Source organism: Hordeum vulgare, chromosome 7H, assembly GCF_904849725.1.
Source record: "Hordeum vulgare subsp. vulgare chromosome 7H, MorexV3_pseudomolecules_assembly, whole genome shotgun sequence".
NCBI classification, from domain to species: domain Eukaryota; kingdom Viridiplantae; phylum Streptophyta; class Magnoliopsida; order Poales; family Poaceae; genus Hordeum; species Hordeum vulgare.
Genome location: NC_058524.1, coordinates 425,519,874 through 425,591,962, shown reverse-complemented (window position 1 = coordinate 425,591,962; position 72,089 = coordinate 425,519,874).

Genomic DNA, 72,089 nt, shown 5'->3' with positions numbered 1-72,089 from the left:
GATCATGAAGATTCGGATCAAGTTACTACAAACCTCGTAGGTCGACAAGGTCACGTACTGCTACAGAGTGGTACGGTAACCCTTTCTTGGAGGTCATGTTGTTGGACAACAATGAACCTACAAGCTGTGGAGAAGTGATGGTGGGCATGGATTCTGACGAATGGCTAGACGCCAAGAAATCTGATGTAGGATCCATGTATAAAATCAATGTGTAGACTTTGGAAGAGCTACTTGATGGTCGGAAGACTGTCAAGTATAGATGGATCTTTAAAAGGAAGACATTGATGGTGAATAGTCACGATTAAGAAAGATCGACTTGTTGCAAAGATGTTTCCGACAAGTTCAAAGTGTTGACTATGATGAGACTTTCCCACTCGTAGAAATGCTAAAAGTCTGTTGGAATTTTGTTAGTAGTTGCTGCATTATTTATGAAATCTTGTAGATAACATGTCAAAACATTGTTTCGTCCATGGTTTCCATGAGGAAAGTTTGTATGTCATACAACCAGAAGGTTTTGTCGACCCTAAAGGATGCTAATAAATATGGAAGCTCCAGTGATCCTTCTAAGGACTCGAGTAAGCATCTCGAAGTTGGAATATGCGCTTTGATGATATGATCAAAACTTTTGGATTTATACAAAGTTTATGAGAAACTTGTATTTCCAAGGAAGTGAGTGGGAGCACTATAGAATTTCTAATAAGTATATGTGGTTGACATACTGTTGATCGGAAATAATGTAGAATTTCTAGAAAGCATAAAAGGCTGTTTGAAAAGAGTTTTTCAAAGGAAAACCTGGATTGAGCTACTTGAACATTGAGCATTAATATCTATAGAGATAGATAAAAACGCTTAATAGAACTTTCAAATAAATACATATCGTGACAAGATTTTGAAGGAGTTCAAAATAGATGAGTCAAAGTAAGAGTTCTTAGCTGTGTTATAAGGTGTGAGTATTGAGCAAAGACTCAAGACACGACCACAGGAGAAGAAAGAGAAAGGCCGAAGGTCTTCCCCTATGTATTAGCCGTACACTAGTAGAAAATGGCCTATTTGTCCCGGTTCCAAAGGCCCATTAGCCCCGGTTCTGGAACTGGGGCTGAAGGGTCTCCATGTGGCCTATGCGGGTAGCCCGGGCAAGAGGTTCTTTAGTCTCGGTTGGTCACACCAACCGGGACAACATGGCATCCACGCGTCAGCATCTGGCCGGAGCTAGGGTTTTTCTTTTTTTTTTGAATGGGGGTGGGTTTGGGGGGGGGGAGGGGTTTGGAGCATTAATTTAGTGGTTTCATATTGTGTTAGCTAGCTAAAAGAGAGAAGTGTCCTCTGTTTCTCCATGCTTGGTCGAACAACAAGTTTTCGTATATCTATCCGACACTATTACATATATACAATATAACATCTTTCACAATTAATCCAAAACATCATCTAATTAAGATCCAATGACAAATCCACATGGCATTCTCCGCCTTTAGGTATGATGTGGTCAACAAAGAATCCCGCCAATTCCTCTTGAATTGCTCGTATGCGATCATATGGTAGGAGTTGATCCCGCATCTCACAGATCTAATTTAAATAAGGGGGTCAATACATGCATATATATGAATAAAACTCAACACAATTGTGAATATTATTTACGTACTTGCAATTGTTTCTCAGAGAAGACTCGCTCAGAGGTCGAGTGGCGAATGAACTCGCATACGTAGTATGCACATAAAACAGTGCCTTCTTTCTGGTACATACACTTTACGAGAATAGAGTTCAATCAAACTGATAATCAAGCATGGTAATGATATATTAATGAAAATTTGAATCAATTAGAGATGCGCGGAACTAGCTAGTACCCCTTACTTTGGGGTGCATAAATCACAACTCTTTGTTTAGACTGGGAACCTTATTGGCGAACTTCGTCCAAACCCTGCCAGGCAAAGAAAATGATTACTTGATATCAGGAAATTAATGAATGTTGCATGCCGATATGGTCTCGGTATATTCAGTGAACTTAGTTCTTGAGCATTGCAGTAATGTCCTCATAATCCTCTTCGGCTTTACGTCTCAAGTCTAAGACATTTACTAGTGCCCTGTCAACGTCAATGGATAGCAGAATAAAGTGGTCTCTGCGCACGCATATATAACTCATCAATTGCATTACTTAATTAACCTCGAGTAAGCAAAACCGAAATTACATAGAAGACAGCAACACACACTTGAAGTTGTAAGGAAAGATTATTTCCCCTTTTTTATGTATAAGGAACGAGTTTAGCAAGTTCTCATCGGTCTCTTTGATTGAGTTTCGTACCGTCAATTCATTTACGGCATCTGGGCTAATGAACCCAACGTCAACGAATCCTTTTTTTTTAGTTCGATGATCTTCAATCTACATAATATATATAGTGAGGATAATTATATATACATTCAATGGACGAGCTGAGCTAGAGACTTAACTATAGAAGTAATACTTACATACAGTAGGAAGCCATGAGTTGTTTGTCGAGGGCCAGTTGATTGTATAAGTGACATAACTCCTCAAATTGAATAGTAATCATGGGAAGTCCAATGAATCTGTGCTCTGGTTTCATTGCCACATACATAGTGTTCTTCCCAGACTCCCTGCAGGTTTTCGTGTACCACTCATGCAATCTGTGCATCATTGTTGTTAGCGCAGGATGACCAGGTTGGATGAGAGGCTTCCCATGCACATATTTATATTGTTCTTTTGTTACATCATCCCCCAAGTAATCATCAGGATTAATACCGGGCACCATCTCCGGATGATTAGCAACGACGATATCGAGCTCGGGAATTTTTTTCCCACTTATTCGTTCTGCTAACCGTACATCACTAGAAGTAGTTCCCGACCACACCGCTTGTGCATATGTCTTTTTAAGAATGTGGTCATAGTTGGAATCCGACGGAGGCGACGGTGGACGCTGCAGTTGATTAATAGTGCGCTCTACTTTCACCGGATCTAGCTTCTCCTTCGGAGGTGGAGTTTTCTTTGCAAAATGTGCCCTCAATTCGGCACGACATATCTCCTCATTTTCCTCCTTGGTCCTCTCATATGGTAACTTTTCCAGAGGCTTGAGAGATGGACTGAATCTGATTTGCCTCCCGCCTCTGCTTGTACTGCTAGCCGCCGGAGAGAAGGAGGCATCTCTCTTCCGCTTGAGAGAAGGAGGCAGACTGCTCTGACGCGCCGGGCGAGCCGGAGCGGCGGAATTTGTCTTCCGACATTGCCGACGAGGTGGAGGAGGAGGTAGACTACTCTGACGCGCCAGACGAGCCGGAGCGGCGGCATTTGTCTTCCGACGTTGCCGACGAGGCGGAGGAGGAGGCAGACTGCTCTGACGTGCCAGAGTAGGCGAAGGAGGAGGTGAAGTGCCCTCACGCGTCGGAGGAGCTGGAGAAGGAGGCGGAGTGCCTTGATCACTCGCCACAGGAGGAGGAGGAGGCGGAGTGCCCTGACTCGTCGTCGTCGGAGGAGGAGGGGGAGTGCCCTCACTCATCGAAATCGGAGGAGGAGACTGAGGCGTCCAGTTTGGAAGCTTGATGAACTCCTTCTTCCATAGACATGTACTCCCCACAGCACGAACGAGCTGAATCTCCCCTTCACCTCTAGGTTGGTCAAGCTCGAGCTGCTCAAAGTCCCCCATTACTTGATCCACCATCGCAACAGGATAGCCATGTGGAATCGGAAGGCAGCGAAAAGTTCCGTTGGGTTGAGGAGGTTCAACAGAGCCGACAACCGCCTTGAAAGTGAGGTTCCGACATTTCATCATAAGCTCGCAACGTTGAGCCTCCGTGATAGTATCCATGGGGTAGATAGGAGCCGCGAAGTCATGCTGAACGGGCTGCGTGGAAGCCACGCTGCTTCTTCGCTGAGATGGTGGGGTACGTTCTAGGGTAGCTTCGTGCCGGTGAGATGGTTGGCCGGCAGCTCGCTGGCTCTCAAGTTCCTCTAGCTTTTGCAGTCTTGACTTGATGTGCTACATGTCGCTCAGCTCCACTTTCCTCTTTCTCTCCCGGCTTGCATTAGGAAACCCAAACTTCCACTGAACGGAGCCTGGTGTGCCTCGTGTTCGTCCAGGGTGCTCAGCATTCCCTAGGGGCTCAGTCAGCTCGTCATTCTCTCTCTGGAATGAACGTCCCTTCCTGTGTTGCGGTGATACACTTCTGAAGCTTGATCATGGGTATTGCAAGTTGCTCGTCCGTCCAACGACACTTCCCTATTTCGGGGTCCAAAGTTCCCCCAACCCCGAAGAACCAAGTCCTTGAACGCTCTAGCCAGTTCAATGTGTGTGGTTGGACCCCTTTAGCAATCAGGTCATTCTCAGCTTTCTCCCAAAATGGTCGGGCTTTGAGGTAGCCACCTGACCCCGTGTGATGGTGAAACTGCTTCTTTGCGGCATGTTTCTTGTTTCTCTCTGACATTTTATTACTCTTCTCTGATGACTTGTAGGCCACAAATGCGGGCCAGTGATCTCTTATCTTCTCAATTCGGCCGACGAATTCTGGAGTCTTCGCTTTGTCGAGAAACATTGATTTCAAATCATTCTTCCACTTCCCGAACATATGTGACATCTTCTTAAGAGCGCACGCCTTGACAAGTTGCTCTATAACTAGCTTATTCCGATCTTCCTCTAGCGGTAGGGTGAAATTTGCCTTCAGCACGGTCCAAAGATCATCTTTCTGCCTATTGGTGACATAATCACCTTTAGGTACGTCGTCGACCTTAGGCTTTTTCCATTGCTTGACGAAGATCGGGATGTTGTCCCTCACAATAGCTCCGCACTGAGCAAAAAATGCGTCCTTGGTCAGCTTGGGTTCAATCGGTAGGCCATCGGCCGCGATTGCTGTGATTGTGAACTTTTCATCCATGCGCAACCTTCTCTTCGGGTCTCATCTCTTTACCGATGTTTGGCTCCATCCGGAGGGCTATAAAAGAAGAAAGATTGAAGTTTCAATATATGTACATACCTTCGGGCTTAATTAATATCTATACCTCGCCGGACTTTGCAACATCTCCCTCCTCCGTTCGGTCACCGGAGCCGTCATCATGGTCTCCTTATTCCTCCGGCCTTCGGTCACCGAAGCCATCATGATCATGTCCTTCCTCCTCCATTGTTCGGTCATTGGAGCCGTCATCCTCTCCTTCCAGACCATCGGTGTTGTTCAGATACGACAAATAATCTTCGACCATTATCTCCCCCAACAACTGTTCTCTTTGATTCATATAATTTCTGCAAATAATCACCGAGCATTATCTCCCCCCAATAACTTTTTTATATTTCATTTTCAAATGTTGAATAGTTCATAGATGTACGTTATCTATACCTATTAATAAAATAAATAGGTATTCTTAATCCGTCTTATCTTTTCAAAGAAACCCCTAACGTTTTTTTCTTAAATGAACCTGCAGTCTGTATAAGGGAAAAACATGTACGTTTTTTTGGAGCGAAGCTACCCGATTTGGCAAAACAAATCCACCCCATCATCACCTGTCCCGATTGGCAAAAAAATAAGAGCCGAGGAACAAGATTCGAACACAGGACGTCATGATAGAAGGAGGTGCAACTTGATGACCAAGTGAGACAATTTAATGCTATGTTTGAATACATGTTGTACAAAATTTATATGATTTTATGGGCACTAAATGGGATTAGGCCTCAACCTGCGGTCAAGCTGTTGGACCAGCTTCACTAGCGTGTGCATCATCTGCATCATATAAAAATAGAATTTACACCCTATTATACTAATATGTGTGGGTATTTCATGTTGAATAGTATCACATGGGTCTCTTAAGCTCAGTCTTTTCAATTTAACTCGAAGGGATCAGTATAATGAAAATTTATTAAAATTTTGGTAAATCACAGTTACCTCAAATATTTCAAAGCTAGCAACATACAGATATAAAACAATACCGGTCGATCTGGCGAGCTACATTAAAATAGATAATTTGTATCTTTCTTATATTATACGTTTAGTGCTACATCACTAGAATTGATAACTTTTTCTCTTTCACCTACCACAATGCCATTTAAAAATGCCGTTTGATATGTATTTTTTCTATACTTTAGCATGTGCCTCCCTGGCACCGGATGACACTGTCTGGATGTTGCACCATTGGGAACTTTTATTGAACCGACGGATCCTGCTTTATACTTTGCTACAGTTGCACGTTACAAGATATTATTATTGTTCTCCTCTCCCGTTGCAACACACGAGCATGCTTACTAGTGATATATAATGCAATAGATCTCAAGAGGCAAAAAGGTTTCCTTTCAGTTAGAACCAATAATCAACTTAATACATCTCGAATTTAATCTCGAATATATCTCTAGTATAATCTATATATGAACAAAATTTGTATGAACAACAATATGCATGGGCGGCGGCGGCGACAAGGAGAGCATGCACAGAGGAGGATATCACTAGGGACGATGGACTCGTGGCGGCGACGACGACGACGATGGACTCTGAATAGGTTGAAAGTTGGCATGTTATCATCATTTCACCCACATAGCATTTTGTGTTTGCGCCAAGTAAGACCTTTGGGATGGTCTACGGTGTTTGCAATTTAATTTTGCTGAAAAACAAAAACTTTCGACCTTAGTCGAGGAATTTTGCAAATTCATCGGAACATGCTTTTGATCTCCATTTTTTACACAAGATTCATATACAATTTACCCAGTTGTCTTAAGTTTTCATAATTTTGGAGTTACATAAGTATTCGAATTATACAGATTACTTCTGACTATTCTGTTTTTGACAAATTCTGTTTTCTTTGTGTTGTTTTCTTATATCGATGTATCTATGGGTTGTATCGAGGGGTATGAACCATGGATAAGTTTGAATACAGTAAATATTACACCAATACCTGAAGTGGTGATGAATAAAGAATTAGTTCACAACAATACCTAAAGTGGTGATGAATAAAGAAAGGGCTAAATAACCATTCAAATTTGGAAACTGTATATAATGGCACAAACAGAAACTAGATATACATAAATTGGTCCAAGCAGTACATAATAATACATGCAAGCAGTACATAATAATAGCTAGCATACATATATATACAAGTGTTTGCCGTTCTGAACACTACTCGTCTGAATCTGAATCTGAATCAGAATGTCCCAAAGGATGTTCTATGAGGTGACGCTGGCCAAATTGCACGATACTAATCTTACGGTACAAGTGGTATGCAACGTTTGCATCTTTTGCTGCATACTCAACGTTGATAGGGTCAAGTGGGGTCTTCCCCCACTTCTTGTGCTGAGTCTTCGAGAAAGCCCTCTTCATATCATGGTACTCCTCGTCGATCAAGGCGACTGCCATATCAGCCATCGAAGTCCTCGGATATTCAAGCTAGAATAGGCCTTGGAGATCAATGTGGCGCTCAACTGGTATTTCAATACCAAAGCTTCACCTCATATTCGGCCTGTCGTTCGTTATGTCAACGCTAGCGAAACGTATGCCACTGCGAAGGAAGTCCATGAGTTCTGGACAAAGCTTGTCACTACTGCAACATCAACAAATTAAAATGGAACAAATGTTACATACTGCAGCAACAAAGAAAAATGTTTCAATACAACTAAAGAGAAATTTATCATAACGATTCAAATGGAACATATTGCTATTCTATGCAATTTTCATATCCTATGAATTGATCTTTATAGGATTCCAATATTGTAACATATTGCTATCCGATGCAATTTTCATGTCCTATGAATTGAGCAAGAAACCCTCAATTAACTATCCAATGGAACATATAAAGAAACTGCATATTGCTATCCAATGGAACCTAGAGAGATGAGTATATGCAATTTTCATAACCTTTGGATCAAATAAAGCCTCAAAATTTACCAATGAAAAATTGTTTCACTACAACAAAAGAGAAATTAATCTTTATAGGATTCCAATATTGTAACATATTGCTATCCTATGCAATTTTCATATCCTATGAATTGATCAAGAAACCCTCAATTAACTATATATCCAATGGAACATATATAGAAATTGCATATTTCTATCCAATGGAACCTAGGGAGATCAATATATGCAATTTTCATAACCTTGGATCAAAGAAAGCCTATGTTGTAATATATCCAATGGAACCTAGGGAGATCAATATATGCTATCCAATGGAACCTATGGAGATCAATATATCCAATGCTGTAACACATATTGCTATCCTATGCAATTTTCATATCCTATGAATTGATTAATAAACCCTCAATTAACCATCAAGTGGAATGTATATAGAAACTCCATATTGCTATCAAATGGAACCTAGAGAAGATCAATACATGCAGTTTTCATAACCTTGGATCAAATAAAGACTCAAAACTTACCTCGCTCATTGGAAGATCAAGACATGTTGTTTGAAACACAACTGGATGATGGCAACACCTTGATGGTTGGTCGTGAACTCAAGATTAAGCCCCAAGAACGCCTCATGCTCCGACACGACGTCAACCCACTCCCGGAATCATAACAGAAAATTTGGCACCGCCCTGCTCTCATTCATGTACCCGACCCTGAGTTTGGTCGTTCCATGTGCGCGCACCTCTCCGGTATCATATGTCATGGTGGAAGAAGAATGGAAGAAGAGAGGGGAATAAGAGAGGAAGAAGAAGAAAAGAGGAGAGGAGAAGAACAGAGAATGGCGATAGACTCTGCTTCGGTTGCAGTTTTCATCGCTGGAAATGACGCGGGAGGGCGAACCGTTTGGACCTTTAGTCCCAGGTTGGACGACAAACCGGCACTAAAGGGGTGATGCGAAGAGCCGCCACCCCGATTTGATCCACCAACCGGAACTAAAGGAGGATATGAACGGTTGTACGAACGCCCACCACCACACCTTAGTCCCGGTTTGATCCACTAATCGGGACTAAAGGTGATACGAATGGTTGTCGGCCTATTAGTCCCGGTTCTTGACTGGAACCGAGACAAAAGTGGTCAGACGAGCCAGGACCAATGGCCCATGATGCAAGGCCGGTGCCCTGGCCTCACGAACCGGGACCAATGTTACCATAGGTCCCGATTCGTATGTGAACTGGGACTAATAGGATTTTAGGACCTGGACCAAAGCCCTCTTTTCTACTAGTGGTAGGCTCTATAGTATGTCATGTTGTGTACCGCACATGATGTGTGCCTTGCCATGAATCTGTCAATGTGTACTAAAGTGATCCAGGAATGGATTACTGGACATCGGTCAAAAGTTATCCTTAGTAACTAGTGCACTAAGGAATTTTTCCTCGATTATGGAGGTGATAAAAGAGTTCGTCGTAAAGGGTTACGTCGATTCAAGCTTTCACACTAATCCGGATAACTGTGAGTAGTAAACTGGATTCGTATAGTGGACCAGTCATTTGGAATAGTTCCAAATGGCGCGTGGTAGGAGCATCTATAGGATGACATAGAGATTTGTAAAGCACACACGGATCTAAAAGGTTCAGACCTGTTGACTAAAAACCTCTCTCACAACAACACATGATCGAACCCCAGAACTGTATGGGTGTTAGATTTATTACAATCAAATAGTGATGTGAACTAGATTATTGACTCTAGTACAAGTGGGAGACTGTTGGAACTATGCCCTAGAGGCAATAATAAATTGCTTATTATTATATTTCCCTTTTCAAGATAATCGTTTATTATCCATGCTAGAATTTTATTGATTGGAAACTAAAATACATGTGTGGATAAATAGACAACACACTGTCCCTAGTGAGCCTCTAGTTGACTAGCTCGTTGATCAGAGATGATCAAGGTTTCTTGGCCATAGACAAGTGTTGTCACTTGATAAGGGGATCACATCATTAGGAGAATGATGTGAAGGGAAAGACCCAAGCTATGAACGTAGCATATGACTATGTCAGTTTATTGCTAATGTTTTCTGCATGTCAATGTATTTGTTCCTATGACCATAAGATCATGCAACTCCGAGACACCGGACGAATACCTTGTGTGTATCAAACGTCGCAATTTAACTGGGTGACTATAAAGGTGCTACACAGGTATCTACGAAGGTGTCTGTTGGGTTGGCATGGATCAAGACTGGAATTTGTCACTCTGTGTGACGGAGAGGTATCTCGGGGCCCACTCGGTAATACAACATCACAACAAGGCTTGCAAGAAATGTGACTAAGGAGGTAGTCACGGGATCTTGTATTACGGAACGAGTAAACAGACTTGCCAGTAACGAGATTGAACTAGGTATGGAGATACAGACGATCGAATCTCGGGCAAGTAACATACCGATGGACAAAGGGAACAACATATGGGATTAATTGAATCTTTGACATAGAGGTTCAATCAATAAAGATCTTTGTAGAATATGTAGGAGCCAATATGTGCATCCCTGTCCCGCCATTGGTTATTGACCGGAGAGTGTCTCACGTGTCTACATAGTTCTCAAACCTGCAGGGTCTGCAAACTTAATGTTCGGTGACGTTTCGGTTTAGTTGAATTATTGATTTTGGTAAACGAAGGCTGCCCGGAGTACTGGATGAGATCCCGGATGTCACTTGGGTTTCTGCAATTGTCCGGAGATGAAGATTGATATATAGGAATGTTGCATTTGGCTTTGAGAAAGATTTCGGGCATTACCGGTAAAGTACCGGAGTGGGGAATGGGTTTCAGGGTTTTACCGGGAGGGACCACTCACCTAGGAGAGGACCTAATAGGCCTATGGGTGGCGCACCAGCCCTTAGTGTGGATAGTGAGGTGTGCCCAATAACCTTATTTGGCCAAGAGTGTAACAGGAAAAAGAAAAAGGAAAAAAAAGGAAGGAGGTGGCCAAGTAGGAAGGGAGTCCTCCTCTTGGAACGGCCGACCCCTCTCCTTGGAGTAGGAGGCAAGGCAGCCTTCCCTCTTGTTCCACCTATATATAGTGAAGGTGAGAGAGGCTTTTGGCACCCCAAGCCATAGTACAGCCCTCTCTCCCTCCACCACTTCGTGACACCTCGTAGCTAGTTCCGTGTGGCACGGCGAAGCCCTACCGGAGTAGCTTCCCCACCATCACCGCCACACCATCATGGTGCCGGAGAAGTCAACTACCTCTCTGCCCCTCTTGCTGGATCAAAAAGGCAGTGATCGTCATCGATCTTTACGTGTGCTAAACGCGGAGGTGTCATCCGTTCGTCACTAGATCGGGATGGATCGTGATGAGATCGCAGGATGGATCGTGATGAGATCGCGGGATGGGCTATGATTTGGATGGCAAAGATGTTCCACTAGATCAACCACGTTATATAAGCTTCCGCTTAGTGATCTACAAAGGTATGTAGATTCACTCTCCCCTGTGGTAGATGATCATCACCATGGATAGGTATTGCGTGTGCGTAGTAATTTTTTGTTTCCCATGCAACGTTCCCCTACATTTGGAGGATGGTGCCTCCTAGATATGTTAGGTGTAGCTTGGGAGCCTCCTACTTCGTGTTGTTGAGTTGAACCAAGATGTTTGTAAGGCCAAGGAGATCGCCTACTTCATGAAGATCTACCATGAGTAAGGCTAGTCCTCCGTGGACGGAAGCCGTGGTGGGATAGACAAGGCCGCTTCTTTGTGGACCCTTCGTGGACTCTCCCAGCTGTTACCCTCCGTGGGTTGAAGTCTCCACTAACATGGACGTACGATTGAGCCACCTATCGGAACCATGCCAAAAATTGCCGAATCAACTTCTTATCGTTTGATCTTCCTAACCTCTACTCCTTTACATGTGCAAACTATTTACATTTCCGCTGCCATATATGTTGACTAGCATGTGTAGGTTGCAGTAGACTTGTTAGTATTGCTGAAATTCTACCCTCTATCAAAATGGGTAAGTCTAGGATTTTTATCTTGACAAGTAGTCTATTCACCCCCCTGTAGACACGTCTTCTATCGATCCCTCAATTGGTATGAGAGCAACGTCTCCAAAACCTTGGTTTAACCACCATTGGAGGAAGATCAATGTGACTAATTCAGGGATATTTAGTTGTAGAGTGCCCATTATCAATATTGACCATTTTAGACAATGTAAATATGAAATGCTTCATATATTTGATGAGTTCCATTTGCGCAAGTATGTTGAATATCCCTATGCACCTCCCATTGATCCCAGACATCCTCCTCATGATGATGAAGTCGATATGCTTGGTAACCTTAACACCATCAATCTAATCATTAGAGGATTACCAAGAAGTATGCTCAATCATATGCAAAACTTCGGGTGTGCGTATACCTTGTGGAAAGACTTAGAGGAAAGATATCAAAATTATTCTTTCAAAAACCTTGATATCACTATCCACATATACATTGCCTTTCACAAAATAATGCCAAATGATCCTAATTTCGATAAATGTCTATTTGAGCTTCGTGACCTCATGCGTACTAAAGAAGATGCCATTACTATTAACAATATCATTGTTGAAGCCATTCACATGCATAAATATGAACATTGTCATAGCCAAATTTCTGATGAAATTCTTGTTTCTTATGATGAGGGAACTTCATCCGATGATGACAATGTGGAGCATGGCTACTACAATGAAGATGAAGAGTTTGCCGTCAAGTATGAGAAGACCATGAGGAAACTTAGTCTTATGGCTAACCTTAGAGACTACATGGCCGGTGGAAAGGAGTGGGTTTTCGATAGTGGATGCATCGATCACATGACCGGAGATAAAGACATGTTCCATGAGATTACACCAAACCGTGGACCTCGGAAGTACGTGACTTTTGGAGATAAGTCCAAAGGTAAGGTACTTAGTATTGGTAAGATGTTCGTATCTCATGAGAGTTCCATTCAAAATGTCATGCTTGTTGAATCCCTTGGCTACAATCTTGTTTCCCTATCTAGACTAGCAAACTTTGGTTTCGAAGTGCTATATACGAAAGTTGACTGCCGAGTGTTTCATAGAGACAACCATAAAACTGTCTTTACAAGTTTTCATAGAGGTGATCTATACATTGTCGATTTCTCTAAAATATCCAAACCCTGTACAAGTCTTATTGCCAATTCTTCTAAAAGTTGGTTATGTCATAGAAGGTTAGGACATGTAGGAATGTGTAATCTTGACAAACTTATCAAAGGTGATCATATTCTTGGTGTTAAAGATGTTATCTTTGATAACGGTAGACTTTGTAGTGCTTGTAAAGCCGGAAAGCAAGTTGGAGGAAGTCATCCCGTAAAGAACATCATGACTACAAGAAGACCACTCGAGCTGCTTCACATGGATCCCTTTGGTCCCAATGCGTACAAGAGCCTCGGTGGAAATTCTTATGGTTTAGTCATTGTTGATGATTTTTCTAGATTTATGTGGGTATTCTGTCTTGATGATAAGTCGCACGTAAAAAAGATATTCAATAACTTCGCTCAGAAAGCTCAAAATCAGTTTGAAGTGAAGATCAAGAAAATTTGGATCGACAACGGAACAGAGTTCAAGAACACTAATGTGGATACTTTTCTTGACGAAGAGTGTATCTCACATGAGTTCTCGGCGACATACACACCTTAACAAAATGGAGTTGTTTAGAGGAAGAACCGGACTCTCATAGAGATGGCAAGAACGATGCTTGACGAATACATGAATCCAAGACACTTTTGGGCAAAATCCGTGGAAACAGCTTGCCATGCCATAAACTGACTTTACCTACACAAGCTTCTTGGTAAAACGACATACGAGCTACTCACTGATAACAAACCCCAAGTTGGCTACTTTCGGGTATTCGGCTCTAAGTGTTATATCCTTGACAAGCATCGTCACTCTAGATTTGATCCTAAATCTTATGAAGGTTTCCTACTTGGTTATGGATCGAACTATCATACTTACCGTGTCTACAACAAGTTCACTTGAAAAGTTGAAGAGATGGTAGATGTGAAGTTTGATGAAACTAATGGTTCGTGAGTCGAACAATTGCCAAATGATCTAGGAGATATGGAACCTTCGAAAGCCATCAAAGGGTTATCTATTGGCAAGATTCATCCCATGGAGGTGAAGGAAAGTACTTCATCAACTCAAGTGGAAGCTCCCACTTCGCGTCAAGGTGAACCACAAAATGACATGGAAGCATCCACAAGCGGTACACGACATGATGAAGAATAGGAAGAAGTACATCATGAAGGTAAACCTCAACCTTCCTAACCACCACCTCAAGAAGATGATGAAGTTAACGACAACGTGCAAGATGATGATGATGATGAAGAAGAAGAATTTCCTCCATCCAACGAGAAGAAGTTGTCAAGAGTTAGAGCAAGAGTGTACATAGATCATACGTTTAATCAAATCTATGGAGATATAAAAAATGGGAGAATCACTCGCTCTAAATCTTGTTTAGCTAACTTTTGTGAGCATTATTCTTTCATCTCTAGCATTGAACCTTTGAAGGTTGAAGAAGCCCTTCAAGACCCGAATGCCATGCACGAAGAGCTACACAACTTCGAGAGAAATGATGTGTGGACACTTGTTGAGAAGCCCGAAGGCGAGAAGAACATCATTGGTACAAGATGGGTGTTTCGGAACAAGCAAGATTAAGATGGAGAAGTTGGACGCAACAATGCGCATCTCGTAGCCCAAGGATACATGCAAGCCGAAGGTATGGACTACAGTTAGAGTTATGCACCTAATACTAGAGTTGAAGCAATTCACATTCTTCTCGCTTATGCCAATCACCATGATATTACACTTTACCAAATGGACATTGAAAGTGTATTTCTCAATGGATAAATTGAGGAGGAATTTTATGTTAAACACCCTCCTGGTTTTGTGAACCCTAAGAAACCTAATTTGTTTACAAAATTCGAAAAGCTCTATACGGTCTTAAACAAGCTCCTAGAGCTTGGTACAAATGCCTAATGAAGTTTCTCATTGAAAAGGGTTTTGTGATTGGTAAAATTGTTGCAACCTTATTCACTAGAAGACTTACTGGCGAACTGTTTGTATGTCAAATCTATGTGGATCATATTATCGTTGGTTCTACTAACCCACATTTTAGTGAAAAGTTTGGAAAGTTGATGTCAGAGTACTATGAGATGTCTATGATGTGTGAGCTGGAATTCTTCCTTGGATTGCAAATCAAACAATCAAGATAAGGTATATTTACCTCTCAATCCAAGTTCACCAAGGACTTGATAAGGAAGTTCAAGGGTGCAAGAATGCAAAGTTATGAGAACCCCATGCCTAGTAGTGGACATCCTGACCTCTCAAAAGGTTTATCGATCAATGATTGGTTCATTGCTATATCTATGTACCTCTTGTCCTGACATCATGCTGAGTGTTTCCATGTGTGCCAGATACAAAGCGGCATCCAAAGAGTGTCATCTATTGTTTGTGAAAAGGATAGTGATATACCTCATACATACACCAAACTTTGGCATATGGTATCCCAAGGGACAAGGTTGATAGAAAATCCACCTCATCGATTGGCTGTGAATAGGATCTTCGTTTAATCTTGTTGACTACTCCAACTCGGACTATGCCAGAGATAAGGATGACACAAAATCCACCTCGGGTACATGTTAATTTCTTGGGAGATCTCTTGTGTCTTAGTCATCCAAGAAACAAAACTCGGTATCCTAATCAACTACCGAAGCTGAATACATTGCTGCTGGATCATGTTTTGCACTTTTACTTTGGATGACTCAAACTTTTAAGGATTATGGCATTCCTGTTAGAAAAGTTCCATTTTTATGTGACAATGAAAGTGCTATTTAGGTTGCCTATAATCAAGTTCAACATTCTTGGACAAAACATATTCAAGTGCGACATCACTTCATTCGTTATCATGTTGCTAAAGGAGATATAAATCTCAAGCATGTTCGTATTGATAAACAATTAGCTGATATCTTTACCAAATCACTTGATGAGAAAGTGTTTTGTCATCTGAGTAGTCAGTTGAACATCATAAATGCTTCAAACATGACCTAGACTCACTCGGATGCATGCAAGGGCATGAGCTTGACTCACTATTCCTTTATGGACTACTAGGAAAAGGCTTGCTAATGGCACACCTATTTTTGCTACTAATGGCGCACTATAGGTGCGCCACTAGCATCACGCCATTAGATTTTTTTACTAATGGCGCACCACAAGTGCGCCATTAGTATCTGGTACACTAATGGCACACTAGGTAGTGCACCATTAGTATTTCTCACGGTGCACCATTAGTATCTGGTATACTAATGGCGCAGCAAGTAGTGCGCCATTAGTATAGATACTGGTGCGCCATTAGTATAGATCCCGGGGCGCCATTAGTATATATCCTGGTGCGCCATTAGTATAGATCCTGGTGCGCCATTAGTATAGCTTATGGTGCGCCATTAGTATGCCTCCCAGGGCCATATTTACCCATATGCTCTGGCTTACTAATGGCGCACTAGTGTGCTGAGTGATGCGCCACTAGTGTGCTGAGTGATGCGCCACTAGTATGAATATTAGGTATTTATTTTATTTTTTCTGATATTTGCATAGATTACAAAATATATTATTGCACAGAATATAGATAGCAAAACATATAAACAACAGATTTATCGAATACAATAGAAGATTAGTCTCTGAATACAATTCATCATATTAGTCTCTGAATTTAAAATACCGAACAAAGTTAGAACATTACAAGTCTCGAGACCGCCAGTAGCGAGTTTGTCTTCACATTACAAGTCGATATCGACCATCTAAACTACCATCACATAGAAGAGAGATGCGGTCATCACAATGAGCATAATCGCAATGAAACTGGTCTTCATCCAGTTCCTCCAATGCTCCCTCCTCTCTCCCGCTAGATAGCGCGCGTATCTAACTTCCGCCTCCGCCCTTGTGGTTTACCCTTTGCAACTGTTACCGCTGAATCGGTGAACCTGTCTCTGACACTCCTCCCAGTCGCCGTAGACTCCAGGAACCTTACCCTTGTACACGACATACGACGGCATCTCTATGCACTAGCCAAACAAAATGTTAGTAGCAATTCACAGACATACAAGTTCACTAAAGTTTAATATTACAACTATAACATCACGATTCATGGTCCTACTAATAAATAGCACCGATTATATATAAGTTGAACGACTGTCCAAACCAAAGAGACATACCAGTTCATTAAAGTTTAATATTGCAACATGAATTAGTAGCGATTCACGGGAACGTGGATGAAGCCGCCGTCTTTCGTGATGGTCATGAAATTGCGGTCGTTGTCAGCCTGCATTTGTAGCATTGTATCTATCTCACTATTGGACAACGGAGATCTGAGGTAGAACTACGTCGAGGTACGAAGGACATCTTGATGGATGATTTCCGCAAACTCCGATTGGATGCGAAAGAATTCTTGTCTAATGTCCGCATCCTAGATTGCCGACAAGCATGCGGCCCAATCTTTGAGATAATTTGGTAGCCGAAGGTGATTATTGTCCCGTATGATCGCCCACATGTGATGGAGGACGTAGTAGGCATCCTTCTGACTGCCAGGCGGCTGCTTGACGCAGGCGAACGTCATTGTGGGTGAACACGTGCTTGCCGTGCGTGATACTTGTCCTGTTGAAGGTGCCTCCAGATATGGCGTAGCCGGGAAGAGCTTCATCAAGAACTTTCTTGATATTTGTGTATTCTTTTTTTGACTGACGGTCCGAGTCGAAATACGTGGTCGTGGAATATTTCAGGCTTAAGAGGATGAGTGTGCAATGTGTGTCACTGCACAAAACACGGAATGTTAGAAAAAAAAGGACGATCAAAATCTAAGAAATCATATGTTACGTGGCGATGAGGGGATAACTTACCAGGGAAAGTAAGGCACGAGGAAGTTATCCTTTTCTGAGTTTGCCAGAATGATACCTTCGAGGTATGAACTCGCGACTTGCCGGTCCCCAGCGCTGCCCAAGATCTTGGCATGCATATAGAAGGGGTCGACTATCACTAGATCCGGGTTCTTGTCTCTAATGATCCGCATCTCCATACTCAGCGAAAATAGCCGAACCAAGGTGTAGTGCAGCGGATGAAGGTTAAACATAGAGAAGATGTCAGCAAACCGCAGGACGATCATACCCCCGATGGCGCTATCGACAAAGCCCTTGCCCTCTGGCACCTTGGCCACGAAAACCGGGTGTGCCACATTATTCTCGGAGAGACGCCGCTTCTCCAAACAAAGAACATTGTCATGCAGACTCCGCATAGCACCGGTTGCAGCATTGAGAAGATTAGTCGGTAGCATCGGCCTACCCGCCACATGCACGCTACTTGAGATATCCTTAGGTGAAGGTGGCCCATCTAGAGAACGGATCGTACTCAGTGCCGGCTGGCTCACACCCTTGTTAGTCTTGCTTTTCCATCCCTTCTTCTACTGATGTAATGGGATCCAGTTCATCTGCTCAGAGACCACCTTCTTGAGTGTGTTGGGGCTGATAATATTTCGCACCTCGGCTATCTGAGGCTCGGTGAAGGCGGAAGCTGGAGGCGTCTCCTCAAAACTAAACGCCAGACAACGCCTGGTGCAATTGGGATTCTCCGCGGTACCAGCTAGATCGCGGTCGTCTTTTGCAGGGTTGGGTTCTTGAGAAGGAGGCCCTAAGAATTCCTCACCGTACCCATGTTCGGCAAAGTACTTATCGACCTTGGTAAATGTACCATCGTCGTCATCGTCGTCGTCCGTAACCTGTGCCATATGCATGTCTGGTAGCGTTGCGGCAGTCTTGCCATGGCTTGGCGCCGGCACGAGTGGCGGTGTTGTCTGTGGGGTGGTGTCCCCCGCCCCCAAACTTCGGCCAAAGCAAGGGCCAGCTTAAGCAGGCGCTGAGGGTCATCACATCATCTTTGTCGGCCCAGCGGGGTGGAACGGAGGTAATAAGTCGTCGCAGCCTGGCAGCACCCGAACCAGTTGAACCCTATACGTGGTGGGTGGCATCGGTTTACCGTGGAACATGGGGTTGCCCGGTTGAACGATTCTGCCCTTGGCGACATCGATCAACTCACCGCCCATGAAGTGCAGGAGAGTGCATGGAACGTCGGCGCCGGCGCCCTGCGAAAACATGTAGGGCATCAGGGGATGCCCAGTCAAAGCCAAGGAGATGAAGTCATCGGCCGAGAGAGGCTTAGTTACTGTGATGGCGTCGAGCTTGGCTAATGTCGAGGCACCGCCAACGGCGGGCGTGCAAGTGACGGAGGGGCCGCTTGCTGCCGAGGTGCCAGCCGGCGCCGGAGACACCAATGGCGCCGGCGCCGGGGACACCAATGGCGTCGCCTGCGCGTTGTGCGAGTTGCTGGCCATGAAGCTGGGAATCGGGGGCGGCCCCTGTTGGCCGCACGCAATCCACGCCTGCAGCCCCTCAATCAAGGTAGGCACAATGGCAGTGATCACCCCTCCCACTTGGTGTTGCACTAGCTCTTTGACCATCTCTGGAATCCGCGCCACTTTTGCCTTGAGTTCTTCAACCTCGCGCGACTGGCTGTCCAAGTTGGTATTTCTCTCCTTTCGCCCACCAGCGTTATAGTATGACGACCATTTCGTGGACAAGCCTTTGCCGGCCACACGACCAGCTGACGACGGCTTACTGGACTTATCCTTGTTTTTCATTATGTTAAACGCCCTATTTAAATTGGTGTCCCAATGGGAGCTCTGAGACGACCCCGCGCTACTGCTTTCAGTGTCCTGCGGAAGGAATGAACCATTTAGAAATTTGGCTTCATTAATTAGAATGCAACCATATGGAGCTAATTACGTGGGGTGTATTCCTTACCAGAACACGCTCAAGCGCCCTGGTCTTGTCATCCGTGGTAAGCTCCTTTGTTACTGGGTCCACCTTGTACTGGGCCCTGACATAGTTCCTGGTCTGCTTGTCACCGTATTTCTCGAAGCAGGGTGGTAGGCCTTGCTCGGCATGCTCCACGTCCTCCTTGTCCGATATAGGTTCCGCCACTCTGTAACCGCCGGGACCGAGTTGGTGGACCCCTAAGTTCAACTCCCGCGTTTCTTTCCCCCATTGACTTGATTCCGCGGTTGCCTTGCTCTCGCACTTGATCTTGAACTCCTTGTAGTCATCTTCGCTGATCGAAGGATTTTTCGCCTTGATCTTCTCATAACTATCACCTTTGTCAATCGTTCTCTTCACCATGCTTCTCCAAGTAGACAGGGCCTTGCTCATCTTCGTGAGGGCGGCACTGTTCACTTTATTCCTTGAGAGGCGTGTGTTTGCGACGTCACCGGGGAACTTGTATCATTCGTGCAGCTTCGTGAAGAGGAGGTTGCGCAAATAACCTCGGTCCTTATGCCTTAGGTTCTCGGTGTTGATCGAGACAGTGCTCCAGATAATGCACCCGAGCTGAACCGCGTACCGCTTGACTATTTCTTTTGGCGCCATTGGATACCCGTCGGAGTTCACTTCAGTAAATTCCTCCTTTACGGTGCTGAGCACGTTTGGGCGCCGGTCCTTCCGTTGCCTCTTCGATTGGCTTCCATCTGTGCGTGCGCTGCCATCATCAGTGGTGGCATTCTCGGTGGCACCATCAGTGGTGGCATCCCGGACGCCACTAGGGGTTGTGTACTCGGGATCGGTGTCTTCCGCGGCGTCCTCATAGCGGTGAGGTTCTTCCTGCATCTCCTGGGAAAGCTCCCAGAATGGCTTGCCCGAACCCTCGGCCTCATAGTTGTGGGCCATGTTTCGCTCTAAATAGGAAAAAAGTTTGGTCAAAAAGTTGGTTATTGTCAAGGAACAAGATCATGGTCTCATCATTTAGGGTTTGTCGACACCGAGGCATCCTAAAAGCTAAGCTTTTTTCATTTAGGGTTTATCGATGCCGAGGCACCCTAAAAGCCTAAGCTTTCATCATTTAGGTTTTTATCGACACTGAGGCACCCTAAAAGCCACGGTTTTATAATTTAGGGTTTGTCGACGCTAAGGCACCCTAAATGCTAAGTTCAGTTTTCATCATTTAGGGTTTATTGATGTCGAGGCACCCTAGGTTGACTGATATATATGGGTATCTTCTAATAATATACCCTATCAAGAAAAGGGAAGGAGAATTCTAAGTTGGGCCTAATCACTTGGCTCTATTGCCACCTATGGTTTAATGCAGCAAGAATAATGGGGCAGTTGATCCTACTTAATTAAGTACTAAGATACCCCGGCCCATGTATTAGTCGCAAGTACCCCATATGTCCTATTTTTAGCAAAGTCATGCTAAAATTCACGGAAACTTTCAGCATGACCTTTGCTAAAAATAGGACATATGGAGTACCCGAATTTGCCGGAACGGAAGTTAATTGACATTCCGGCAAACTCAAGGGCCTCTCGGGGTACCTGCAAAATCATCACGACACGATGGTCGGAGAGCTCGGAGAAGGGTGAGCCCGGGCTCAGAAACGAATATCCCAAACTACTAATACTACTACCAACTTTCTTGCGTGTGCACAACTTTCTTCAGCCACCTTTATTATGTTGCAGAGTCATATAAGGATGAAACTGATAAAAAAAGGTTAAATACAACATGTTAAATATGAAATCTGCAAGAAATCTTGGCAGACTAGTTAAATAAGCCTCTTGTATCAATGCTAGTGAAATAAGTGGGCAGAGTCACATTATGTGTATTTAAGCCCAGGGGGTGATGGAAGTAGAACAAATGACATCTCCACTAGAGTGCCAATTCTGGTTTTGGAGCAACGGGTTCGGTGGCTGACCATGGGCATAACTAGTTAGTAGTATGAGTTTTTGTTTTACAGAGTTTCAAGAACCAAGATGTGTCTCTTGTATCAATGCATTTCAGTGTCTTAAACTCACTGCTTAATAGACCTTGAAAATGACAGAGATAGGTAGGCCTTTTGTAGTTTGGTTTTCGTCGGTATACTATATGCTGATGGGGAACAATGATGATTTATGTATTCTCTTCATGCCTGCTTGCTATTTTATTTATGCTCCATGTTTTTGTCAGATGATTTCTCCATTTTTTCCGACATTGGCAGGCAAACGGACTATTTACTCTTGAACTGGCTGGGTTAATGTCTTACAACCTATGTGCAAATATTACTTGGTAGTTGCTCGTTCTTGCAGTAACTGTTTCGCACCTAGTTTATCGTAGTCTTAAATCGTACTGTATGACGTTTAGAAGTCGTCACAGAAAAACTGATATTCTCGTAGATAGAACAACGTCAGCTATCAGATTCCTTCTATTAAATTGGGTCGTTAGTGTACGGGAATAAGGACTTGGCTATGTAAGACCTATGAACAAACCATGAAAGGTTTCTGCTGTTGTCATGTTCACATCGTACTTACTTATTATAGCTCATAGCATTCTTTGTGGTGAAATGAATAAAATGCAAATGAAACACAAAAGCTACAGCAGAAGTGATTTTAAGTTTCCGTTGGGGGCCTTTGACAGGAAAACACAGGTAGGACTGAATAATAGACAAGAATGGCTTCTACTGGCGTGAAAGATTTCTACCGGCAGAAGAAGAAAGGAGGTGCCGGCAAAACTTCAGCATCTTCTAAGAAGAATCCACAGAATTATACTGGAGGGGCCTCTGTTGGGGCCTCGAATAAGGCTCAGATTCGCATTATCACTTACGCACGCACCTACCTAGATCTGAGGCACACATTTTCAAATCTAAGGCACAATCTGAGGCACAACCGAAGGAAAACAAAATGATTGTGAAATCTGCTTGAAAAGGGGTGGATACAATCTGGACCATATGGCGTTCAAAGGATAATCTGGACCATATCAAGTAAATGTCATGCTTACGAGTTCTTTACCTTTTCTACTACAGTTAACTAAAATTTTACCTAGAATAGGCATGAATCATACATTCATTGATGAAACAATCTGCCTGGATCTCGTTGTCAAATCGAGAGGCATGGTTCCTGCCGAGAATTGCCTCATGGACACCAGCACACGCACAAAGTAGCAGCCATCAAATTGAAAAATAGTTCTAGAAGCATAGGGGCCTAGAAAACAAAAGGAAACATGGTTTGGTACTTTGGGTTCAGATTTGGTTTGTGGCTGCTGGGTGCTAATCCCCTCCCTTCTTTGTTTTCTCTCTGTCCCAAAAACTGATGTACAACTGCAGTGTGCTGCCGGCTACTAATAGGAGGAGCAGCACGGGCCGACCACGAGCGGGAACCGCAGCAGCACGTTCGGTCTCACGTCGAGGACGCGGGCGGCGAGCTCCTAAACCTAACCCTAGGTCACCGCCGCGAGGAGAAGGGGATGAACGGGAGAGGTGGAAGACGACTCACCGGAATCTGAAGAAGGAGACGTTGGTGGTGTTGTGCTACTCACCTCGTCGAAGCCCAACCACGAACAGGTCGGCGGCGCGACCGTAGAGGGGACGAGCTGTAGTTGGAGGAGGACAGCGGGCTCCGGAAAAACCGATCCCCCACGCCTCCGGCGCGGCCGCTGGGCTGGGCTGGGCGGTGGTCCTCTGGATCGAGCCGGGCGGCGCCGGAACCCGGGCCGAATCCCACGAACCAAGAAAGAAAGCAAGCAGGTCCGGCGGCGGTCGGCGAGCGGGGAGACGGCGGGCGCTGTTGTTTGGTGGAAAGGGGGTACGAGGGAGGCCGCGGGAGAAGAGAGGAGGGCGCGAGGGCAGCCGGCTTAGGAATGGCGCACCTCGAGCGGTGCGCCATTAGAATGTTTTTTTATATAGTAATGGTGCATATATATGAGGTGCGCCTTCTCTATGTTGTTAACCTCCGAAGTAGCAGCGCAGTGGTGAGTGGGTTTTGCCTTCCAACAGGAGGTTGCGGGTTCGAATCCTCTTCCCCCCTCTTTTTTTTCCTTTTTTCTATGCATTGTTTTCTTGTACTGGTTGCACCTTGGTTTGAGAAGTGCCTAGTATTTTTTTTGATGTTTGCAAGTAGATGCCTAGTATTTTTTTTGATGTTTGCAATTAGATGCCTATGAATATCTAGTGCCTCACAACAACATCTAGTGCCTAGTATTTTTTTTTGCATTGTTTTCTTGTGCTGGTTGCACCTTGGTTTGAGAAGTGCCTAGTATTTTTTTTATGTTTGCAAGTAGATGCCTAGTATTTTTTTTATGTTTGCAATTAGATGCCTATGAATATCTAGTGCCTCACAACAACATCTAGTGCCTAGTATCTTTTTTTATGTTTGCAAGTAGATGCCTATGAATAGGAGTTGAATCTTGTGAATAGGTGTTCTAGTGGTAAGTATGCCGACGGCGGCGGTGGTGGAGCGGGGGAGGGTGCGGGGGGTGCTCGGCGGCGAGGGGGATCTTGCGAGGGGTGATAGCTATCGAGATGGAGGGGATCGAGATCGAGTGTCCTCATGAATATACAATATTTTTTCATATTGAATATGAAAAAATATCATCAAATTTGAAAATGTCGAAATACAATCGAGAAATGAAGGCTACAATTTAAATACAATCGATCTTACCTAGCTATTTGTTCACAATCTTCTTGCCCTTATTTTTCATAAATGGAGTTCTTCTCTTGAACGGACGTCCTTTAGGTAGGGTGGTCCTGCTTCTTCTTGTGGTGTATGCTGGTACTTCATCATCGTTGTCATGTTCCATCTTCGGGTCGCCGTACTTGTCGAAGTCTTGCTCATTGGTGACTCCATCCATTCCGATGATCTTCCTTTTGCCTCTCCTCATGACAACACGACTGGGCTTTGGCGGGTCGGTAATGAAGAAGCATTGGTCCACTTGGGAAGCCAGTACCCATGGCTCATTTTTCGCGGTGACGTTTGCGCCTGCGGTCTTGGATTTGGCTTCGGGTATAACCATGGTGGTGAAATACCGGTCTTCCTTTATGACGCTCTTGGCCCATCTGACACGGAACATCGGGACCTTCTCTCTAGCGTAGCTCAGCTCCCAGATCTCCTCGATCCTTCCGTAGTATCTGTCCTTGTCGTTACCGGTGTAGGATTCCATCATTACCCCGGAGTTCTGATAACCATCGCTCTTCATGTCCTTTCCCTCGGTGTAGAATGTGTAGCCATTGGTATCGTACGCCTCATACGTCATCAGGTTGTGCTCGGCGCCCTGTGACAAGGCGAATATGAGTTGTTCTTCCGCGGAAGAATCCTCATGTAAAAGGTACGACAGAAGCTTCTGCTTGAACCAACGCGTGAAACATGAGTTGACCTCTTTGATTATATCTCCGTCCGTCCTCTGTTGGCCTCGGTCATTGTACGTCTTTTCAATAAAGGTTTTGTGCTCTACGACCCAAGGATCGACCACGTCTATGTGTTGTAGCGCGACTAGGTTTGCTCTTTCAAAGTCGGCGAGTCGACCCACGAAGTCGAGATGCATTTCGCGGCGACCCTCCTGCGAGCCTGCCGAGGTGCGTGTTGACGGGCAGACCAACGGGGTTCTCGATGCCTAGATAATTCGTGCAGTAGGAGATGCACTCTTCGGTCAGAAAGCCCCTGGCTATGCTTCCCTCTCGACGTGACATGTTGCGAACGTATCCTTTGATGACACCATTCATCCTTTCGAACGGCATCATGCTGTGCAGGAACGTCGGCCCGAGTTGGATGATATCCTCCATGATATGGACCAGCAGATGCACCATAACGTCGAAGAATGCGGGTGGGAAGTACATCTCAAGCTCGCATAGTATCACCACGATCTCTTCCTGTAGCCTTCTGAGTTGCCTCACGCCAACCGACTTCTGAGAGATGACGTCGAAAAAGTTGCATAGGCCAAATAGCATTTCACGGACGTGCGCGTCCATGATCCCACGGATTGCAACTGGAAGTATCGGCATCATCAGCATGTGACAGTCGTGAGACTTCATCCCGCTAAACTTCTGCTTCGCTGAGTCTAGGTATCTGCTTATCTTCCCCGCGTAACCGTAAGGAAGTTTTACTCCTACGAGGCAGGTGAAAAACTGATTGATCTCCTCCTGACTTAGAGTGAAGCACGCTGGAGGGAAGTCATTTCCGGTCTTCTTGGACTTTTTGCCTTTGCGACGACTTTCCGTGTCCTGCTTCGCCTCATCATCATCATCATCATTATTAGCGTGAAGCTCCTCCCTGATGCCCATTGATTTCAAGTCCGCCCTTGCTTTCGGTCCATCTTTGGTCCTCTCTGGCATGTTGAGCAGGGTACCAAGTAGACTCTCGCACACGTTCTTAGTGATATGCATGACATCAAGGCTGTGAGGCACACGGAGGATCTTCCAGTGCGGCAAGTCCCAGAAAACAAACCTCGTTTTCCATACCTTCAGCAACGGCTCTGGCGCCTTTCGCTTCTTTCCCGGCTCTGGCGCCTTTCCCGACGGTGGGCACTCTTTCCAATTTTTCAACACCTCGTATATTTCCTCGCTGCTCCTCATAAGGGGGCGTCTTCGGGGTTCGGTTTCACCATCGAACAGATCCTTGCGTTTTCTCCATGTGTCATCATCGCGAAGCCACCTTCGATGTCCCATGAACACGGTTTTTGAAGACCCGGGATCTCTATCTAGCTGGCGATACATTGTGTCATCCATGCACCTGACGCATCCAGAAAATCCGTGGACCACCTGCCCCGCGACATATCCATAACCGAGATAGTCGTGCACCGTCGTGAGCAGTGCGGCTCTCATAGAGAAATATTCTTTCTCTACGGCGTCCCACGTATTGGCTGGCGTTTTCCACAGCGTGTCTAGCTCCTCTTTTAGCAGCCCCAGATATAGATTGAAGTCGTTCCCTGGTTGTTTCGGCCCTTCAATTAGCATACTCATGTGAATGTAGTTCCTCTTCATGCACAACCAGGGGGGAAGGTTGTACATCCACACAAACACAGGCCAGGTGCTATGTGTGCTTCTTTGGCTGCCAAACGGATTGACTCCATCGGTGCTCACGCCCAGCACGATGTTCCTTGGATCGTCCCCAAACTCTGGGTATTCGTAGTTCAACGCTTGCCACTGGATCGCATCCTTAGGGTGACTCAGCATCTTGTCTTTTTTATTTATCTCCGGATCATTTCCGTCATCTTCTCGCTTTTTCTCCTCCCTATCCGTGTGCCAACGCAGGAGCTTTGCTACCTTAGGGTCCGCGAAATACCGTTGCAGACGAGGAGTGATCGGAAAGTACCACACCACTTTTCGAGGAGCTTTCTTCCCCTTCTTGTATCGACTGACGCCGCACACCGGACATATGGTAGACTCCGCGTGCTCGTCCCGATAAATGATGCAATTGTTCATGCACACATGGTATTTAACGTGCGGTAAATCCAGAGGACACACGATTTTCTTCGCCTCCTCGAAACTGGACGGGCACTTGTTCCCCTTGGGAAGACGTTCGTGCTAGAATGACATGTTCTCGTCGAACCATGCATCGGTCATTTTCTGTTTTACCTTCATCTCCAGAGCCATGAGCGTTACTTTCAGGCGGGTATCCTCGGGCCTGCATCCTTCATACAATGGAGTAACCGCGTCTATCTCCATTTGATCCAGCTTGGCTTTCTCTCGGGCGGCAGCTCTTGCGTTATCCGTCTGCTTGAGAAGCAGCTCTTGAATATGACGGTCCTGCACCCAGGCCATCGATGGTCCATCGTCGCCTGCTCCGGCATCTTCATCTTCATGATCATGCCCTTCGTCTGCTCCGGCATCTTCCTCATCATCATGTCCGGCATCTTCTACATGATGACTGTGTCCTAGAGATTCTTCGTCTTCTCGCCCGCCCTCGCCGCGGTTGTCTTGCTCATGCCCTTCCTCATTTCTTTCCCGGCCCCCATGGACGACTTCATAATCATCTTCATCACCTTGCCACCGATAGCCATCCATGAAACCAAGCAAGAGCAGGTGTTCCCGCACCTTTACAGAATCTGGGTCCATAAGGCTATTCAGCTTGCATCTTCGACACGGACATCTTATCTGTGTCTCATTCTTTTGAACCATCTCGGCCTTCGCAGAGCGCAAAAACCTATTCACGATGCCTTCGGTCATCGTGCGGACCATGGTAGCCTGCGGGGTAGAGCAAAACGATATTTTAGAACCAAAAAAAGATTGGCATGACTTTCCCTAAAAATAAGACAAAAAAGAATGCATAGTGCCAAATTCTCGCCGAAACGGAAATGAATCAACATTCCGGGAAAATATTGGCAACTACCGCATTTCAAATACCGGTACGTGCAAACACAAACATATATGCAACACCACAAACATATGCAACACCACAAACATATGCAACAAAACAAACATACGTAGATCTAGCTAGGCCATAAAAAGTGAATGTGCACGTTGTTGGTGGGAGAAAAAAGTAGATCTACAACATAAAAGCTTTCCCCTTACATACCTATCAAAAAAAGGTAATTTAACCACTTAATTTGGGTGAATCTATGATGCAAATGAGGTGAGGAGGAGGAGGCACCCGAGACAAGCTTGGAGGAGGAGGTGGAGCGAATGAAAGTGGGGAAAGTGAGTGTGGTAGGTGGCTGTCCAAAATATCTAGCTGGTTCCATGGCGCACCACCTACATATGCGCCATTAGTAACCCTGGTTACTAATGGCGCACCTCCTCAAGTGCGCCATTAGTAGTTCTGCAAAAAATATAGTAGTGGCGCACCACCAACAGATGCGCCATTAGTAACACTGGTTACTAATGGCGCACTAGCTGTGGTGCGCCATTAGTAGTTTGCAAAAAAAACCCAAATTTTTTTATAGTAGTGGCGCACTACTAACAGATGCGCCATTAGTAACCCTGCTTACTAATGGCGCACCAGCTGCTGGTGCGCCATTAGTAGTTTTGCAAAAAATAAATAAAAAAATATAGTAGTGGCGCACCGAGTGTGTGGTGCGCCATTAGTGTCCACCACACTAATGGCACACCTCACATGGTGCGCCACTACTATATAGTAGTGGCGCACTTCTTGTGTGGTGCGCCATTAGTATCTATATCATCTATAGCCCTTTTCCTAGTAGTGATGCCATTGATATGACTACCTTATATCTTGGAAAGTATGTTCCCTTGTATTGCATCTAACCATTTTGTAGGTATTTGTAAGAAATCCACCTCACAAGATTCCAACCAGCTCACATCCAAAGCAATCTTGATATGGCCAAGTATCAACAACTCCTTTTTCTAATATAGAGGAAGAAGACAACAAAATCATATCCTTGACAATCCTTTGATGAAGTTATTCACTCATGTCATTTGGATATATTAGGCTCTTCCTTGCATGACTAACCATTGTAGGTGAAAAAAGAACAAAACTTCATGGATAGCTCCCAACTCAAGATGATCTTCATCAACTTTGAGCATCCAAAACAAGTTCACCTACATGCCACATCATCAACATCATTCGAAGGTATGTACTCATATCCTTGATAAAGCTTTACACCAACTCATGAGGTAAAGCAACTCAAGTGACATGAAGACATTGAAATGCTTAATTAAAAAATGGTAACCCCATTTTTGTGCTTAATAATGAGTATGAACTATAATCAAGCAACCTTGCTTGGCTCCTCAAGTCAAATACTCAAATATAGGTGACCTAGTCACCACCCCACATCTAGATGGAGTTTCTTGTCTGGTTCACATTTGCCTTTGAATACTTCCTTGGAACCATTCAACTCGCATCTACTTGTATGTACATTTTCAAAAAAAAATCATTGTTTTGTTTTTCTCTTATTTTCTTTCTCAATTGGTTTCCTTTACAATTGGTATCTTTTTTTTCTTTTAAGTTAGAGAAAAATTTCTACTCTTTTTCAGTTAAGGAGTTGTTTTTCTTAGCAACTCGGTTCCACCGATCAGGGAAACTCGGTCCAATTGATTTCTCCCTGAGGCCCAATACTCGTTCTTAGTTCTACCGAACTGCTTTAAATCGATGACTCTGATATTTTCATTGCCTTTGTATTTCTTCTACTTTCTAGCCATTTGCCTTTGGGGGAGAAATATTATCAATGATCCCATGTTTCACTGCCATATATGTTTTTACTGAATCTTTTATGAAACAAAATCAGTCTTAGCATTGTTTTCTAGGGGGGACAACTTATCTATGGGGAGAAAACCTCAGCATTCCCATATACTGTAAGAGAGAATTACCCAGGATCTCTATTATAGGTGGAGATAGTTCAAGGAATTCTTATTCATACTTAAGGGGGAGAACTTTCAATTAAACCTTACCTACTATTAAGGGGGAGAAAAGTCAAATTCTCTCAATGAACCCTTACCCTCTAACCTTTTTGGCAATTAATGCCAAAGGGGGAGAAATATCAAAACTTACGATGAACCTATTTATAGGGGATAAATATCACCAATGATCTTACAAGAAAAGGGGAGATATATCAAACCTTACATATTCAGGGGGAGCTTTACCATTAAGGGGGAGAGAGATAAAATTGTTTCAGATAAAATTGTTTTTTTCACTATCTTTAGATTGAACTTGTCTCACCGTACCTACTCCCAATATCTTCATGATATGATTTAGGGGGAGAGGTAATCCAACATATTCACTCTTAGGGGAGAAAGTTCTTATTTCTTTTGGAGACATATCTATCATCAAATCCTATTTGGAATACATCTTCAATATCTTGGTACTTTTGAAGCTCTTTATATCTTTACAATGGAGTAATCTTGTGTTTTCTAACATTTGTTTTCCCATTTGTAGTCCTACTGTTGAGATGATCAAGATTCTCAAGGTAAGTATATGCATCATATCCCTGTTCATGATGATCTCTTGTTTCTTGCACATATTGTTTGCAAGAGGAGTCTTAAACATGGAAGCCCTTCATTTACATATGTTTGATGCATATAGCCAAGATCTATATGACTTGTCTTATCGTTCTACTATGTGTGTGCCCATGCATTCCAAAGCAACCATCCTTTAAAAGAGGGATTGCACACATTTAGGGGGAGCTTGTACTAGTCATATATCTTTCAAAGCTACCATACTCTAATGCTTATCTTTATTTGAAGCTTTGATTGTATGTTGTCATCAATTACCAAAAGGGGGAGATTGAAAGCACATATGCTCTCTTGGTGATTTTGATAATTCATGACAACATACGTTGTCCCTTGGACTAACACTTTTACCTAGATAATTCAGAATAGTCCATGGATATGTTGTGGCTAAGGATTATGTGGAGATGCCCCTTGATGCAAGAAAGGAATAGGATTGGCTCAAGCTTCAAGCTAGAAGACTCTTAATTTTCTATTTGTGAGAAATCACATTTGAGTCCATAGGAAAGCTAATACTATTAAAAGGGGATGAGGTATTAAAATGAACTGGTTGCTCAAGTGCTCTAAGTTAGCCACCAAAATACTCAGTCATTTTCCCACATAACCATTCTGTCAAATTCCACATACTCAAATTCAGTGTCACCAACTTTCATATTTCGGACCCACCGAGTTTGACCTGAGACAGAAACCCTAGCCATTCCCACCAAATCGGTGGCACCGAATTTATATCTGTGCTACCGAGTTTGGGTGACCAACTTTTGGGTTCCTCGATACACAAAATCATAATTTCCGAGTTTGAGTATCGGTGCCACCAAGTTTGGCCATCTGACCGTTAGCCACCTTTTCGGTGCCACCAAGTTTCATATATCGGTCTCACTGAGATTAAAAAGTTTCTGCCTTTAGTGCATGTCGGTACCATCGAGTTTCTAACTTTGTTATCACCGAGTTTGCCACATCGGGTGTAACGGTTGGATTTTGTGTGCTGCCTATATATACCCCTTCACCCACCTCTCATTCGTGGGACAATCACTCAGAACACACACATACTTCATATACATATCAATTTTCCGAGAGAGAATAACCTACTCATGTGTTGAGACCAAGATATTCCACTCAAATCATTTGAATCTTGATTTCTAGCCTCCCCAAAAATGATTTCCACCAAATCAATCTCTCCTACCCATGCTTATTCTCTGAAGAGTGATTTTGTGTTGAGGAGACTATCTTTAGAAGCACAAGAGCAAGGATTTCATAGTTCTACCCCATCTACTTCGTGTTGTGGAGTTGAACCAAGATATTTCTAAGGTCAAGGAGATCGCGTACTTCGTGAAGATCTACCATGAGTAAGGCTAGTACTACATGGATGGAAGCAATGGTGGGATAGACAAGCTTGCTTCTTTGTGGATTCTTCATGGGTGGAGCGCTCCGTCGACTATCACAGTCGTTACCCTCCATGGGATGAAGTCTCCACAAAATGGACGTACGATAGCGCCTCCTATCGGACCCATGCCAAAAATCATCGTGTCAACTTCTTCGCGTTTGGTCTTCCTAACCTCTACTCCTTTAAATGTGCAAAGTCTTTACTTTTCCGCTGCCAAATATGTTGACTAACATGTGAGGGTGAACTAGACTTGTTAGTATTGCTGAAATTCTGCCCTCTATCAAAATTGGTAAAGCTAGAATTTTTATCTTCACAAGTAGTCTATTCACCCCCCCCCTCTAGACACGTCTTCTATCGATCCCTCAACGCAAAGATTGCAAACTCGAACGGTTTCGGAGATCTGCTCTCTCGCACGCCGATCCACACCGGCGCTCCAGTTGATATAGACTATGACGGAGGCGCAAGTTGTGAGACGAGGCACAACCCTAGCTGTTTTCGGTGGGTCTTTGGTCGACCAGGGTAAGCAATATATATAGGAGGACTAAGGTCGGTACCGTCTCGCGATCACGTCACAAACCTACTTGGTTTCCAAGTAGTATACTTACCAGACAAGAAATTATCAACTTGTCTGCCAAGAAATAAAAAATAAAACGGAAAAAGGAAGTCCTGCCCTCGCAAGGCAACGGACCGGAATTTGGCGGACCATTCACACGCATGTCGAACGTACACGCCACCCTGCTAGGCCAGGCCAGGCGAGGTGAGGCGAGGCGAGCGAGCACGCGCGTGTGGTCTTCTCGTTTCTCTTCTCAACACACATTTAGAGTGGTGGGGAGAACTCACTATATAAAGAGGTCCTACGCGTCCTCAACTAGCGGAATGGGACTAAACTTTAGCACTACCACTTGCCATTTTACTCATGGGCTCAATTTGAGATTTCAGAATTGGTAGATGGGCCAAGTCCATTAGTTCTAACAATCCCCCACCAGATCTCAAATATCCATTTAGATATTTTCCTTTTCTCTCCACTTGTTTAATATACGAGTGTGTCAGCAGAAATTGTTAAGTTGAACTTATGCCTAGAACTTTAAGCTACATCCATCCACAACTTGACAATGGACTATGCCTTGAATTGCTAGTTTTGTGTGAACAGCTTTCACTCAAAGTCTTAACCAGTACCTGGCTGCCAATAGGCTACCCCGCGGTTTGGAGCATATACATCGTACTCCCTGGTTTCTTCGTGAGCTTACTATTGATTACCCAAATCTCCTAGACTGCAACGTTTTACAATCGGAGCTCATATAGGTGTGTTCTTTCAAGATTGCTCTCTAGGGTACCGTCTTTTCATTAGTAGCCAATAGAATCACATTAATACATATTGCCAACCCGACTTACACCACTTAAGCCTTACATCTCTGAGAGTTTTGCATCTTCACTTAGAGACGGTCACTTATTACTCTCCTCTGTTAACTAATAGCTAGTTCTTGCCACGTCCTAATTCATGGGATATCCGATCACAAAGGTTGGGTTACTGCTATGATGTAACGTATATGGGTCTCATACCAATCTCCCTCGATGCAATATCTATCACATTTCGTGATAGTACCTTTGTAAAAGGATCGGCCAAGTTTTTGTCTATTTGAATATACGTAACAGTAATTACTCCGGAGTTTCTCAACTTCCTGACAGATTTCAAACGTCTCTTCACGTGTCTTGATGACTTTGTGTTATCTTTAGAATTATTCACTTTAGCAATAACCGTTTGGTTTTCACAATTCCAAAGAATAGCCGGTATAGGTTTTTCAACCACAAGCAAGTCCATCAAGAGTTCACGCAGCCATTCTGCCTCAACAGTGGCTATGTCTAAAGAAGTTAGTTATGCTTCCATAGTTGACCTTGTCAATATGGTTTGCTTGCAAGACCTCCATGACACTGCACCACCTCTATTTTGAAATACATACCCACTTGTAGCGTAGAGTACATCGACATCAAAGATCAAATTTGAATGACTATATCCTTCTAGCACAGCGGTGTGCCCTGAATAGTGAATTCCATAACTCATAGTACATCTCAGATAATGCAAGACCCTTTCTAGCATGCCAATGATCCTTACCCGGGTTGGGCATGAACATACTCAGTTTGATCACAGTAAAAGAGATTTCTGGTCTTGTAGCTCTAGCTAGGTACATGAGTGAACCGTCAACTTGAAAGTATCTTAATTGATCTCTCGTTTTTTCTAGTTCTTTCTTAGTGTCACGTTGGGTATAAGATGTTGGAGAAGGCTTGCTATCTGCCAAGACGAATCGACTCAAGGCCTTCTCAACATAGTGAGATTGCGTTATAGTAATCCCACTCTCATCCTTAATAAATTTGATGTTAGGATCACATCAGTTTCTCCCAGATATTTCATGTCAAAACTCTTTGATAGGAAAGACTTGACCTCATTGATTGCAACAATGTTTGTACCAAAGACCAATGTGTCATCCACATAAGAACATAATATGACACTATTACCACCACCATGGCGATAGTAGACACACCTATCAGCCTCGTTAACAACAAATCCCACAGAAGTCAGAGCTGTTTCAAACTTCTCATGACATTGCTTAGGTGCTTGTTTCACACCATACAAAGATTTTAACAACTTGCACACCTTTCTCTCTTCTCCTTTTACCACAAATGCATGAGGTTTCTCCATATAAATTTCCTCTTCCAACTCTCCATTTAGAAAAGTTGTCTTTACATCCATTTCATGAATGATCAGACCATAAGAGGAAGCCAGGGAAAGTAGCACCCGAATGGTGGTTATTCGAGAGACAGGTGAATAGGTGTCAAAGTAACCTTCGCCATCTTTCAAAGTGTAGCCCTTGGCCACAAGTCGCACCTTGTCCTTATCAATAGTACCATCAGGCCTTAACTTCTTTTTGAACACCCACTTACAACCCACAAGTTTATAACCATAAGGTCGCTCAGTTAACTCCCAAGTTCCATTAGAAATAATTGAGTCCATGTCATTATGAACAGCTTCTTTCCACTCATCTACATAAGGAGATGCACATACCTCTTCAACAGATTTGGGAGTATCGTCCACAAGGCATACAACGAAATCATCACCAAAGGATTTTGCAACCCTTCGTATCTTGCTCCTTACAGGAGCTTCATCGTTATCTTTCTCATGGACTTCCTCGTGTCTTTGTTCAATTTAATCATAAAATCTACTAGATTCAGAATTCATCTCAGAAGAAAATCTAGCAATGTTATGCATATCTTTCATAGGAAATATATTCTCAAAAAAAGTTGCATCATGATATTCCATTATAGTATCTACATGCATATCAGGAACCTCAGATTTAACTACTAAAAATCTATAAGCAATGCTCCGCTGAGCATAACCCAGAAAAATACAATCCACTCTCTTTGGTCCAAGTTTGCGTTTCTTAGGGATAGGAATATGGACCTTTGCCAAACATCCCCAAGTGCACAAATAAGAAAGTGATGGTTTTCTCCCGACCCACTCTTAATAAAGGGTTTTCTCTTAATTTTTCTTAGGAACTCTATTCAGGACATGACATACAGTTAACAAAGCCTCCCCACATGCCTTAGATAAACGAGCAGTGTCTAACATGGCGTTGACCAAGTTAGTCAACCTGCGGTTTTTCCTCTTGGCAACCCCATTCGATTGCGGCGAATAGGGATGCGTCCTCTCATGAATGATACCATGTTCCTCACAAAATTCATCAAATACTTTGGCAAAATACTCTCCATGAAGATCCGACCTAAGACGCTTGATCATTCTCTCTAGTTGATTTTCAACTTAAGCCTTATAGATCTTAAAAAATCTAGAGCTTCATCTTTAGTTTGCAACAAATAAACATAGAGAAATCGAATCGTATCGTCAATCAATGTCATGAAATATATATTTCCACCTTTTGTCAACACAACATTCATCTCACATATATCAGAATGTATGAGTTCTAGAGGTGCCAAGTTTCTTTCCTCGGCATCCGTGTGAGGCTTTCGAGGTTGCTTTGATTGCACACAACTATGGCACTTAGAACCTTTGTCAAGTGTGAAATTGGGAATTAAACTCATACTGGATGGCCGAGACATCAAACAAAAATTAATATGACATAAACGAAAATGCCAAACACTAGTATCATCATTAATACTAGCACAAATTTGGTTTATTGACTTATTGCAAAAATCTAAAAGGGAAAAGCGGAACAAGCCTCCGCACTCATAGCCTTTGCCTCTAAATTTTCCACATCTCGACACGATAACTTTATTTGACTCTAAAACTACCTTAAACCCATATCAACATAGAAATTAGCTGCGAACTAGATTCTTGTTCCTAGTAGGGACATGTTGCACGTTCCTTATTTGCACGATCTTTCTCGAAGTAAACTTCAGACGCACCATGCCAATGCTACAAACATAAGCATGCGACCCATTCCCCATTAGAACGGAAGAATACCTTGCCACCTGATAAGAAGTAAACAAAGAGACGTCAACACACACATGAACGTTAGCACCTCAATCAATCCATCATGAAGATGATTGAAAACCTGAAAGCACAATAGGTAAATTACCATACCCATTAGTATTGCTAGCGGTCATTATGTTGACAGTCTTGGAGCTCATTTTTCCTCTGCGATCCACATATTTTGGGAATCCTTGGAAAAGTGCCCGAGCTTCCCACATGCGTAGCACTCTAGCTCAGACTTTTTGAACTTGTTCTTCTGTAAGTTAGTAGTCTTTACAGGCTTGTTGAAAACAGGCTTGTTCTTTCCTTTGTTCTTGTTTTGTGGGAACCTTTGTACCATGTTGGCAGTAGACTGAACGTCACCTCCTTTCTCAGTAGTGTCTTTAGCTCGAGCTTTCTCTTAAACATCAAGAGATGCAATCAGATTTTCAACTGATATCTCATGTCTCTTATGTTTCAAAGAAGTGGCGAAGTTTCTCCATGAAGGAGGCAACTGTGCAATCATGCACCCAACCACAAATTTATCAGGTAGATCACACTTAAGGAGTTTCAGTTCCTTCATAATACACTATATCTCATGAGCTTGTTCAACCACAAAACAGTTATTCACCATCTTGTAGTCATGAAAATTCTCCATGATGTACAACTAACTGCCTGCATCGCTTGCACCAAATTTAGCTTTCAGTGCATCTCACAGTGTCTTTCCATCTTGTATGTGCATTTACACATCACACAGACGGTCAGCAAGAACACTCAAACCACATCCCACAAACATAGTGTTGGCTTCCTCAAACTTTCTCTGATCTTCATCAGAATCTCCCTCTGGCATGCCAGCAATAACATGGAAAACTTTCAGAGCCGTAATATAGAGCATGGATCTCACTTCCCACCTCTTGAACTGCACACAGGTAAACTTATCTGGGCTCGATGCATCAACAAATCCAACCATAGTTAACTCAGGAAATTGCCTACAGTTAGGTTTTTGGATTTTTGGAAGATTAGACAAGTTTAGTATTAATTCCAATAAATAATTCACGACTAGAACAGAAGATATCATGTAGTACTCTAGCAATCTAGAAGAGCAACCGGACATGCAGATCATCACCGTGCATGCAGTAGCAACTACAATGAAGAACATTAATAGATTACGAGCAACGTATTGTTTGTTAGTTGCAGAAGGAGCGACTATGTTGATGATGATGTTGGTGACGATTCTTTGTTGATGGCAATGAATACGACGATGAGTAGCACCGCCCGACTTGGACGGTAGACGACCCTTGGTGAAGGATTTGAGCAGTGATACGTCTCCAACGTATCTATAACTTTTTATGGTTCCATGCTATTATCTTGTCAAACTTTGGATGTTTTGTATGCCTTTTATACCTTTTTTGGGACTAACTTATTAACTAAGTGCCAAGTGTCAGTTCCTGTTTTTCCATGTTTTTGACCCTTTTCAGAGGAGAATATTAAACGGAGTCTAAATGGAATAAAACCTCCGAAAAGATTTTTTCCGAAATAGAAGATACGCAGGGAGCATGAGAACCAAGGCAGAGGCCACCAGGGGAGGCCACAAGCCCCCTAGGCACGGCCCTACTTCTGCCACCTATAAATCCCCGAAAAATCCAAAACCACGGGAGAGATCCACGAAAATACTTTTCCGCCATCGCAAGGTTCTGTCTCTGCAATATCCCATCTGGGGCACGTTCTGGTGCCCTGTCGGAGGGGGAATTCGGATACGGAGGGCTTCTTCATCAACACCATTGCCTCTCCGATGATGCGTGAGTAGTTCACCATAGACCTTCGGGTCCATAGCTAGTAGCTAGATGGTTTCTTCTCTCTCTTGGATCTTCAATACAAAGTTCTCCATGATCTTCATGGACATCTATCTGATGTAATCTTCTTTTGCGGTGTGTTTCTCGAGATCAGATGAATTGTGGATTTATGATCGGATTATCTATGAATCTTATTTGAGTTTCTTCTGATCTCTTATATGAATGATTTCATATCCTTGTAATTCTCTTCGAGTTGTGGGCTTTGTTTGGCCAACTTGATCTATGATTCTTGCAATGGGAGAAATGCTTGGTTTTGGGTTCATACCATGCGGTGACCTCACCTAGTGACAAAAGGGGTAGCGAGGCATGCATCGTGTTGTTGCCATCAAGGGTAAAAAGATGGGGTTTATATCTATTGCATGAATTTATCCCTCTACATCATGTCATCTTGCTTAAGGCGTTACTCTGTTCGTCATGAACTCAATACACTAGAAGCATGCTGGATAGCGGTCGATGTGTGGAGTAATAGTAGTAGATGCAGAAAGTATCGGTCTACTTGTCTCGGACTTGATGCCTATATGTATGATCATTGCCTTAGATATCGTCATGACTTTGCGCGGTTCTATCAATTGCTCGACAGTAATTCGTTCACCCACCGTAATATTTGATATCTTGAGATAAGCCCCTAGTGAACACTATGGCCCCCGGGTCTACTTCACATCATATTTTCCGCCTTACACTTTTACTTTGTTGCACTTTCTGCCTTCAGATCTCACCTTGCAATCAATCGTGAAGGGATTGAAAACCCCTTTGTAGCATTGGGTGCAAGTTTGCTTTTTTGTGCACGTACATCGGTGCTTCATCTTGATACTCCTACTGGATTGATACCTTGGTTCTCAAACTGAGGGAAATACTTACTGCTACTGTGCTGCATCACCCTTTCCTCTTCAAGGGAAAAATCCAACGCAAGCTCAAGAGGTAGCAAGCAGTCGCGCAAAGCGCTCCCCAAAAACCAAATTTGCCTTCCCCTGGTGGAGGATCGCAAAGACGAACGGTTCTGGAAACGTCCTCTCTCGCACGCCGATGCACGCTGCCGCTCGAGATGATTTAGACTGCGACAGCGGCGCAAGTTCTCGGACGAGGAAAAACCCTAGATGTTTTCGGTGTGTCTTGGCCGACCACGACAAGCAATATATATAGGAGGACCAAGGGCGGTACCGTGTCGCGATCACGTCTCAAACCGACTTGGTTTCCAAGTCGTATACTTACCGTACAAGAAATTCTCAACTTGTGTGCCAAGACATAAAAAATAAAATGGCAAAAGTAAGTCGTGCCCCAGCAAGGTAACGGACCGGAATTCGGCGGACCATTCACGCGCATGTCGCACGTACGCGCCACCCTGCCCTGCCCGGCCCTGCCAGGCTAGGTGAGTTTAGGCCAGGCGAGGTGAGCGAGCGCGCCCGTGTGTTCTTCTCCTTTCTATTCTCAACACAAACCTAGAGTGGTGGGGAGAACTCACTATACAAAGAGTTCCAGCTCTTCTTGAACTAGCACTATGGGACTAAACTTTAGCACCACCACACCAACACTTCCCATTTTACTCATGGGCTCAATTTGAGATTTCCGAATTTCAAGATGGGCCAAGCCCATTAATTCTAACAATCCCCACCGGATCTCAAATACCCATTTAGAGATTTGCCTTTTCTCTCCACTTGTTTCATATACAAGTGTTTCAGTAAAGACTGTGAAGTTGAACTTCTGCCTAGAACTTTAAGCTACAACCATCCACAAGTTGACAATGGACTATGCCTTGAATTGCTAGTTTTGTGTGAACAAGTTTCACTCAAAGTCTTAACCAGTTCCTAGCTGCCAATAGGAGCATATATGTCAAACTCCCTGGTCTCTTCGTGAGCTTACTAGAGATTACCCAAATCTCCTAGATTGTCATGTTTTACAATTGGAGCTCATATAGATGTGTTGTTTCAAGATTGCTTTGTAGGACAGCATCTTTGCTATAATAGCCACTAGAATCACACTAAGCCATATTGCCAACCTGCCTTATAGCACTTAAGCCTTACAGCTCTCAGAGTTTTGCATCTTCACTTACAGACGGTCACTGATGTCTACTACGCAACCTTCTCCTTGTAGACGTTTTTGGGCCTCCAAGCGCAGAGGTTTGTAGGACAGTAGCAATTTTCCCTCAAGTGGGTGACCTAAGGTTTATCAATCCGCGGGAGGCGTAGGATGAAGATGGTCTCTCTCAAGCAACCCTGCAACCAAATAACAAAGAGTCTCTTGTATCCCCAACACACCCAATACAATGGTAAGTTGTATAGGCGCACTAGTTCGGCGAAGAGATGGTGATACAAGTGCAATATGGATGGTAGATATAGTTTTTTGTAATCTGAAACTACAAAAACAGAAAGGTAACAAATGGTAAAGGTGAGCACGAACGGTATTGCAATGCGTGGAAACAAGGCCTAAGGTTCATACTTTCACTAGTGAAGTTCTCTCAACAATGATAACATAATTGGATCATATAACTACCCCTAAACATGCAACAAAGAGTCACTCCAAAGTCACTAATAGCGGGGAACAAATGAAGAGATTATTGTCGGGTACGAAACCACCACAAAGTTATTCTTTCTGAACAATCTATTCAAGAGTCCGTAGTAAAATAACACAAAGCTATTCTTTCCATTCGATCCATCATAGAGTTCGTACTAGAATAACACCTTAAGATACATATCGACCAAGATCCTAATGTCACTTAGATACTCCATTGTCACCTCAGGTATCCGTGGGCATGATTATACGATATGCATCACATAATCTCCGAATCATCTGTTCAACCAACACATAGAACTTCAAAGAGTGCCCCAAAGTTTCTACCAGAGAGTCAAAACGTGTGCCAACCCCTGTGCATAGGTTCCTAATGTCACGAACCCGCAAGTTGATCACCAAAACATACATCGAGTACTCACATGAATCCACGTGTGCCAACCCATATGCATAGGTTCCCAATTGTCACAAACCCGCAAGTTGATCACAGCAGATAGACACGTGCAAGACATACATCAAGTGTTCTCAAAGACTCAATCCGATAAGATAACTCCAAAGGGGAAACTCAATTCATTACAAGAGGGAGAGGGGGAAGAACATCATAAGATCCAACTATAGTAGCAAAGCCCATGGTACATCGAGATCAAGACATCTCAAGAACACGAGAGAGAGAGAGATCAAACACATAGCTACTGGTACATACCCTCAGCCCCGAGGGAGAACTACTCCCTCCTCGTCATGGAGATCGCCGGGATGATGAAGATGGCCACCGGAGATGGATTCCCCCTCCGGCAGGGTGTCGGGATGGGCTCCAGATTGGTTTTTGGTGGCTACACAGGCTTGCGGCAGCGGAACACCCGATCTAGGTTTCTTTTTGGGGTTTCTGTATTTATAGGAATTTATGGCGGTGGAATTACGTCGGTTGGGCCCACGAGGAGGTCACAAGCCTGCTCGCCACCACCGTGGGGGTGGTGGCGGCGTGAGGGCTTGTGACTCCCTCGTGGCCCATCTGGCCTTCTTCCAAAGCTTCGGGGGTCTCTTTTGGTCCCAAAAAAATCATCGTAAAGTTTCATTCCATTTGGACTCCATCTGAAAATGGGCCAAAAACACGGAAAAACTGAAACTGGCACTTGACACTGAGTTAATAGGTTAGTCCCAAAAAAGATATAAAATATCATATTCATGCATATAAAACACCCAAAGTTGACAAGATAATAGCATGGAACCATAAAAAATTATAGATACATTGGAGACGTATCAAGCATCCCCAAGCTTAACTCCTGCTCGTCCTCGAGTAGGGAAGTGATAAAGAATGAATTTTTGATGTTGCATGCTACCTAGCATAGTTGTCCTTTGTAACTTCTCTCACGTGACATGAATGTTCAGATTCGTTAGATTCAAAACAATAGTTTGCTATTGACGTGGAAACAATAATAATTCAAGCAAACTAGCATGGTAATCATAAACTTTCAAAATAACAAGGCCAAAAGAAAGTTATCCCTACAAAAGCATATAGTCTAGCTATGCTCTATCATCATTGCACAACGAATTTAAATCATGCACAACCCCGGTATTGGCCAAGTAATTGTTTCACACCTTTACTTTCTCAAACCTTTTCAACTCTCACGCAATACATGAGCGTGAGCCATGGTTATAGTACTATAGATGGTGTGGAATGTGGTGGAGGTTGCAAGACAAAAAAGGAGAAGATAGTCACATTAACTAGACATATCAATGAGCCGTGGATTAACTAGACATATCAATGAGCCGTGGAGATGCTCATCAATAGATATCAATGTGAATGAGTAGGGATTGCCATACAAATGATGCACTAGAGCTAAGAGTATGTGAAAGCTCTTAAAGAAAACTAGTGGGTGTGCATCCAACTTGCTTGCTCACAAAGACCTAAGGCAATTTTGAGGAAGCCTATCATTGGAACATACAAGCCAAGTTATATAATGAAAATTTCCCACTAGCTATATGGTGGTGACAAAACAAGAGACTCTCAATCATGAAGATCATGGTGCTTAATATGCACAAGTGTGGAAAAAGTGGTAGCATTGTCCCTTCTCTCTTTTTCTCTCTTTTTTTTGGTTGGCTCTTTGGCCTCTTTTTTTATTTCATTTTTATTTTGGTGGGCTTCTTTGGCCTCTTTTATTTCCTCACATGGGACAATGCTCCATTAATGATGATCATCACACTTTCAACTCAAAACTTAGAGCAACAATGACTCTATATGGAATGCCTTCGGTAGTGTACCGTGACAATGAGCTAGCATGGCATAAACATTAATGGAAACATCATGCTAGCTATCTTACGATCATGCAATGGCAATATGGACGTGGTGGCACATGTCATGGTGGTAGTTGCATGGCAATATATCTCGGAATGACTTTGAAAAAGCCATAATAGGTAGGTACGGTGGCTGTTTTGAGGGAGGCTAATGGTGGGTTTTGTGCACCGGCGAAAGTTGCACGGCACTAAGAATATAGTGATGGTGGAAGGTGAAGGTGCATCTAAACCATGGAGTCAACTTTAGTCATGAAAAACGCATATATTTTTTGCAAAAGTTTTATTAGTAATCGAAACAAAGCATTCAACGCATACTCCTAGGGGAAGGTTGGTAAGCATAAACCATCGCGCGATCCCGACCGCCACGCAAAGGATGACAATCAAAAGACTAATCATGATCAGGCTTCATCACATAGCGGTTCACTATACGTGCATGCTACGGGAATCACTAACTTCAACACAAGTATTTCTAGATCCACAACACCTTACTAGCATGACTTCAATATTACCAAAACCACAACTCAAAACTAATTGAGATGAATCAAACTTCTCTAACTATTCAATGCACATGAAGGTGGAAGTTTTCGTATCCCTTTGGATAACTACCACTTTTGAGACTACTTTCAAAGAATAGATCAACTACCAAGCCACGCACCGCTGCACTCTAAAAGATATAAGTGAAGCACACAGAGCAAAAGTATCTAGCTCAAAAGATATAAGTAAAGCACATGTGAACTGAATTGTCTACCAAAGGATATAAGTGAAGCTCGACAAAATCACGGTGAGTGCATGTATCTCTCTCTAGGTGTGCAACAAGGATGATTGTGACACAACAAAAATAAAAGACTCCTACGATACAAGACGCTCCAAGCAAAACACATATCATGTGGTGAATAAAAATATAGCCCCAAGTAACGTTACCGATGGATTGAAGACGAAAGAGGGGATGCCTTCCCGGGGCATCCCCAAGATTAGGCTTTTACGGCATCCTTGAATCTCTTGGGGTTCCTTGGGCATCCCTAAGCTTGAGCTCTTGCCACTCTTTATCTCTTTGTCCATAAGAACTTCACCCAAAACTTGAAAACTTCACAACACGAAACTTAAACGGAAACTCGTGATAACATTAGTATGAGAAAGCAAACCACCACCTCCTTAGGTACTGTAGCAAACTTAAATTCTACTTATACTGATGTTGGGTTACTGTATTTTCAATCTTCCATGTCTAATACCCCCCGATACTATCCATAGTTTCATCAAAATAAGCAACCAACACAACAAAAACAGAATCTGTTAACAGTAGACCAGTCTGTAACCATCTGTATATTTCGTATACCTCTGTTACTTCAAAAAATCTTAAAAATTACAAAAGTCTGAAGAAATTTCATAGAAATAATAATAAAAAATAATCAACTCAAAATCTCTTACAGAATAAAAATGAAAATTCTTTTCGTGAGCAGAAAGTTTCTGTCTTTTTCCAGCATGATCAAACAATCATCACCAAGACTAATCATAACGGTTTTGCTTGGCACCAACACAAAAAGAAATACAAAATACACAATCATAACAGAATTATGATGGTGTGGAGAAAACAAAACAGGAAGCAAAAAAGCAAAGAAAAATTTATTCATTGGCTTGCCTCCTATCAAGCGCTATCGTTTAACGCCCTTAGCTAGGCATTGATTTCAATGATGCTCACATAAAAGGTAAGGATCGAAACAAAACGAGAGCATCATGAAGCAAATGGCTAGCACATTTAAGTCTAACACACTTCCTATGCATAGGGTTTTGTGATCAAATAATTTATTGGAGCAAGAATCAACTAGCATAGGAAGGCAAAACAAGCATAGCTTCAAAAATTTCAACATATGGAGAGGAAGCTTAATACTATTGAAATAAGTAGAAGCATATGATCCTCTCTAATAGTAATTTTCAGTAGCATCATGAATGAATTCAACAATATAACCATCACCTAAAGCATTATTTTCATGATCAACAAGCCTAGAAATTTTACTACTCTCCACATAAGGAAATCTATTCTCAAGAATAGTAGTGGGAGTATCGTAAAAGACCTGAGCACTACAAATTGTGTCCACAATGAAAAAGCAAGGTTTAGAAAAGGGGTTCTCCTGAGTATGACAAGATTTATCATCCCTGTTCTTCAAAGCATAAGTATCCTCACAATAATCATCATAGATAGGGGGCATGCTTTCATCAAAATAATTTTGATCTTTCAAAGTGGAAGAACTAAAAAGATCATCTTCATCAAATATAGCATCCCCAAGATTGTGGCTTTGCATATAATTAGCATCATGGGTATTCAAAGAATTCATGCTAAGGACATTGCCATCATGCTCATCATTCACATATTCTATGCCAAGCATTCTATGTAATTCTTCTTTCAGCACTTGAGCACAATTTTCCTTCCCATCATGCTCACGAAAGACATTGAAAAGATGGAGCATATGAGGCATCCTCAATTCCATTTTTTTGTAGTTTTCTAGCGAAAGAACAAGAAACAAAAAGATTCGATTGCAAGATCTAAAGATATACCTTCAAGCGCTAACCTACCCGGCAATGGCTCTAGAAAAGAGCTTCGTTGACGGGATGTTAGTGCCGCTTACCTAGCCTCCCCGGCAACGGCGCCAGAAAAGAGCTTGATGTCTAGTACGCAACCTTCTCTTTGTAGACGTTGTTGGGCCTCCAAGAGCAGAGGTTTGTAGGACAGTAGCAATTTTCCCTCAAGTGGGTGACCTAAGGTTTATCAATCCGTGGGAGGCGTAGGATGAAGATGGTCTCTCTCAAGCAACCATGCAACCAAATAACAAAGAGTCTCTTGTGTCCCCAACACACCCAATACAATGGTAAGTTGTATAGGTGCACTAGTTCGGCGAAGAGATGGTGATACAAGTGCAATATGGATGGTAGATATAGGTTTTTTTAATCTGAAATTACGAAAACAGCAAGGTAACAAATGGTAAAGGTGAGCACGAACGGTATTGCAATGCGTGGAAACAAGGCCTAGGGTTCATACTTTCACTAGTGAAGTTCTCTCAACAATGATAACATAATTGGATCGTATAACTAGCCCTCAACATGCAACAAAGAGTCACTCCAAAGTCACTAATAGCGGGGAACAAACGAAGAGATTATTGTCGGGTATGAAACCACCACAAAGTTACTCTTTCTGATCGATCTATCCAAGAGTCCGTAGTAAAATAACACGAAGCTATTCTTTCCGTTCGATCCATCATAGAGTTTGTACTAGAATAACACCTTAAGATACATATCGACCAAGACCCTAATGTCACCTAGATACTCCATTGTCACCTCAAGTATCCGTGGGCATGATTATACGATATGCATCACATAATATCAGAATCATCTATTCAACCAACACATAGAACTTCGAAGAGTGCCCCAAAGTTTCCACCAGAGAGTCAAAACATGTGCCAACCCCTGTGCATAGGTTCCTAATGTCACGAACCCGCAAGTTTATCAGCAAAACATACATCGAGTACTCACATGAATCCACGTGTGCCAACCCATATGCATAGGTAACCAATTGTCACAAACCCGCAAGTTGATCACAGCAGATAGACACGTGCAAGAAATATCACAAGTGTTCTCAAAGACTCAATCCGATAAGACAACTCCAAAGGGGAAACTCAATTCATTACAAGAGGGAGAGGGGGAAGAACATCATAAGATCCAACTATAGTAGCAAAGCCCATGGTACATCGAGATCAAGACATCTCAAGAACACGAGAGAGAGAGAGATCAAACACATAGCTACTGGTACATACCCTCAGCCTCGAGGGAGAACTACTCTCTCCTCGTCATCGAGATCGCCGCGATGATGAAGATGGCAACCGGAGATGGATTCCCCCTCCGACAGGGTGCCGGAACGGGCTCCAGATTGGTTTTTGGTGGCTATAGAGGCTTGCAGCGGCGGAACTCCCGATCTAGGTTTCTTTTTGGGGGTTTCTAAATTTATAGGAATTTATGGCGGTGGAATTACGTCGGTTGGGCCCACGAGGAGGTCACAAGCCTTCTCGCCACCACCGGGGCGGGGGGGTGGCGGCGTGAGGGCTTGTGACTCCCTCGTGGCCCATCTGGCCTTCTTCCAAAGCTTCGGGGGTCTCTTTTGGTCCAAAAACAATCATCGTAAAGTTTCATTCCATTTGGACTCTGTTTGAAAATGGGCCAAAAACACAGAAAAACAGAAACTGGCACTTGGCACTAAGTTACTAGGTTAGTCCCAAAAAAGATATAAAATAGCATATTCATGCATATAAAACATCCAAAGTTGACAAGATAATAGCATGGAACCATAAAAAATTATAGATACGTTGGAGACGTATCAGTCACTTATTACTCTCCTGTGTTAAGCAATAGCTTGTTCTTCCCAGGTCCTAATTCACGGGATCTCCGATCACAAAGGTTGGGTTACTACTATGGTGTAACATCTATGGGTGTCATACCTATCTCCCTCGATGCAATATCTATCACATTTCGGGATAGTCCCTTTTGTAAAAAGATCTGCCAGGTTTTTGTTTGTTTGAATATACATAACAATAATTACTCTGAAGTTTCTCAACTTCGTGACAGATTTCAAACGTCTCTTCATGTGTCTTTATGAATTTGCATTATAATTAGAATTATTCACTTCAGTGATAGTCGTTTGGTTGTCACAATTCATAAGAATAGCCGGTACAGGTTTTTCAACCACACGCAAGTCAATCAAGAGTTCACGCAGCCATTCTGCCTCAACGGTGGTTGTGTCTAAAGTAGTTAGTTCTGCTTCCAGAGTTGACCTTGTCAATATGGTTTGCTTACAAGACCTCTATGACGCTGTGATGTTTGATGTGTATCCCTTGCAACGGCGCGAGAAATAGTTGTGTCGACGGCACCAGGAATCCTTCAGCTACGGCTACGCCTCAAGGGACTTCCTAGGCAAGTATGCAAAGGATTTCCCCCGTGGCCTTGAAGCCTTGCGTTGGTGTTACCTCGAAGCGGAAAAGGTGATGTAGCACAGCAACGGTAAATATTTCCCTCAGTTTGAGAACCAAGGTATCAATCCGGCGGAAGAGTATCTCAAGATCCTGCACAAACACAAAAGCTTGCACCCAACGCTATGAAGGGGTTGTCACTCCCTTATAGATTGTTTGCCAAGTGAGAACTGAAAGAAACAAAGTAACAAAGCAAAGTAAAAGCAGAGATGTAAACGATGGATGTGAATAGACTCGGGGGCCGTAGTGTTTACTAGTGGCTTCTCTCATGAAAGCAAGTAGACGGTGGGTGAACAAATTACTGTCGAGCAATTGATAGAACTGTGCGGAGTCGTGACGATATATATGCAATGATTATTTCTATATGCATCACGTCTGAAACAAGTAGACCGATACTTTCTGCATCTACTACTATTACTCCACACGTCGACCGCTATCTAGCATGCATCTAGTGTATTAAGTCCGTAAGAACAGAGTAACGCCTTAACCAAGAACACATGATGTAGAGGGATAGTCTCAAACCAATGATAAAACCCCATCTTTTTACCCTTGATGGCAACTGCTTGATGTGTGCCTTGCTGCCCCTACTGTCACTGGGAAAGGTCACCACATGGGAGAACCCAAAACCAAGCACTTCTCCCATTGCAAGAATCATAGATCTAGTTGGCCAAACAAAACCCAAGACTCGGAGAGACTTACAAGGATATCAAATCATGCATATAAGAAATCAGCAAAGACTCAAATATATATCATAGATAATCTGATCACAAGTCCACAATTCATCGGATCTCGAAAAACACACCGCCAAAGAAGATTACATCGGATAGATCTCCATGAAGATCATGGAGAACTTTGTATTGAAGATCCAAGAGAGAGAAGAAGCCATCTAGCTACTAACTACGGACTCGTAGGTCTGAAGTGAACTACTCACGAGTCATTGGAGGGGCGATGATGATGATGAAGAAGCCTTCCACCTCCAAAGTCCCCTCCGGCTGGGTGCCGGGAAGGGTCTCCAGATGAGATCTCGCGGAAACGGAAGCTTGCGGCGGCGAAAAAGTATTTTCGAGGCTCCCCTTATTTTTTTGCGGAATATTTGGGAATTTATAGGCCAAATACCTAGGTCAGGGGGCGGCCAGGGAGGCGACAAGCCTGCCCACCGCCTCCTCCCCCCTGGTGGCGGAGTGGGGGCTTGTGGGCTCCCTGGAGCCCACCTGGCTTGGCCCAAAAGCCCCCTGGACTTCTTCCGTTCGGGAAAAAATCATTTCGGGGTTTTTCTTCCGTTTGGAATCCGTTCCAAAATCAGATCTGAAAAGAGTCAAAAACACGGAAAAACAGGAACTGGCACTTGGCACTGAATTAATAAGTTACTCCCAAAAAGATATAAAAAGGTACATAAAACATACAAAGAAGGCAAGATAACAGCGTGAAAACATCAAAAATTATAGATACGTGTGAGATGTATCACGCTGCACCACCTCCATGAGTAAATACATACCCACTTGTAGCGTAGAGTGCATCAACATCAGACATCCAATTTGAATCACTATATCCTTCTACCACAGCGGGGTGCACTGAATATTAAATCCATAACTCATAGTAACTCTCAGATACTCCAAGACCCTTTCTAGTGCATGCCAATGATTATTACCCGGGTTGGACATGAACCTACTAAGTTTGGTCAGAGCAAAAGAGATGTCTGGTCTTGTAGCGCTAGCTAGGTACATGAGTGAATCGACAATTTGAGAGTATCTTTGTTGTTCTCTATTTTCTTTCTTGTTCTTTTGTAAGTGTCACACTGGGATCATAAGGTGTTGGAGAAGGCTTGCTATCCATAAAGTTGACATGGCTCAAGACCTTCTCAACATAGTGAGATTGTATTAGAGTAATCCCACTCTCATCCTTAATAAGTTTTATATTTAGGATCACATCAGCTTCTCCCAGATCTTTCATGTCAAAACTCTTTGATAGGAAAGACTTGACCTCATTGATTGCAACAATGTTTGTACCAAAGATCAATATGTCAGACACGTACAAACATAATATGGCACTATTGCCACCACCATGGCGACACTAGGCACACCTATCAGCCTCGTTAATGACAAATCCCGTAGAAGTCAGAGTTCTTTCAAACTTCTCATGCCATTGCTGAGGTGCTCACTACTAGGAAAAACCTTATAGGCGGGACCTCAGTAGTAGCGCTGGAATAAAAAAATGCTCTTGATAATTAGCAGCAACGTTGATAATTAGCAACATTGTATCTCATGAACTTGTTTAACCATAGAACGGTTATTCACCATCTTGTAGTCATGAAAATTCTCCATGATGTACAGTTCACTACCTGCATTTGTCGCACCGAATTTAGCTTTCACTACATCCCATAGTATCTTTCTATCTTGTATGTGGATGTACACATCACACAGGAAGTCAACAAAAACACTCAAAACGCTTCCCACAAACATAGTGTTAGCTTCCTGGAACTTTCTCTCATCTTCATCGGAAGCTCCCTCTAGGATGCCAGCACTTACATGGAAAACTTTCAGAGACGTAAGCGGGAGCATGGATCTTACTTCCCACCTCTTAAAGTGCACACCGATAAACTTATCTGGCCTCAGTGCATCAGCAAATCCAGCCATAGTTAACACAGGAAATTGCCTACAATTAGGTTTTTTGATTGTTGGAAGATTAGACAAGTTCAGGATTAATTCCAGTAAATAGCTCATGACTAGAACAGAAGATATCATGCAATACTCTAGCAATCTAGAAGAGCAAGCGGACATGCAGATCATCACCATGCATGAAGTAGCAACTACAACGAAGAACATTAAGAGATTACGAGCAACGTACTGTTCATTTGTTGCAGCAAGAGCTACTGTGTTTCTGATGATGTTGGCGAAGATCCTTTCTTGATGCCGATGAAGACAACGATGAGTAGCACCGCCCGACTTGGACGGTAAATGAACCATGGTGAAGGATTTGAGCAGTAACGCAAAGCGCTTCCCAAAAACCTAATTCGTCCTCTCCCGGTGTAGGTTCGCAAAGACGAATGGTTTCAAAGACCTTCTCTCTCGCATGCCGACGCTCGAGATGAGGTAGACTACGATGGAAACACAAGTTGTGAGACGAGGAAAAACCCTAGATGTCTTTCTTTGTCTTTGGCCCACCACGGTAAGAAATATATATAGGAGGACCAAGGTCGGTATCGTGTCGCGATCAAGTCTCAACCCGACTTGGCTTCCAAGTCGTATACTTACCGGACAAGAAATTCTCAAATTGTGTGCCAAGGCATAAAAACGGAAAAAGGAAGTCGTGCCCCCGCAAGGCAACAGACCGTAATTTGGCTGACCATTCACGCGCATGACGCACGTACGGGCCGCCCTGCCTGGCCAGGAGAGGCGAGGTGAGCGAGCGCGCGTGTGTGGTCTTCTCATTTCTCTACTCAACACACACTTAAGAGTGATGGGGATAACTCACTATATAAAGAGTTCCAACTTTTCCTCAACTAGCGGTATAGGACTGAACATTAGCACCACCACGCCACCACTTGCCATTTTACTCATGGGCTCAATTTGAAATTTCAGAATTTGTAGATGGGCCAAGAACATTAATTCTAACAATCCCCCACCAGATCTCAAATATCCATTTAGATATTTTCCTTTTCTCTCCACTTGTTTAATGTACCCGTGTTTCAGCAGAGACTGTTTAGTTGAACTTGTCCCTAGAACTTTAAGCTACATCCATCCACAACTTGACAATGGACTATGCCTTGAATTGCTAGTTTTGCGTGAACAGGTTTCACTCAATGCCTTAACCAGTACCTGGCTGCCAATAGGCTACCCCGTGGTTTGGAGCATATACGTCGTACTCCCTCGTCTCTTCGTGAGCTTACTAGAGATTACTCAAATCTCCTAGATTGTGATGTTTTACAATCGGAACTCATATAGGTATGTTCTTTAAAGATTGCTCTGTAGGATAGCATCTTTGCTATAATAGACAACAGAATCACATTAAGGCATATTGCCAACCTGCCTTACAACACTTAAGCCTTACATCTCTGAGAGTTTTGCATCTTCGCTTATAGACAGTCACTTATTACTCTCCTGTGTTAACCAATAGCTTGTTCTTCCCAGGTCCTAATTCAGGGGATCTTCGATCACAAAGGTTGGGTTACTACTATGCTGTAATGTCAATGGGTATCATACCCATCTCCCTCTATGCAATATCTATCACATTTTGTGATATTCCCTTCGTAAAATGATCTCCCAGGTTTTTATCTCTTTGAATATACGTAATAGTAACTACTCCGGAGTTTCTCAACTTCCTAACAAATTTGAAACATCTCTTCACATGTGTTGATGAATTTGCGTTATCCTTAGAATTATTCACTATAGCGATAACCGTTTGGTTGTCACAATTCATAAGAATAGTCGGTATAGGTGTTTCAACCACATGCAAGTCCATCAAGAGTCCATGCAGTCATTCTGCCTCAAAAGTGGATGTGTCTAAAGCAGTTAGTTCTGCTTCCATAGTAGACCTTGTCAATATGGTTTGCTTGCAAGACCTCCATGACAGTGCACCACCTCCATGAGTAAATACATACCCCCTTGTAGCATAGAGTACATCAACATCACAGATCCAATTTGAATCACTATATCCTTCTAGCACAGCGGGGTGCCCTGAATAGTGAATTCCATAACTCATAGTACCTCTTAGATAGTGCAAGACCCTTTCTAGTGTATGCCAATGATCATTACCCGGGTTGGAGATGAACCTACTTAGTTTGCTCACAGCAAAAGAGATGTCTGGTATTGTAGCGCTAGCTAGGTACATGAGTGAACCGATAATTTGAGAGTATCTTAATTGATCTCTCATTCTTTCTTGTTCTTTCTAAGTGTCACGCTGGTATCATAAGGTGTTGGAGAAGTCTTGCTATCCATAAAGCCGAAATGGCTCAAGACCTTCTCAACATAGTAAGATTGCGTTACTGTAATCCCACTCTCATCCTTAATAAGTTTGATGTTTAGGATCACATCAGCTTCTCCCAAATCTTTCATGTCAAAACTCTTTGATAGGAAAGACTTGACCTCATTGATTGCAACAATGTTTGTACCAAAGATCCATATGTCATCCACATACAAACATAATATGACACTATTGCCACCACCATCATGATAGTAGACACACCTATCAGACTTGTTAATGAAACATCCCGCAGAAGTCAGAGTTCTTTCAAACTTCTCATGTCATTACTTAGGTGCTCACTACTAGGAAAAACCTTATAGGCAGGACCACAGTAGTAGCGCTGGAATAAAAAAATGTTGTTGATAATTAGCAGCAGCGTTGATCCAGTAAAGCGCTGCTAATAACACATTAGCAGTAGCGCTGCTAATTGAAAAGGCGCTACTACTATGTGGAACGAGACGATGCCACCGACGGTAGTTGTAGTAGCAACGTAGCCCAAAATTCGGCGCTACTTCTAAGTGTTTAGCGGTAGTGCGTTGTTTTAGAGCAATGTTGCTGCTAGTTAGCCCCACTTATTAGTCGCGCTCGCTGGTATGCATCGCTACTACTAATACAATAGCATCAGCGCTCCCTGTTATCCAGCGCTGCTGCTAGTTGCGGCTGCCACCTTTTTACCCCCCCTCCCCTCCCCACTTTCACCTCTCTCCCCCTCCTCTCCCCTCTGCACACTCTCCACACCATTGTTGCTCTTCTGCTCTATTCCTCCTACCTCTCTTCTCTCCTCATTAATGTAACCCTCCACCATAACTCTCCTTCATAAATGACTTCTCTCACATCTCTCTTTGCCCCACCTCTCTTCCTCTCCCCATTATATTAATTCCCCCCTCCACGATAACTCCCTCTCCATTAGTTAGATAGCTAGATTCACCTCTCCTCCCCAACAACAATATCTAGCTAGCTATTTAGCCATCCACGCGTGCTCTTTCGATCGGTCTCTCTCACGATCATCCCACTCGATCGGCCTGTCTCGGGAGATATATAGGTGAGTAAAAAGTTGTTCACTTAAAGCATGGGAATATGTATGTGAATGAGAATATGTGTGTTTGGGATATATATATATATGTATATATATATATAGAGAGAGAGAGAGAGATTTGTGCGAGTGTGACATGCCCTCCGATCGAGTTGCTTATGTTTTGCCGAAATGTCGGTTTATTTCCGTTTTGGTGAATTTGGAGCAAACTCAATATGTCCTATTTTTAGGCAAGGTCATGCCAAAATTTTATATGACTTTGAAGCATGCATGCATTATTTATTTTATAACCCTTTTGCTTGTTATACCGTGCAGTCGGTCATGAAGGTGAGTGGATGGAAGGTGGAGCGGTACATGCAATCCGCGGTGATGGACATGCATGCAAATAATCGGACTAGGATTAGATGTCCGTGTGTAAGATGCAAGGAAGGAGTCCTTTTTGACCCTTTTGATCGTGGCACTTTGAAGGCGCACCTGCTGATGAATGGTTTCATGGATGGCTATACTCGATGGATAAGTGAAGAAGATGATGATGATGAGGACGTCCAAATGGCAGGGAATAACGACACGGAGCTAGACGAAGAGATGACTGATCGACACGAAGACGATGGTGCCGAACATGGTGGTGGGGAAGATTCCGGAAATGACGGCGCTGGAGAAGATTCCGGACATGGAGAAGAAGAGTCCGGACATGGCAGAGAAGAGGCGGTGGTCACGGCGCAGTCTTCGACGCTACTAAGTGCAGTCGTGCAAGACCCTCATGTTCAAGACCTCCTTCGCAAGAGTACGACTAGCGAGAGAGCTGGTTCTAGAGAGGAGGCCAAGCTGGCTCAACTTGAAGTGGACTCGAGGACTCCATTGTATGACGGTTGCGATCCTAAGGTGACCCGCTTGAGTTTCACGCTCGAACTTCTAAAGACGAAGGCCAAAAATAAATGGACAGACAAAAGCCTCGATGAGCATTTGAAGTATCTACATAATAAAGTTCTTCCCGCGGAGAATCTGTGTCCTAGTAGTGTCGAGGAGGCCAAGAAAATTGTTTGCCCTTTTGATTTGCCGCACATTAGGTACCACGCATGCATCAACGATTGCATCATTTATTGGGTGGAGCAATGCTTCTCGATACAAGAAGGCAGGAAAAAGCTCCTCAGAAAGTTGTATGGTACTTTCCGATCACTCCCCGTCTGCAGCGGTATTTCATAGATCCTAAGGAAGCAAAGCTCATGCGCTGGCACGCACAAAGGAAGAAGCCCAACGATGAAGATGATCCGAGGCTGAGACACCTCGTAGATGGTAGCCAGTGGGGAGCATTCAACACCGTATATGGATTTGCTAAAGTAGATCCAAGGAACATCGTGCTTGGTGCGAGTACCGATGGCATGAATCTGTTTGGAAACCAAAACACCAACCAAAGCACATGACCCGTGTTTGTATGGAATTACAACCTCCCCCCATGAAAGTGCATGAAGACAAAGTACAGACACATGTGCATGCTGATTCAAGGGCTGAAACAACTGGGAAATAGTATTAACCTGTATATGGGCCTTCTGCAAGAGGAGCTAGACACGTTATGGAAATCACCGGCATGGACATGGGACGCCAGCAAAGGAGAGAATTTCCATATGAGAGCCGCGGTGATGACGACGGTGCATGACTATCTCGGTTACGGGTAAACCTCAGGCGAGGTGTGCCATGGATACTGCGGATGCACGGGGTGCATGGATGATACAATGTCTCACCAGCTTACATCAACGATGTAGAGACCCGACCCAAAACGAGTCAAGCCTCTGTGTATCTGTGCCATCCCTGGATCAGTATGCTGGAACACACAGTACATCAATGTATATATCAAAGTGCAATCACATGTAAATAACGTAAAATTGATATATACCTCAAAATCTCAGCGGAAACAGTTAATGGAGTGGAGTCCCAATAAACACCAACGACAGGTAGAGTGCAGACCGTAACCCTGAATCATACTCTTACTCGTCGAAGAAAGTATCTGCAACATAAGACATTGCAGTTGTGTAGGTCAGCATATTGAATATGTCGGCAAGTCACAAAAGAGAGATGTGTAAATATCATCTATACTATATGCATATATGGCAGGTGGGGCTGTAGTTTAAGTTTTGCGTAAAGCAAATTTTACTACAACAAGAGAGAGGGTAAAAGCAAAATTTACTACATTGTTGGTTGTTAACGAGAAGGTTCCACCAACCATTTCTCATACCCAAGTTATCAATATTACCCACATCACTAATAAATGGTTTGAGAATTCCTGATAACTTCAGTTCCTTCGGCTCAAGTTATCCATGACCGTTGACACGGCTAATCGATTAGGTTTGAGTACTCTGTAGAGTTTTGCACACGTTCCCCACAAGATATTATCCCCTCCGTTGAAGTCCTCGCACATCAGGGTGTTTGAGAACCAGATGATCAAAACATGGTCTTTCAACGGGTTCCTCTGAGCCTCTGTCGGTGCCCATCCAATCCTACCGTTCTTCTACATCTCGTAGCACCACCCGTCTAGAGTCACCACGTTGTCCAGCCAAGCCAGAGCCCATAATGACTTGTGTCTGTGAAGGTAAGCCTTGGGTCTTGAAATATTCATCCATCTCTTTGAGCCTGGGTGAAGCTATCCGCAAGATGGCATGGCGCTTCTCCATGCATCCCGGGTTCTCCGCTGGTTTTTGTTTTCCCTGGGTGCCCATCTGAACCGTCCTTCACCCAGAGGTATATTTCATTTTGAGGTCTTGCAAGTCTTGGAGTTTTCAGGTCTTGATTATTAAGTTTCTCCCAACACTCATGATAAGCACTCAACCAAACCCCGTCTACAAGGAGCATAGCAAAATAACATCCCGTCCTAAGTAACAAGGGTTTAGGGGGTGCCTATCATAACATACAACTCAATAACCAAAGTTTCCAAGTACCTACTTGCATGCAATGGGTGAAGAAGGTTGGAACTAATGCAATAAAACCATAGGTAAAAATATGATCAATGTGAATTTTCCTAGTATTACTTGATAAAGATAGTCACTCTCATAATCCTGATAATTCTACTCGTCACACTCCGAGCAATCTATCATAAACAAATAGAATTCAATAAACATTCGTGCCAAAAAGGAAGAACCAAACGAACATAAGAACAAAACATGTCTTGGTGCAAAATAACAACATACTAAGGTTTAATAAAAAAAGGTTGTAAATGTGTTGTAAAGTGAAGGTGCAGGAATGAGATCAAAAGAGTTAATGGACGAAGATCTATCTCTATATACGCTTAGAATGGAGATACTATGAAAGACGATCCCAACTATGCGAAAAACAACATGAATGACAAATAGCATAGGACATAAGAATTCAGTTGCAAAAAAAGAATTAATTGAAATGGAGCACTACAACGCAAGTTATAACAAATTGAAGTATGAATAGAATTTGAATTCCATAATGGTCAAAAGTATTTGAATTGGAGCATGGTTGTTATGAATAGAAAGTACATAACACGAGGGTTTAAGGGCAAAAGAAATCAATGGAGAATGTGTTACTGTTTGCAAGGTAAGATCAAATGAATGTTCGAATACAAATTTAAATCGCTCAAATTTGTAAGGTGTAAAGGTCGAAACTAATGATGCTACTGGATATAGGAGATCAATATGAACATGTAGCAAAAAGAATTACTAGATTTGAAATAGCGGATCAAAAGATACCAATACTTCAATATAACATTGAATCAGCTTAGAACGATGTGAACATTTTTTGGCACTAATAGGTAAATCTGATTTGATCACAATTATAAGTTGAAAAGTTAAAACTAATGATACAAACGGGAAGATTACTTTGATACGAATCCGACGCAATTCGATTCATATAAAACGAAGTTACGGATAAAAAGTAGTTTGAATATGAGCGTGAACAAATTTCAAAATTTGAAAATTTCAAAAATCTGATATGATAGGTTCATCGGATAGGTGGGATCAAGACGAAATTCTAGGCGTTGGTTTCATCTAATTCGGATAAACGAGTTATGGCTATTTGAAAAATGAGGGCCAAGCTGTTTTACAGAAGAAAAATGCTATGTCTAAAAGATTTCTAGGACTGATGTGTAAATACAGTGACTAATTGATAAATCTAATTACTCTACCATATACTAGTGTAGGAATACTAGTCTAGAAATAATAAACTACGGGAGTATAAAAAGAAAAATACGAAGAGAAATACCTTTAGAATGCAGAGTAAGAATTAATTCCAAAAAGGAGACGACTTTGAGAAATACCGCCGAAGAGAAGAGAATATTTTTATTTAATAAATCTAGTTAAACCAAAAGATTGATTTAACCCGAAATAGATGATTTTTGGATGCTTCTATGGAGCTATATTTATAGGTGAAAGGGAGCTCTAAAAGTCATTAGATAGGCAATGTGGGACTAAACATAGACGAAAAGAGAAGAAAAGAGAGAGAGGAGCCGCATGGGCCAAGGATTCGGCCAGCCGCATCAGCCCAATATCCGGCCAGCTGCTTTTTTTTCTCCTCGGATGAACAGTACCAAGTGAATAGTGCCTTTTTTTATTTTTTTAAAATAAACAGCGAAAACAAATATAAACGAAATTAAGAGGATATTTTATATAGGCATATTTTATAACATGAACATGTTTTTAAGACCAAATAAAATACTTTTTAAAAAAAATTATTTTTTACAATAACTTTAAAACAAAAAGAAATTTGAATTTCAAATAAACTAGCAGAGTCACCCGCGTATTTACGCAGCTAGATTTGTATGTTGTCGTGTTATATTTTGTGTTTTTTGTGATATAATTAGTCTTGTTGGCAAACAGTTACAATTTCAACGAAAATTTGTAGCCTAAAAAGATTCTCCCATCAGATTAGATTTCATGATCTGTTTATTTCATAAAATAGCTATCAAAAGCTGATAAACCTTCTATGAAAATAATAATAATTTTGCTTTTCTTGCATGGTGCCGGCCTTTGCTTTTTTTTTTTTACTTTATATATTGGATCAGCATTTAGTATTCTTGTGTGATGCGAAGTATACACTTCTTATTAAAATATTAGAGGACCGGAAGTTTTAAGATTTTCATAGATAACGTTTCATCCAACCCGAATCTCTCTCAAAGAATGGTTTCTTTCCGCAATCATTTGGAATTCAAGTCGATATCACACTGTAATATGTGTTTTTCTATTTTTTTATTTACCCTTCATGCAAGTCAAAAATACCCTGATTAAATTTAGGGCAGTGCTAGGCGCCGGCGCGCTGGTCCGAGGGCTCGCGCCGGTCGTGCAGCAGCCGTCAGTTTAGGGCCTCCTGACCGTCAGATCTGGTCACGCGAGCTCCCACCACCCACCATCCTCGCACGCGCCGCAGTACCAGCACGCGCCTCGCCCGGTCCGACGCCCCAGCACGCGCCAACCGCCTCGCCTGCGCCGACGCCCCAGCCCACGCCTACCGCCTCGCCTCGCCTCCTCACCGCTGGTCGCCCTCACCATCAGTCGCCGCCGGTCGCCACCTCGGCCGTCCGTCGAAAGCACCATGGATGCAGCCCGTCGGTCTTCACCTCGTCGCATCTCACCTCGTGTGTTGCAAACGCTGGATAAAAAGTTTCAACCGTGTGTAGAAAATGTTTCAACCGTTGAGAAAAACAGCTTCAACAAAAAACTTCAACGAGGGAAAGTTGCAAACGTTGACAGAAAAAGCTTCAACCGTGTATGAAAAAAGTTTCAAACGCCGCTCCGATTGCAGCATCTCGCGTGGTCACTCCTCAAAAAGTTTCAACCGTGTATAAAAGAGCTTCAACCAAATACTTCACGAGGAAAAAAGTTGCAAACGTTGACAGAAAAAGCTTCAACAGTATATTAAAAGAGTTTCAACCATTTCCCCGCTGCAGCATCTCGCGTGGTTTACCTTCGGTCACCGCCGTCAGGCGCAGCGGCTGCCGGTGAAGAAGCCGCAGCGCTCGCCGACAACGCCTGAGGTTGCAGGGGGGAAAAGGGGAGAGGAGGGGAGTAGAAGGAGGAGGAGGAGGAAGGAGAGGAAGGAAGGGGAAGAGGAAAGGGGGAGGCGGTTGGCACGCGAGATCCCCGCCGTCAGGCGCATCAGCTGCCGGTGGAGAAGCTGCAGCGCTCGTCGACAACGCCTGAGGTTGCAATGGGGGAAGGGGGAAGAAGTGGGAAGAAGAAGGAGGAGGAGGAGGAAGGAGATGGAGGAAGGGGGAGAGGAAAGGAGGAGGCGGTGGGCACGCGCGATCTGGTCGATCCAACGCCAGCCACGCGACCGGCCGAACGTTTCGACCGGCGTGCTGGCGGAAAACATTTACCTTAAATTTATCTATACAAATGTGTACCTCCGACAGAATATAAGTTATTGGTGTATTAAATTCAACAGTTTTCCTAGAAGAAAACTCAATTCATATGGCATAAGAATAGGCTTCAAGGAACGCTTGACATGGGCGTATCTTTTAGATAAACCAGATTTGTACGTGATCCCATGCATGCATGCATTATTGAGTCCCAGGCTGCTCAGTATATATTACAAAAAATCACAAAAATAAAACGTATACATAGGAGTTCATTCTTATGCTGCTGGAGCATATGAATTCTGCATGGGACTTCATCGTATCTTCCTCCTCGGCCGAGTTGCTAAAGGCCATTATATTTGGGAACTACTAGGCATCAAGGCATCAGAATACAGATTTTTGCTATGTACTCGAGACTAGTCCCTGGCCATTCGATAGGAAGCATGCAAATCGTTGGATCCACCAGCAAACTCCCTCGTCTGAGTCAATTTGCATGTAGATTTGGCAGTAATTAGGATTTATATCTTTCTGACAATTTCTCCGTGAAATCAAGGCATCGTTGCCTCCTAAAATCAGGACCTTGCTTCTTCATTTTGTTTGTTTCCAATCACGAGAACCCTTGCTTCCTAAAAATTGCTTCCAAACAGGATCATTGCTTCCTAAAGAAATACTTGGATCATTGCTTCCTAAAAAAATATTTGGTTCGAAGTTTTCAACCATAAGTATTATTTTTGTTTGTTTCCTATATACCCCATGTTGTTTTCAATCGTGATGGTCCTTGCTTCTGATGCTTAAGTTTGGTTTGCTTCCGAAGATTAACCTTTATTGTTTTGGACTGTATTTTTATTTGTCTCGAACAAATTGCTTCCATAGGTCAGATTTGCATGGAAAATGAAGATTGCTTCTCACTTGTTACAACTGTTTAAGACTCTTTTAGTCTTGTAGTTAGTAAATGTGTTCAGTGTATTGTTTGAGCAGAAAAAATATCTTTCATGCGACCAGACAATTGTTTTGAATGTATCAGGAGTCGTGACTCCAACAACAACAAAAATATTTCCATCAAATAATGCACAAAAAATAGTAATTGCTTCCCAAGAAAATACAGTTAGCTTCAAAAGATTTTTAAATTCGCTTCCATATAAGTTGCTTCAAATTCCACCGAGGCAATACAAACCCAACCAGCATTGTTCGCGCATCTTTCCACATCGAGATGGTCCAGGAGTTTTTTACACTCTTCTGGACTGGTGGTTCATCTTGATGATGATGGCACAATGAAGAGCGGAACTATCGAAGCATACCTCGGCGAGGATGCTGAGGACGTACGTGACGAGCCAGCAAGACCATGGAAGCACACCCGCGAGGACAAAACCAACTGAAACATGGATGAATTGCTTTCGTTAACACTGGTGCACTAACATCTATAAATTTTAGACATTACCAAAGATAAATATGAGAATTGTTAGAACAATTGATAACGTAAGACCAAAGAAGCAGGAGGTATCGGAAGCATTTTATCTAAACCAAAAGAGCATCTGAATTATAATTTGAAAGCACCATCACTATGAAGCATGACAATGTGCTATCTTAGTATAACTCATCTTACTTTTAGCTAGGGATAGTCATGATAAGGATGGTATGGCGGATTCTCGCGTGACCAACAATGTGTGCTCCCTTCAACCTTGAAACATAGACAACAAAGAGGGGGAAAACATAAGAAAAATCTTCTGACTTCTCACTCGTATTATAACCAAAATTAGGAAGCACGTGTATGTCATGTACATACCAAATTCAGAGATATTAATCTGATTCAGTCATATAATACGCAATGACGTGGGAAAAATAATGAATCGGTTTAAAAAACACAACGAAGGTAGATAAAATTCATCAAATGACACTCGTGACATACATATATGTTAGAAATCAGAGAGGGCTATATGAAAATTTTGCAGAATTAGCCAAGTCAGATGAGGATGCACGTAGATGCTACCTGCAGAGGAGGTAGGGGGCGACTCTAGCAAGGTTTCTCGCGTGATGGACTCCAGCAAGGTTCCGCTGCGGTGGCCTGGACACCGGGGGTCAGAATAGAGTGTAGATGACCGGGACGACCATGGACCGCGAGCTCGCTCGTCATGCGCGTCGTGGCTACTGTTAGCCACAACAACTGGATGGGACGGCGCACCTGCGTGGTGAGTCTCACGGGAAAAAAGGAGGCTGGTTCATGGCAGCGAGAACTAGGCCGCGATGAGATTGACGAGGTCCGGAGCAGCGGAGCAGGTGATGAGGATGTGGACGCATGTTTTTTTTAGCTAGGGACGTATGGGTTTGGTAGGTGAGGTTAATGCGGGAGTAGTTATGGGTGGAAAATCAGGCTGTTTTGGAAACTAATAAAATGATTTCGGACGCAATCTCGGCCATTAGATGAAAGAATCATCGATGGTGTGGGACCAGTCAGATAAACGTATGCTATCAGATACCTGCTAGGAAGTGTTTCCCATGGGAACTACTAGGCATCAGACTACAGATGTTTGCTATGTATCAGACTAGTCCCTGACCATTCGATAGGAAGAATGCAAATCGTTGGATCCACCAGCAAACTCCCCCGTCTGAGTCAATTTACACGCAGATTTTTCAGTAATTAGGATTAATATCTTTCTAACAATTTCTCCATGAAATAAAGACATCGTTGCCTCCTAAAATCAGGACCTTGCTTCTTCATTTTGTTTGTTTCCAATCACAAGAACCCTTGCTTCCTAAAAATTGCTTCCAAACAGGATCATTGCTTCCTAAAAAAATATTTGGTTCGAAGTTTTCAATCATAAGGATTATTTTTGTTTGTTTCCTATATACCCCATGTTGTTTTCAATCGTGATGGTCCTTGCTTCCGATGCTTAGGTTTGGTTTGCTTCCGAAGATTAACCTTTATTGTTTTGGACTGTATTTTTATTTGTCTCGAAAAAATTGCTTCCATACGGTCAGATTTGCATGGAAAATGAAGATTGCTTCTCACTTGTTACAACTGTTTGAGACTCTTTTAGTCTTGTAGTTAGGAAGTGTGTTCAGTGTATTGTTTGAGCAGAAAAAATATCTTTCATGCGACCAGACAATTGTTTTGAATGTATCAGCAGTCGTGACTCCAAACAACAATAAAAATATTTCCATCAAAAAATGCACAAAAAATAGTAATTGCTTCCCAAGAAAATAAAGTTAGCTTCAAAAGATTTTTAAATTCGCTTCCATATAAGTTGCTTCAAATTCCACAGACGCGATACAAACCCAACCAGCATTGTTCGTGCATCTTTCCACATCCAGATGGTCCAAGTGTTTTTTTACACTCTTCTGGACTGGTGGTTCATCTTGATGATGATGGCACAATGAAGAGCGGAACTATCGAAGCACACCTCGGCGAGGATGCTGAGGACGTACGTGACGAGCCAGCAAGACCATGGAAGCACACCCGCGAGGACAACACCAACTGAAACATGGATGAATTGCTTTCGTTAACACTGGTGCACTAACATCTATAAATTTTAGACATTAGCAAAGATAAATATGAGAATTGTTAGAACAATTGATAACGTAAGACCAAAAAGCAGGAGGTATCGGAAGCATTTTATCTAAACCAAAAGAGCATCTGAATTATAATTTGAAAGCACCATCAGTATGAAGCATGACAATGTGCTATCTTAGTATAACTCATCTTACTTTTAGCTAGGGATAGTCATGATAAGGATGGTATGGCGGATTCTCGCGTGACCAACAATTTGTGCTCCCTTCAACCTTGAAACATAGACAACAAAGAGGGGGAAGACATAAGAAAAATCTTCTGACTTCTCACTCGTATTATAACCAAAATTAGGAAGCACGTGTATGTCATGTACATACCAAATTCAGAGAAATTACTCTGATTCAGTCATATAATACGCAATGACGTGGGCAAAATAATGAATCGGTTTAAAAACACAACGAAGGTAGATAAAATTCATCAAATGACACTCGTGACATACAGATATGTTAGAAATCAGAGAGGGCTATATGAAAATTTCATAGAATTACCTAAGTCAGATGAGGATGCAGATAGATGCTACCTGCAGAGGAGGTAGGGGGCGACTCTAGCAAGGTTTCTCACGTGATGGACTCCAGCAAGGTTCCGCCGCGGTGGCCTGGACGCCGGGGGTCAGAATAGAGTGTAGATGACCGGGACGACCATGGACCGCGAGCTCGCTCGTCATGCGCATCGTGGCTACTGCCAGCCGCAACAACTAGATGGGACGGCGCACCTGCGTGGTGAGTCTCACGGGAAAAAAGGAGGCCGGTTCATGGTAGTGAGAACCAGGCCGCGATGAGATTGACGATGTCCGGAGCAGTGGAGCAGGTTATGAGGATGTGGACGCATGTTTTTTTTTAGCTAAGGACGTATGGGTTTGATAGGTGAGGTTAATGCGGGAGTAGTTATGGGTGGAAAATCAGGCTGTTTGGAAACTAATAAAATGATTTCGGACGCAATCTCGGCCATTAGAGAAAGAATCATCGACAGTGTGGGACTAGTCAGATAAACGTATGCTATCAGATACGTGCTAGGAAGCGTTTCCCATTATATTTCTGTGACTTTCCAAATTGGTATACGTGTGCTTGCCCATACGCATACGTGCATATATTTTAAAACCTCTACTGTTAAATTTAATGGTAAAGGAAAAAAATCAGGGGATTAGATAATTTAGTGTGTGTGGAAGAACGTGGTAGCTCATTTTGACATTTGCACTCAAGAAATAAGTGTGTGTGGCCATGGCTTTATACTGCGTTATCTACCGGTTGGTGTCAACTATCGTGTAGTACTTCGGTTTTTAAGAGAAAAGGAGTTGAATAATACGCGAGAGCTTTCGGCGAGACGGAATAAAGGACAATAATTTTCTCGCTTGCCTATACAATCCAATAGAAGTTGTATCTTCTTCTATATTCTACTAATCAAGACATATGGGATACGATCGGACTCCTCTTTCCATATCTATTCAACTTCTATCTCGCATGCTTGTACGGTTGTGAAGAATAGATGGAAAACGTTTTAAATCAACCAGCTGATTTCTAGATGAAATCAGCCGGGTCGCGCTCGCGCCACGTGTCATTGTTATCAGATGATTTTTCCCCTCTTAAACCGGCACACGTCCCGTGACTGGCCACCCACCACTCCAGCACATCCTTATCTCCTGCAATCGCTCATCTCCACTCGTTTTTTCTTTCTTTTTCCCCTTTCTTCCTCGTTGGTAACCAGGGGAGAGGTCGAATCCACCACAGCTCGGAACCGGGAGGCACCGCCACCGAAGACAGCTGCATCCGCCATTGCCGTCGCATGCTGCATCGCAGCCTGCTCCCGGCACTGGTGCTGCTATGGAGCATCGCCAGGGGCGGCCGGGGCTGCATTGAAGCGCCACGGCATCATTGAAGCCTCCATCGGGTTGCTATGAAGTGCCGCCAAAAGCCTCCACCGATGCTGCGACTAAGGTGCCGATGCTACAATGAAGCTCTCGCCATTGGCCGCCAATGCTACAATGAAGCTCTCGCCGTCGGTCGCCAATGCTACAATGAAGCTCGCGTCGCCGGCCGCCGGTGCTACAATGAAGCCCTTCTCATCAGTCGCAGGTGCTGCAATGAAACCTCGTCGTCGGCCGTCGGTGCTGTAGTGAAGCCATATCATCACCGGCCATGGGGTGGTTTCTCCTACTGTGCAGCAATGCTGGAGGGACAACGATGAAAAGGTCTGCTGCGAGCATTTCGTTTGCTGGCTCGGAAGGAGAAAGCCGGGAGCAAGGTGATGCGTTGACTTCATCTACGGTTACACTAGGATGAATCGGATGGTTACGGACCCGGCTGATTTCTGGAGGAAATCAGCCGGTTGATTTGTAGCAGCCGCCATAATAGATAGATGTAGTTTCACAAAAAAAGACTATTGTACATGTGGGCATATATTATGAAGTCATAATAGTACATGTCCTTGTTCTTGTAGCTTGAAAAATAAATACCCTTCTCCGATTGCGCTTTTCCATCAAAGGCACATGGACGTGACAGACTTGACATGTGCAACACAATATCTATGTATACACAAATATTTTTGTGTCGCGTTAAATCTTTAAATCTTAACCATTGAAATCTAAGAATTAACAGACAGGAAAATTTAATCCGTGTGGAAAAACATGATGTCTTGTTTGGCTGCACGAATCCCTTTGGCTCCTGCGTGCAAACTAAGAAGTGCTAGATAAGCTGGTCAACATCAGCTGGCCATCCCTTTGATTACGGCTTATGATGAGTTCACATAAAAATCTTGTGATGAATTATAAGGAAAGAGAAAGACACGTATATGTATTAGGTGAGAGACACGTATATGTATTAGGTTCGGACTCCATGTTACCTCTTGCATATGAGTCCACGGTGTTTTTTTGTCTACCCGATTCCAGTAATGAGCCTAGTTATATTTGTTTTTGGAAACTTGTAGGATATAGAAAAATCGCAACCGTCCTTTTTTATTCTTTATTTATTGCTACATCTGAGCCGTTACTTTTCTATCGTTTTAATTATATAATAGATTGCAAATACTTCAAATTTGAATCAAGACATTGTCTCTGATTTTGGAGTGTCATTTTCCTCCTCTCATTTGATTTTTTTATCACAAGGTTTTAAAAATATTCAAACTCAAAATTGAATAGGTATTCAAAATAAAGAATTTTGGGGAAGTCACTTTATTCCCTCTCATTCAAAAGTTTCAAATCTCGCTCAATTTCAAACAAGCATTCAAACAATCATCATTCTAGTAAATATATTATAAACCAAAATTTGGGATGTTACAAACCTACCACACTTAAAATGAATCTCGTCCTCGAAATTCAAAAAGGCTAGAAAGAAAGGTTAGGGTTTTGGAGGTCTTCTAACAAATCCAATATCGTGTAAAGTGGGGTGCTACCACACTTAAAATGAGAGTTACCGGTCCCTTAAATATTTACAATCCCGTGGGTCTGGGCATCAGACTCCTCACATTCTTCATACTAACACCTTTGGTGATGCTCTTCCATTATATTCATAATGTTTCCATCAAAATCGAGAGCTTTTCTGTTGATATAAGCTTCTTCCAGCACTAGGTCCTCTTAACTGATAGGTCTCGTGATCATTCTAAATAACTTATCGATAATTCTCATGGTGGTCTATCATTTGTGGTTATCCTGCAGTGAAATGGGTCTTTGCTTCATCCGCACCATAAAATTCCTCCGTTTGGCAACAACTGCCAAGTATAAGGTGTCTCCATCATACCATTCTAAGGTTTAAAAAATGCTTCAAAGAAAGTCGTCTCTCTCTATGGGTAAGTCTCTCAGATTTACCATTCTGAATAGCAAGAGAATGATAAGAGTAAGTCGTCATGGTGGCCAAGCCATGTCGCACAGAAATCATTACCTTGTATAAGGTTTAGCGAATCTCGTATTCTAACACTTGGCGGTCCTCACAAGCGTTGCAGGATTTCTCTTATCCACGAACGAAGTACGGATAATCCATGGATTCTGCAAGCTGAAACAAAACATCTATCGTAACTTCACAACTCTCAGGTTTTCGTATGCTCCTAAGAAAAACGTTTGCTAATCCATCATAACTTATTACCTCATGCGCTTGGGGAAACCTTCATCAAAAATCTTGAGATGCATCCTTGGTACCAATTGTATTCCTTGAACTCATTTTCGCTTCCATTGGTCTGTGTAACAATAAAAGTGTTTGTTCCTCATAATAAATACTTCATTTCATCCTCATTCTATTCTCGAAATTCCACTTCAAAAGTACTTGGTTACAAATGTTGTCACCCACATAGTTTGATATGGTCCAACATTTCCTTAAATGGTATTCAGTGGGTTTGGCTCCTTGGTATGCATGGAACATTCCTACTCATTGGATCCTGTGAGTTTACCGATTACTACCACACTTAAAATGAAATATACTCATGCCTGCATAGACCATATTTTCTCATATCCTCATACATGGTCAGAGATCTTTGTTCGTAGAGAAAATATGCATACAGTTTCAACATAGGCAATCATGACACAATAAGTTTTATTGATTCATGAAGTTATTACAACCTCAGAGGCTTCCATTACAAAACTTAACTCCATAAACTCATGATAACAAGAGGGCTTCACGTTACACTTATTGCCATTGTCAAAACTTAACTACTCCATCTTAGTTTTCTTCCCCTATGGACAATTACTAGCATAATGTCCTACTTCCTTGCAACGAAAACAAATGAGTTCAGACAAGTCTCGGGGCTTCTTGGTGTTTGCTATTACTCCTTGGTTTTCCTGCTATCTTCTTGGGCACATATCGGTGTAGTGGCCCAATTCCTTACACTTGAAACATCTGATATGACTCATATCTTTATGTGTAGGGATTTGACTCTGGCCTGTGTACTTTGTCTTCTTTCCGGACTGCTTCATTCTGGTTAGTTCTTCTATTTCATGAGGATCAAACTCTACTTTTTCTGTCGGGAAATCCCCCAGATATTTACGGCTTTCCTTTGTGCAATCCTCTGAAAAGTGTCCTTCTTCTCCACATGAGTAACATGCATTGGAGAAAAATCTGATTAGGCCTTGTCCATCAGGGTCTTCAGTAATTTCCTTCATCACACGTTCTTCTAAAATCTTCTTCTGGAGTGTTTCCTTCATTGCTTCTTTCTGCTGCTTGACAACTTGTTGCACCTTGGGGTAAATGTGACACTGAGCTGGGTAGTGGGTGGTTCCTTGACACAAGAAGCAAGTCACCTGACTAGTTGGGCATTCCTCCGCTGGGTGATTTTCTTCACAATTAGGGCATCCATCCTAGTGTTCTTCCTAGGTTGTCCTATTTCTCCACATATCTTACATGCACAAGGTTTCTTCACCGGGCTATCATAGCACTTTTGAATGCGACATGATCTTAACAGACTCTTCTTGAATTCGTCCCAAGTTTCTGTTCCACTAAATCCTTGTATGGCATGATGCATTTTCCACCAGATAGCAGCACCTTGGGTAAACTACTGAAGAGCGTGTGCCACTTCATATTTCATTGAAATCAAATTGCTCCCGAAATGTTTCTCCATGTTTTGAATCCATATTTCAGCTTCCAGCTGGGTCATTGGTCCAGAGATTAGAAGTACAGCTTCATATGCCATCTATTGGGTCCAAGGTTTTGGGGATGAGATGGGTAAGGGAGAGAGGGAAAGAGGGAGATACACACAATACAAACAATATTTTTGAGAATAGGTTTTATTTGTGGCTGTCAGAAAACACACACAAATGACGGCTCACAAATCATCGTATCTAACGTGGGTATATAACAAGGGTTTGGACTTCTAATGGCCATATAAATATTGGAATGCTTCAGGGTCTTCGAATTCTTCGGGTCTTCAGAGTCTTCAATTAGTGCAACTTCAATTCTTCAAATGCATGGTGAAATTATCTTTACTTTGAAGTGGGACTCAGTTGATCCTTCATGTGGTCAAAGGGAAAGGGTATTGTCTAACTATTTGAGGTGAGAGAGAACATTTGATGAAATCAGAAGAGATGAGAAGTAGAAGATATTCTTGGAAATAAAATTTTAGAGGCATCCTTTCCTAATGGATTTCCAGTTTCAAGGGTCACGTCCTACAGTCAACAAGTGCTCTGATACCATATATGTAGCGACCTGACTCAAAACAAGTCAAGCCTCTATGTATCTGTGCCAACCATGGATTAGTATGCTGGCACACATAGTACATCAATGTATATATCAAAGTGCAATCACATGTAAATAACGTAAAATTTATATATACCTCAAAATCTCAGCGGAAACAATCAAGGGAGTGGAGTCCCAATAAACACCAACGGCAGGTTGAGTGCACACCGTAACCCTGAATCATACTCTTACCCGTCGAAGAAAGTATCTGCAACATAAGACGTTGCAGCCGTGTAGGTCAGCATATTGAATATGCCGGCAAGTCACAAAAGAGAGAGGTGTAAATATCATCTATACTATATTCATATATGGCACGTGGGGTTGTAGTTTAAGTTTTGCGTAAAGCCAAATTTCCTACAACAAGAGAGAGGGTAAAAGCAAAATTTACTACATTGCTAATTTTTAATGAGAAGGTTCCACCAACCATTTCTCGTACCCAAGCTATCAATATTACCGACATCAATAATATATGGTGTTGAGAATTCCTGATAACTTCAGTTCCTTCGGCTCAAGTTGTCCATGACCGTGGACACAGCTAATCAATTAGGTTTGAGTACTCTGCAGAGTTTTGCACACGTTCCCCACAAGATTTGATCGCCTCCGTTGAAGTCCTCGCACTTCAGGGTGTTTGAGAATCGGATGATCAAAACTTGGTCTTTCAACGGGTTCCTCCGAGCCTCTGTCGATGCCCATCCAATCCTATCGTTCTTCTACATCTCGTAGCACCGCCAGTCTAGAGTCACCACGTTGTCCAACCTAGCTAGAGCCCATAATGACTTGTGGTTGTGCAGGTAAGCCTTGGGTCTTGAAATATCCATCTATCTCTTTGAGCCTGGGTGAAGCTTTCCACAAGATGTCATGGCACTTCTCCATGCATCCCGGGTCCTCCGCTGGTTTTTGTTTTCCCGACCCATCTGAACCGTCCTTCACCCAGAGGTATATTTCATTTTTAGGTCTTGCAACTCTTGGAGTTTTCTGGTCTTGATTATTAAGTTTCTCACAACACTCAACCAAACCCCGTCTACTAGGAGCATAGAAAAATAACGCCCCGGCCAAAGTAACAAGGGTTTAGGGGGTGCCTATCATAACATACAACTCAATAACCAAAGTTTCCAAGTACATACTTGTTGGAAATATGCCCTAGAGGCAATAATAAAATGGTATTATCAAATTTCCTTGTTCATGATAATCGTCTATTGTTCATGCTATAATTGTATTAACAGGAAATAGTAATACAACTATGAATAAATAGATCACGATGTGTCCCTAGCAAGCCTCTAGTTGGCTAGCTCATTGATCAATAGATGATCATGGTTTCCTGATAATGGACGTTGGATGTCATTGATAACGAGATCACATCATGGGGAGAACGATGTGATGGACAAGACCCATTCCTAAGCATAGCACTAGATCGTATTGTTCGTATGCTAAAGCTTTTCTAATGTTAAGTGTCTTTTCCTTCGACCATGAGATTGTGCAACTCCCGGACACCGTAGGAGTGCTTTGGGTGTATCAAACGTCACAATGTAACTGGGTGACTATAAAGGTGCACTACGGGTATCTCCGAAAGTGTTTGTTGGGTTGATACGAATCGAGATCGGGATTTGTAACTCCGTGTGACGGAGAGGTATCTCTAGGCCCACTCGGTAGAACATCATCATGAGCTCAAGGTGACTAAGGAGTTAGTCACAGGATGACGTGCTACGGAACGAGTAAAGAGACTTACCGGTAACGAGATTGAACAAGGTATGGGTATACCGACGATCGAATCTCGGGCAATATCAATATCAACAGACAAAGGGAATTGTATACGGGATTGATTGAATCCTGGACATCGTGGTTCATCCGATGAGATCATCGTGGAACATGTGGGAGCCACCATGGGTATCCAGATCCCGCTGATGGTTATTGGCTGGAGAGTGTCTCGGTCATGTCTGCATGCCTCCCGAACCTGTAGGGCCTACACACTTAAGGTTCGATGACACTAGGGTTATAGG